The 72089-nt window shown below is 50.4% G+C and overlaps 1 long non-coding RNA gene and 2 pseudogenes across 2 annotated transcripts; 2 read left to right on the top strand and 1 right to left on the bottom strand.

The window, feature by feature from the left end:
* Nucleotides 1-20647: 20647 nt before the first annotated feature.
* Nucleotides 20648-26716, bottom strand: LOC125508906 (uncharacterized; annotated as a pseudogene). Its single transcript, XR_015618405.1, has 12 exons — nucleotides 26671-26716; nucleotides 26475-26528; nucleotides 25518-25688; nucleotides 25273-25413; nucleotides 24920-25059; nucleotides 24716-24802; nucleotides 24490-24621; nucleotides 23287-23438; nucleotides 22452-22553; nucleotides 21409-21576; nucleotides 21241-21320; nucleotides 20648-21036 (listed from the first exon to the last, which is right to left on the bottom strand). The product of XR_015618405.1 is annotated as an uncharacterized LOC125508906 (transcript).
* Nucleotides 26717-31157: 4441 nt separating this feature from the next.
* Nucleotides 31158-70709, top strand: LOC125529363 (uncharacterized; annotated as a pseudogene).
* Nucleotides 34226-36826, top strand: LOC147988756 (uncharacterized). Its single transcript, XR_015618376.1, has 3 exons — nucleotides 34226-34546; nucleotides 34685-35450; nucleotides 35830-36826. It is a non-coding gene; the product is annotated as an uncharacterized LOC147988756 (long non-coding RNA).
* Nucleotides 70710-72089: the final 1380 nt, after the last annotated feature.

Genomic DNA, 72089 nt, shown 5'->3' with positions numbered 1-72089 from the left:
GGTATCCAAATACTTACAACTTCCCCAGGGGCTTGGCCCTGGGCAGCCACTCGTCTTCGCCATCGGCGGCGGTGGTAGAGTAGTCCGGAAGGAGAGTTCTCCCCTTCTTGGACCCTTCGGCCTCCCTAGTTGGGGCGGCCTTCCTTTTCTTATCTCCCCTAGCTGGAGGGGGAGCATCTTCTTCTTCTTCCTCGTCTTCGGGGGAGGAGTGCGCTGCAAAGTCATCGAACGATGAGTCCGATAACACCTAGCACTGGGAACTCTTTCGGGTTCCCTTGCCCTTCTTGGTCTTCTCCGGCACCTTGCAAGGAGCCAGAGTCAGCATCTCCATCAGGAGAGCGCCCGCAGTGTCTTCGGGCAAAGGGGCCGGAAAGTTAATCTGCCCCGACGTCTCCACCCAGTCCTGTCAAAGGCATGGAGATTAGACCCTGCACATAATTAAGCTAGGGAAAATAAATGTCCTACGGGACGTATTGGACTCACCGAATGCGCTAGGCGCTTTGCGCTTAGTCTGCGGTCCTCGGCGAGAGAAGGAGGGACCTCGGCGCCCTTGAATAGCACCTTCCAGACGTCCTTTTGCGTCATATCAAAGAGCTCGCTTAGAGTCTGGTGCCGGGCCGGGTCGAACTCCCACAAGTTAAAATCCCGTTGTTGACACGGGAGGATCCGGCAGATGAGCATAACCTGGACTATGTTGGCAAGCTTGAGCTTCTTGCTCGCCATACTCCGGATACATTTCTAGAGTCCATCCAGCTCCACCGATGAACCCCACGACAAGCCCTTCTCTTTATTGACACGGGAGGAAGTCAGCCGTGTAGGGAATCCGGATCGAAACTCGGGGGCTGCCGCCCATTTTGCGTCGCGCGGCTCGGTGATGTAGAACCACGCCGATTGCCATCCCTTTATTGTCTCCATGAAGGAGCCTTCAATCCATATAACGTTGGGCATCTTGCCCACCATGGCTCCGCCGCATTCTGCTTGTTGGCCTCGTACCACCTTCGGCTTGATATTGAAGGTCTTTAACCACAGGCCGAAGTGGGGCCGGATGTGGAGGAAAGCCTCACACACGACGATGAACGCCGAAATGTTGAGGACGAAGTTTGGGGCCAGATCATGAAAGTCCAGCCCATAGTAGAACATGAGACCACGGACGAATGGATGGAGGGGAAACCCCAGTCCGTGGAGGAAGTGGTGGAGGAAAACTACCCTCTCATGAGGTTCCGGGGTAGGGACGATCTGCCCCGCAACGGGTAGCCGATGCGCGATATTCGCGGCTAAGTATCCGGCTCCGCGCAGCTTCTTGATGTCGCCCTCCGTGACGGAGGAGACCATCCACCTGCCTCCCGCTCCGGACATGGTTGGAGAAGGTGGGGGTGGGAAGTGCGGACTTGGGCGCTAGAGCTCGAGTGTGCGAAAACGGATGAGCAAAGGAGGAAGAAGGCGTGGATGAAAAGGTGAATCCTTATCCCTTTATATGGGCGGACGAAACTATGCGCCCCCCACTAGCCTGGTAAAACTCGCTTATCCCCCAAGCGCCGTAATCGATGGCGCGGTTGGGTTACCCACGCCCGTATTGATGAGAATCCCGTAATAGGGGGACAGCATCTCTGCTTTGACAAGACGTGTCAAAAAACTGCCTCGCGTTATGTGCGGGGCTAGTTAAAGGAAACGGTTCGAATAATCACCGGGCCATGGCATAATGTCGTGTTTCTAAAACAAGTCAGCAAATTAGATTTGTAAAAATATTATTCTCTCTACGGTGGTATGTGGAACTTATTTTGCAGGGTCGGACACTATCCTTGTATTCAAATCCTTCTGTGATGTATTCGGAGAAGGAACCCGCCTTGCAATGCTGAAGACAATACTGCGCACCAGACTCATCGTCATTGAAGCCTGGTTCAGGGGCTACTGTGGGAGTCCTGGATTAGGGGGTCTCTGGACAGCCGGACTATCTCCATTGGCCGGACTGTTAGACTATGAAGATACAAGATTGAAGACTTCGTCTTGTGTCTGGATGGGACTCTACTTGGCGTGGAAGGCAAGCTAGGCAATACGGATATGGATATCTCCTCCTTTGTAACCGACCTTGTGTAACCCTAACCCTCTCCGGTGTCTATATAAACCGGAGGGTTTTAGTCCGTAGAACAACAACAACTACAACATACAATCATACGATAGGCTCGCTTCTAGGGTTTAGCCTCTCTGATCTCGTGGTAGATCTACTCTTGTACTGCCCATATCATCAATATTAATCAAGCAGGACGTAGGGTTTTACCTCCATCAAGAGGGCCCGAACCTGGGTAAAACATTGTGTCCCCTGCCTCCTGTTACCATCCGGCCTAGACGCATAGCTCGGGACCCCCTACCCGAGATCTGCCGGTTTTGACACCGACAGCCACCGTTCATAATTCTTTCATACATGTCACTCATGAGTCATTGCACATCCCGGTACACCGCCAGAGGCATTCATATAGTCATATCTTGTTCTAAGTATCGAGTTGTAATTCTTGAGTTGTAAGTAAATAAAAGTGTGATGATCATCATTACTAGAGCATTGTCCCAGTGAGGAAAGGATGATGGAGACTATGATTCCCCCATAAGTCGGGATGAGACTCCAGGCGAAAATAAATAAATAAAAGAGGCCAAAGAAGCCCAAATAAAAATATAAAAAAGAGGCCATAAAAAAAGAGAAAAGGCCCAAATAAAAAAATAAAAAAATGAGAGAAAAAGAGAGAAGGGGCAATGCTACTATCCTTTTACCACACTTGTGCTTCAAAGTAGCACCATGATCTTCATGATAGAGAGTCTCCTATGTTGTCACTTTCATATACTAGTGGGAATCTTTCATTATAGAACTTGGCTTGTATATTCCAATGATGGGCCTCCTCAAAATGCCCTAGGTCTTCGTGAGCAAGCGAGTTGGATGCACACCCACTAGTTTCTTTTGTTGAGCTTTCATACTTATAGCTCTAGTGCATCTGTTGCATGGCAATCCCTACTCACTCACATTGATATCTATTGATGGGCATCTCCATAGCCCGTTGATATGCCTAGTTGATGTGAGACTATCTTCTCCTTTTTGTATTCTCCACAACCACCATTCTATTCCACCTATAGTGCTATGTCCATGGCTCACGCTCATGTATTGCGTGAAGATTGAAAAAGTTTGGGAACATCAAAAGTGTGAAACAATTGCTTGGCTTGTCATCGGGGTTGTGCATGATTTGAATACGTTGTGTGGTGAAGATGGAGCATAGCCAGACTATATGATTTTGTAGGGATAGCTTTCTTTGGCCATGTTATTTTGAGAAGACATGATTGCTTTGTTAGTATGCTTGAAGTGTTATTATTTTTATGTCAATATTAAACTTTTCTCTTCAATCTTATGGATCTGAATATTCTTGCCACAATAAAGAGAACTCCATGGATAAATATGTTAGGTAGCATTCCACATCAAAAATTCTATTTTTATCATTTACCTACTCGAGGACGAGTAGGAATTAAGCTTGGGGATGCTGATACGTCTCCAACATATCTACATTTTTTTATTGTTCCATGCTATTATATTATCAGTTTTGGATGTTTATGGGCTTTATTATACACTTTTATATTATTTTTGGGACTAACCTATTAACCCAGAGCCCAGTGCCAGTTTTTGTTTTTTCATTGTTTTAGAGTATCGCAGAAAAGGAAAATCAAACGGAGTCCAATTGACCTGACGAGGAGGGAGTAGTCCACCCTCGGGGCTGAGGGTATGTACCAGTAGCTATGTGTTTGATCTCTCTCTCTCTCTCGTGTTCTTGAGGTGATACGATCTTGATGTATCGCGAGCTTTGCTACTGTAGTTGGATCTTATGATGTTTCTCCCCCTCTACTCTCTTATAATGGATTGAGTTTTCCCTTTGAAGTTATCTTATTGGATTGAGTCTTTAATGATTTGACAACACTTGATGTATGTCTTGCCGTGCGTATCTGTGGTGACAATGGGATATCACATGATTCACTTGATGTATGTTTTGGTGATCAACTTGCGGGTTCCGCCCATGAACCTATGCATAGGGGTTGGCACACGTTTTCATCTTGACTCTCCGATAGAAACTTTGGGGCACTCTTTGAGGTTCTATGTGTTGATTGAATATATGAATCTGAGATTGTGTGGTGCATATCGTATAATCATACCCACGGATACTTGAGGTGACATTGGACTATCTATGTGACATTAGGGCTTTGGTTGATTTGTGTCTTAAGGTGTTATTCTAGTACGAACTCTAGGGCTGTTTGTGACACTTATAGGAATAGCCCAACAGGTTGATTGGAAAGAATAACTTTGAGGTGGTTTCGTACCCTACCATAATCTCTTTGTTTGTTCTCCGCTATTAGTGACTTTGGAGTGACTCTTTGTTGCATGTTGAGAGATAGTTATGTGATCCAATTATGTTATTATTGTTGAGAGGACTTGCACTAGTGAAAGTATGAACCCTAGGCCTTGTTTCCTAGCATTGCAATACCGTCTGTGCTCATTTTTATCATTAGTTACCTTGCTGTTTTTATATTTTCAGATTACAAAAACTATTATCTACTATCCATATTGCACTTGTATCACCATCTCTTCGCCGAACTAGTGCACCTATACAATTTACCATTGTATTGGGTGTGTTGGGGACACAAGAGACTCTTTGTTATTTGGTTGCAGGGTTGCTTGAGAGAGACCATCTTCATCCTACGCCTCCCACGGATTGATAAACCTTATGTCATCCACTTGAGGGAAATTTTCTACTATCCTACAAACCTCTGCACTTGGAGGCCCAACAACGTCTACAAGAAAAAGGTTGTGTAGTAGACATCAGGGATGTAGCTGTGGGTTTGGCCCGAATGTTGCTCCCAGGTGTCCCTCTGTGCTTACCTGACACAACCGGGTGGAGAGGTCCACTGGTCAAAGCCCACCCGTGGAAAGTCAAAGGGCTAGATCTCGTGGTCAACCGCTCCAGGGTAAGTATCCGAACACTTCCCTCGATGCGGATTGCCCTTCGCATGTCTACGACTGTGGCCGGCGGCCTCCGTGGGCTATCATGCCGCCAATCTTGTGTACGCGGCTTCTCACAAGTCTGAGAGTGTTGTGGCAGTTGCAAACGCCCGACACACGTCTCCGGGGCGTGGCCCCCCTCACGGATGGCGTCACCGCCGACACCTGGAGGGGGGAAGCGGACGCGTCGGGTCTTGATACGTCTCTAACGTATCTATAATTTTTGATTGTTCCATGCTATTATATTATCTGTTTTGGATGTTTATGGGCTTTATTATACACTTTTATATTTTTTTTGGGACTAACCTATTAACGCAAAGCCTAGTGCCACTTTCTGTTTTTTCATTGTTTTAGAGTATCGCAGAAAAGGAAAATCAAACGGAGTCCAATTGACCTGAAACTTCACGGAACTTATTTCTGGACTAGAAGAAGCCCACGGAGTATCGGAGATGGACCAGGAGAGTCCCGGGCTGCCCACGAGGGTGGGGGCGCGCCCCTTGCCTCTGGACAGCCCGGAGGTCCACCGACGTACTTCTTCCTCCCAGATATACCCATATACCCTAAATACTTCGGGGAGCAGAATAGATCGGGAGTTCCACCGCCAGAAGCCTCCGTAGCCACCGAAAACCAATCTAGACCCATTCCGGCACCCTGCCGGAGGGGGAAACCCTCACCGGTGGCCATCTTCATCATCCCGGCGCTCTCCATGACGAGGAGGGAGTAGTTCTCCCTCGGGGCTGAGGGTATGTACCAGTAGCTATGTGTTTGATCTCTCTCTCTCTCTCTCTCTCTCTCTCTCTCGTGTTCTTGAGGTGGTACGATCTTGATGTATCGCGAGCTTTGCTATTATAGTTGGATCTTATGATGTTTCTCCCCTCTACTCTCTTGTGATGGATTGAGTTTTCCCTTTGAAGTTATCTTATCGGATTGAGTCTTTAAGGATTTGAGAACACTTGATGCATGTCTTGCGTGGGATACCCGTGGTGACAATGGGGTATTCTATTGATCCACTTGATGTATGTTTTGGTGATCAACTTGCGGGTTCCGTGACCTTGGGAATCTATGCTTAGGGGTTGGCACACGTTCTCGTCTTAACTCTCCGGTAGAAATTTTGGGGCATTCTTTGAGGTTCTATGTGTTGGTTGAATAGATGAATCTAAGATTGTGTAATGCATATCATATAATCATACCCACAAATACTTGAGGTGACATTGGAGTATCTAGGTGACATTAGGGTTTTGGTTGATTTGTGTCTTAAGGTGTTATTCTAGTACGAACTCTAGGGCTGTTTGTGACACTTATAGGAATAGCCCAACGGATTGATTGGAAAGAATAACTTTGAGGTGGTTTTGTGCCCTACCATAATCTCTTTGTTTGTTCTCCGCTATTAGTGACTTTGGAGTGACTCTTTGTTGCATGTTGAGGGATTGTTATATGATCAAACTATGTTATTATTGTTGAGGGAACTTGCACTAGTGAAAGTATGAACCCTAGGCCTTGTCTCATATCATTGCAACTAGCGGAGTGGCCCGCGCAATTGCGCGGCTAGAATTGTATTTTTGTTCTGATTTTTTATATTTCTTTAAAACATTTGGTGGTACGAAAATATGTGGTGTAAATATTGCATGGATAACAACATAGTTATTCGTATTGTAAACTCAAAAGTGTCTGGAAATTAAATGGAACACATGTAGGCTTTAGGTGCATTCCACTGAGCCAAATGTATCCAACTTGTTTGGTAGTTTGAAGATAAAGGATGTAAAATTTTCAATCTCAAATTTATGTTTGAACTCCATTAGTGGTTATTGATTTTATGAACATCATATATATGAATAAGATAATATAATATTTTGATTTATAAATTTCAGCAACAACAATTATAATTAGGACTCATCGCAACTAATTGCATGATTGATTATTTTTGAAAAATTGCTTGGTTGCTAGCAGTTGATATTGTTATATACGTGCAAACCACAGTTGTCCTATTTTCCATGTTATGACACCTCTATTCCTATGGCCTATTTTATTTAATATATTATTGCAAAACATTTGTGACACTAAAATTCATTAAATCTCAATTTGGATTCCCTGCAAGAACTCAACTTTGGATTAAACCAATAAGTTTGGATTAAATCAATTACATGTTCCTTTAGTATACATATAGTTATACTTTTTATCTGCCTTGTAATAATTTTATTAATTATTTAATATCGAGTTTGTACTGGAACCAAAATCACAATATTTTCCATATTACAATTTTATGTATTTATTGTTGTTGTATTATTTGTCAATCCAATGAAATATTGTAATATTACAATTTTATTTTAATTTAGCTATTTATAAATGTTACATTGTGTTCATCCTAGCTAAAGTGCTAGAATTCAGTTCTTTTGAATTCATAAATAAAACATAGTGCTTTTCTATTGATTTGGTATGTGCGCACGGGCTAGCAATTAAACTATAAAATACTAAATATTTTTTATGCACTATACACACAATATAATAACACATATATCTATATGACATCTTGTATTCAGATTGTTGTGCTGCAAAATATAATATAGTTTCATGTACGACAACCCTTCTATTTTCAGTACTTAATGACTTTGGTTAACAGTAATAAGACTATGCGAGTTATGTTGTCTATTAGGAACTAAAGAGTTGTTATTATTTTTCATATCATGATAAATCTAAGTTTCATGTTCACAAAATGATGAACAGAATTGTCATATTCCAATTCTTCTCAAACATATTTCTGTTCATCATGAGGAAACAGTTTTTCCTTGAACAAACCAATGCATTCTTAGGTTGATATTTGCACATATAATTCATCAATTTGAAAAAAACACCTCAACTACCAGTAATTCATAAATAGTTGAGATAATTTGGTGTGCACCAGAACTGAAAAAAAGAAGTACACATAAAGACATGGATCTCTATGGACACAAAGATAGTACATGGAGCACACCATGATTACAGAGTAACTCTTATTGTGTCATGTACTGGAGCTTCTATTTTGTCTGTGATACTCTTTGATGCTTGACATGTAATCTAAATATATTACCTGTAGTAAAAGTCATCTGAACATAAGGTATTATAGTATCACAATGTGCTCCGGATATGTATATTTCTACCTCGACTTGGCTTTGCTTTCACTGAGACGATCCAGCGAGTTGCCGTGTAGTTTACGGCCAGCACGACCTTTGAAAACCTAGCTCGATTTGCTTCCTGATGTGATGGCTAGAACAAATCTTCACGTACAAAGCTAGCTAATCAGGCGATCTGCAATAACAAACCGGAAATACCATACGCTAAAATCAATTTACATGACTACATAAAAAATTTGTGGACGTGCATGCAATGTAGTGTGCATCAAGCCGCATGGGAGGGTTCTGATGAGAAGGTTGTAGGGTTACCTCACGGTCGGCGTTGCCTCTGTCGCCGTCCCTCCTTTGACGCATGCGTCCAAGTCGACCATGGGTTGGCTGTTTCGCCAGCCTCTGTCGTACTTGTACCTGTGATGCACGTCAAAGAAGGTGTCGATCGATGCTTCCTCGTCAGGCCTAGATTTCTTTGCCCCCAGCCGTTGATTTTTGGCACCCAAACTCCACCGTTTCTTCGACACCTGCATCCGTTGGTTGCCACGGGCTGGCTGCATCAGCACCCTATGTCGTATACTTGAATATACCTGTGATGCACGTCGTTCTTTGTCCCTCGGCGAGCCTAGATTTCTTTGCTCCCGGCCGTTGGTTTTTGGTGCGGAGACTCAGGCGCTTCTTTGACGCCTGCATGTACGTTGGCCGTCGACTGTCTTCTTCAGCACCCTCGAAGCCTAGGTTTACTTTTTTGACCTGTTCTTGTGCTAGGGGTCAAAAGTGTTGGTTTGTTCGAGTCCATGAGCACGTGATGGTCCCTCTAGCACGTAGATTTAATCTGACCGACAGATTATTGGAAGTTAAAGAGGTGTTTTTTTTACGGACGAAAGTGTTTCCTTTTATGAGGTGACCTAGTTCTATACATGCTAATTTTGTTGGACTGTTTTGGGTTTTTTTTCAGGATATTTTATTTGGAGTTGGATTCTATACGTGCTTACCATCCGGTTCTGCATGACCATATAACAGACCTCTTTGTCTACAACACCTAAACTCTGTCCGTAACATGTACGAAGCCTACTCTTTGTATTTTTCTTTTTTGACATGTACTCTTTGTAGTTGGAAGCACACGTGAGATCTATGTTAAGTCAACTATATAGAATGGGAAAACTTTGTTTTTGCCACTCTAGTTTTTGTCCACTTTAGTTATGCCACTCTAGAATTTGACAGTTCACTTTTGCCACTCTTAGCTTTTGACAATATATCACTTTTGCCATTCAATGGCAAAAGCAAAATTTTCAGAGTGGCAATTGTGATACATTGTCAAAAGCTAAGAGTGGCAAAAGTGAAATGAAAAATTATCGGTTTTGCCACGGAATAGCATTTGTGATGTATTGTCAAAAGCAAAGAGTGGCAAAAGTGAGATGTCAAATTCTAGAGTGGCATAAGCAAAATTGGCAAAAGCTAGAGTGGCAAAAACAAAGTTTTCCCTTAACCTAGAACCCAGTGCCAGTTTCTGTTTTTTTTTCTTGTTTTTGAGTTTTGCATAAAAGGAATACCAAACTGAGTCCAAACGAGCTGAAAATTTACGGTGATTTTTTATGAACCAGAAGAAGCCCCCGAAGCACAAGAGTTGGGCCAGAAGAGTCCCGTGTCAACGACAAGGGTGGAGGGCGCGCCCCCCTGCCTTGTCGCTGACTCGTGGACCCCCAGAGGTGAAACCAACGCCAAAAAATTCTATAAATCCAGAAACCCCCAAAAAGAAACCTAGATCGGGAGTTCCGCCGCCGCAAGCCTCTGTATCCACGAAAAACCAATCGGGAGCCCGTCCTGGAACCCAGCCGGAGGGGGAAACGATCACCGGTGGCCATCTTCATCATCCCAACGCTCACCATGATGAGGAGTGAGTAGTTCACCCTCGGGGTTGAGGGTATGTACCAGTAGCTATGTGTTTGATCTCTCTCTCTCTCTCTCTCGTGTTCTTGATATGGCGCGATCTTGATGTGTCGCGAGCTTTGTTACTATAGTTGAATCATATGGTGTTTCTCCCCCTCTACCTTCTTGTGATGAATTGAGTTTTATCTTTGAGGTTTCACTATTATCGGATTGAATACTATTATGGATTTGAGAACAATTGATGTATGTCTTGCGTGGGATAGCCGTAGTGACAATGGTGTGTTCTATTGATTCACTTGATGTATGTTTTGGCACTCAACTCGCGGATTCCCAAGGTGACATTGGGGTAATCTATACATAGGGGTTAATGCACGTTTTCGTCCTTGTTTCTTCGGTAGGAATTTTGGGGCACTCTTTGAGGTTCTTTATGTTGGATTGAATATTATGAATCTGAAGTTGTTTGATGCATATCGTATAATTGACCCACAGATACTTGTGGTGACATTGGACTATCTAGGTGACATTAGGGTTGATTGATGTGTGTCATATGGTGATATTTTACTACGAACTCTAGGGCTATTTGTGACACTTATAGGAATAGCTCAACGGATTGATCGGAAAGAATAACTTTGATGTGGTTTCGTATCCTACAAGCAATTTCATCTTATGTTCTCCGTGATAGGAACTTTGGCGTGACTTTTGTCGCACGTTGAGGGATTGCCATATGATTTAATTATGTTATCAGTGTTTAGTGAAAGTATGAACCCTAGGCCTTGTTTCCAAGCTTTGCAATACCGTTTTTCACCCACTTTTGTTACTAGTTACCTTGTTGTTTTTATAATTTCAGATTACAAAAACCTATATCTACCATCCATATTACACTTGTATCACCATCTCTTCGCCGAACTAGTGTACCTATACAATTTACCATTGTATTGGGTGTGTTAGGGACACAAGAGACTCTTTGTTATTTGGTTGCAGTGTTGTTTGAGAGAGAGACCATCTTCATCCTATGCCTCACACAAATTGATAAACCTTAGACCATCCACTTGAGGGAAATTTGCTACTGTCCTACAAAACTCTATGCTTGGAGGCCCAACACGAGTCTACAAGAAGAAGATTGCGTAGTAGACATCAGCGAGCACTAAAACATTATCTACAACGTCAACAGAAATACAACACCAATATTAGTTTTTGCTTGGTCAGTACAGATGGGCCCAGACATTTGTGCGCTTTATAAAAAAGCAATGCCATCACTAACTCTATAAAGGTAGTGCACCTAAAATGCCGACGCCACTACTATTTTAAAAAATAGTGTGTTGGTTGGAAATGGCACGCCACCAACAACAATTGTGGCTAGCCATTTTTCACTAGTGCCTCATGCATTCGGCTTCGCCGGCACACGGCGCCTGGGACGCATGACTCTTGCTCGTCTCCATCTCGTTAAATTTTCATAAACATATTGAAGGGGGGCATAGGTCAAAGTGTGTTGCTCCTACAACGCATTGATCGTATAGCGTGTTGGTCGTACATCACGTTTGTTGTAAAATCCTCGTGCATCCGGCTTCACCGGTATATGAGGAACGATGACTCCTTCTTGCCACAAGCACTGCTTCCTCCAATAGTTCTGGATGGGGGCACAGATCAGTGCTTCTTCGGGACACAACTCAGTGCTTCTTTGGGACACAAATCAGTGCTTGGCTCCAATGCTTCTTCGGGTCACATATCAGTGCTTCCTGTAATTGTTCTGGAGGCACAGTTCAGTGCTTCTTCGAGACACAAATCAGTGCTTCCTTCCAATGGTTCTGGGGGCAAAGATCAATGCTTCTTCTTCACAAAGATTAGTGCTTCCCTCCAACGGTTCCGGGGGCACATATCAGTGCTTCTTCTTGACACAGATCAGTGATTCCTGCAACGATTCTAGAGGCACAGATCGGTGCTTCTTTGGGGCACAGATCGGTGCTTCTTCGTGGCACAGGCAATGCTTCCTCCATTAGTTTTAGAGGAAAAGATTAGTGGGTCTTTGGTCTTTAAGGCACGGCGCACGAAGTACTTCCTTCGATACTTCTGGCTAGAGGCAAGGTTGTCAGAATTGTGATTCTGTTGTACGATTCTACGACTTTACGATCCAAACAAATCCCTCTGATTCTACGATTTTAGTTCATAGAATCTATGTTTTTACGATCCTGATAGTTAAGATTCTACGATTTGCGATCCTACCATCGGAGCTCCGAACCGATTCAGAATCGCGATTCTGATAACCTTGGCTGGAGGCACTGTCCAGTGTTTCTTTGTGAGGCACGGGCAGTAGTTCCTTCTTTAGTTGTCCTTTGGGGCACTAATCAGTGTTCCATAGCACACGAAGTGGTTCCTCTATTAGTATGCAAGCATAAATTCGTGGTCCTTTAGGGCACTGTTTTTCTCCCTTGTTTTCAAGGCACTGGTGAAGGCTTTGTGGAAGCACATGTAGTTCTTAGTCAGCTAGTCTTCGACGCACATATATTAGATTCTTAGAATCCTGGACATTGCTTCTTTTTCCCTAAATCTAGAGAAAAGGTATTTGGTTGGGGGGGGGGGGCAAATCTAGGTATTTTAACGACTTAACTGGTTCTTATTATTAAAAGTAGTTTGCAATAATTAGTCAAACACTTGTTTTGGGGGGGGGGGGATACATGAATTATTCAATCTGAGTAGTTGAGAAAGAAAATTAATGACGCCTGCATGTAGCTCACAATACGGTGCTCCATGAAAGAAAATTGAGGTGTGCATTTTATATTTTGCTTTGTTTTGCTCCTTTCTTATTTATACATAGAGATACACATTTGTTTATTTTTAAAATATTGATAAAAAACCATCTTGCTATAGGAGAAATTTTAAAGATGCTGACTAGGTTGATTAGTTCACACATTTTTTATTGTGCAACTTTCATTTTATACAAATTCCCGCTGCAACGCACGTGGTTTTCATCTAGTTTCATTAGGTTTGATGTTATTCTCATTGCTAGCCAATATCATGTATAATGCTTCTGCCTTTCGGTTTTCAACTTCAACCTACAAGTTCACTGATACGTCTCCAATGTATCTATAATTTTTTGATTGTTTCATGCTATTATATTATTAATCTTGTATGCTTTATATGCAATTTTATATCATTTTGGGAACTAACCTATTAACATAGTGCCCAGTGTCAATTCCTGTTTTTGCCTATTTTATTGTTTCGCAGGACAAACATACCAAACGAAGTCCAAACACAATGAAACTTTACGATGCTTTTTTCTGAATCAGAAGGGATCCAAGAAGCTTTGGGGGGAGACAAACGCCGCACGAGAGAGGCACAAGCTCACACGCTACGCCTCTAGGTGGGTGCCGTCTGATCTTGTGGCCCCCTCGCAACTCTGTTTGACCTAATTCCAGGCCCATAAATTCCATAAAATCTAGAAACCACCAGAGAGAGATGCGAAACAATTATTCCGTCACCGCAAGCCTCTGTTCTTCCGCGATCCCATTTGGAGGCCTCCGTCGGTACTCTGCCGGAGGGGTAATCGATTATGGAGGGGCCCTACATCGATCTTGTTGCCTCTACGATGATGTGTGACTAGTTCCCTATAGGCCCTACGGGTCCATAACAGTACCTAGATGGATCTCTCCCTCTCTTTCCCTCTCTCTGATCTTCAATACAATGTTCTCTTCGGAGATTGATATGATGTAATCCTTTTATGTGGTATTTTTGTTGGGATCCGATGAATTGTGGGTTTATGATCCGATTATTCATTGAAAGTAATTGAGTTATTTCTGAACTTTATTGTGTGTGATTGTTATATCTATGTAATATTTTCCAATCTATGAGTTATCTTTGGCCAAGTTGATGATTACATCTTCAGTGTAAGTGGTGCATAGTAGTAGGTTCAATCTTTCGGTGTCCTCACCTCATACAGAAGGGGGTAGTGAGGCACATATTTGTATTGTTGCTAGTAAGGATAAAATGATGGGGTTCGATCATACTAGTTGATCTTATTTTGTCTACATTATGTCATGATACTTAATGCATTACTTTGTTTAATACCTAGAGACACAAGCATAGAAGCGCTCTCGAAGTGGAGTAATAGTAGTAGATGCAGAATCGTTTTGGTCTAGTTATCACGGACGTAATGCCTATGTACTGATCATGCCATGAATAACATCATAACTATTCGCTATTCTATCAATTGCCCAATAGTAATTTGTTCACCCATTGTATCGCTATGTTCTTGAGAGATGCCTCTGGTGAAAGCTATGGCCCCCGGGTCCATTTGAATCATTTTGCTAAAACTCTAAAACCTTGCTACAATTTCTTTACTTTTATTTTACTTTGCAATTTATATATCTCCTACTATCAGATTTAATCCTTGCAATTAATGAGTACAAGGGGATTGACAACCCTCTTGCCCGCGTTGGGTGCAAGTATTTGCTCTTGTGTGTGTAGGTACTGCTAAAGGTCGCTTGTGTGAATCTCCTATTGGTTCGATAAACCTTTGTTCTTTAATGAGGGAAATATTTTCTGCTACTATATTACTTCACCCTCCCTCTTCAGGGAAATCCCAACGCATTTCGGAAGTAGCATTCACCAACAAAAAAATAAACTTCATAGAATTAGTGCACATAGGTGTATATGTAAAGTACTAAAATTATTACAAAATTTCAATATAGTGCACCTAGAAGAATTTCAAGGAAAACTTACTTCAAAATCATCTATGTCTTTGATGATCCTTTCACCATTGTAGAGCAATGCATATCTTAAAACAGCATATAGTGATTCACCATGTTCAACTTGTGGCACACCTTCTACCCATTGAAAATCCCATTTACCCATGAAGTCTTTGTTTTTTCTTTTGGAATTCCCCATCTCCAAACATAATTTTTAAGACTTCTTTAATCCCAGGCATCTGAGAATTGCATAAAGAATCTTGCAGTGCAGTTCATAAAACTGAAAACTGGTATTAAAATACTTACCATTTTTCTTTTATGAGCGTGGCACTCTTCCCTTTTTCCTTGGTCTATTGTTTTCAATGGCATCTAGTTTCGATATGTATTCTTGGTTTTCCATTTCTTCATCCCCAGGAGAAGTTTGATAACCCACAAGTATAGGGGATCGCAACAGTTTTTGAGGGTAGAGTATTCAACCCAAATTTATAGATTTGACACAAGGGGAGCCAAAGAATATTTGTAAGTATTAGCAGTTGAGTTGTCAATTCAACCACACCTGGAGATTAATTATCTGCAGCTAAGTGATCAGTAGCAAAGTAGTATGATAGTTTTGATAATAGTAGCAGCAACAACGGTAACGGTAACAGTGATAACAATAATTTTGTAGCAAGTGCAACGGTAACAGCAGCAATAGTAACTTAGCAAGAACAATATAGGATAAATTCGTAGGCATTGGATCGGTAATTTGTTGGATGATATTCATCATGTGACAGTCATAACCTAGGGTGATACGGCACTAGCTCCAGTTCATAACTATAATGTAGCCATGTATTCTGTAAATAGTCATACGTGCTTATGGAAAGAACTTGCATGACATCTTTTGTCCTACCCTTCCGTGGCAGCAGGGTCCAATTGGAAACTAAGGGATATTAAGGCCTCATTTTAATAGAGAACTGGAACAAAGCATTAACACACGGTGAATACACGAACTCCTCAAACTACGGTCATCACCGGGAGTGGTCCCGACTATTGTCACTCCGGGTTGCTGGATCATAACACGTAGTAGGTGACTATAAGTTGCAAGATCGGATATAGAACATGGATATAATGGTGATAACATAAACGGTTCAGATCTGAAATAATGGCACTCGGGCCCAAAGTGACAAGCATTAAGCATGGCAAAGTTATAGCAACATCAATCTCAGAACATAGTGGATACTAGGGATCAAGCCCTAACAAAACCAACTAGATTACATGATGAATCTCATCCAACTCCTCACCGACCAGCGAGCCTATAAAGGAATTACTCACTCCCGGTGAGGAGCATCATGGAATTGGCGATGGAGAAGGGTTGGTGATGATGAAGAACGAAGATCCCCCTCTCCAGAGCCCCAAACGGACTCCAAATCTGGCCTCCCGATGAAGAACATAAGGTGGCGGCGGCTCTGTCTTGTGGATCGTGATAATAATTTCTCCCTTATTTTTTCTGGAAAAATAGGATTTTATGGCTTCGGTTTTAGGGTCTGCGGGGCCACCAGGTGGGGACAACCCACCTAGGCACGCCTGGGGGGGGGGGGGCAAGCGTGCCCTAGTGGGTTGTGCCCACCCAGGTGCCCCCTCAGGTGGCTCTTGGCTCCAGAAATTCTCTTTCATTGTATAAAAATTCCTCGCAAGGTTTTGTTCCTTCCCGAGAACTTCTATTTCTGCACAAAAACAACACTATGATAGTTCTGCTAAAAACTGCGTCAGTTCGGGGTTAGTTTCATTCAAATCATGCAAATATGAGTCCAAAACAAGAGGAAAAACGTTAGGAAAAGTAGATATGTTGAAGACGTATTACGGTTTCTTTTGGATCAAGGATATGAGGTTTCTTCTTATATTTGTCCATCACATATAAAGTGTACTAGTTTTCCTTCTCGATGGGTATGAATACCTGCGTGGAAATTTTTTCATATTATATGAGAGTTTAGTATGAAAGTATTTGTCAAAACATTTATACGAAATTTGATTTTGTTGTTGAGAAAGGTTCTTACTATTTTTTCTTAAGAGCTTCTTCCTTTGATATTTTTTGACATGAATGTTTAACTTACTGTTTTGCAAAGTATTTTTAAATTTTGGAACATTTTGATTTCTCTCCTTGATATTCAACAACTCCTACAAAAAAATGAGAAAAGTGTTAGAAACGAAAAAATAATATCAAGATAAACAACCATTTGGAAAGACAAATTTAGAAGATATTTTTTATTTTTAAACTTACCTGTCGGAAGTATGTTCTTAATATTAGTCTTTCACTTTCTTGTGATTCTTGTCTGCTTTATCACGTATTTGCTATTTCTGCCAACACATTCTTTTGTATATGGTGTTTATCGTTCATCTTTGCTAGTCTTGGACCAAATGTTGCCTTTAGGATTGCTCTAGTAAAATTGTGTTATGCACATCATTATGTGATGGGATACGTTGCAAGGAAAACAAAACAAAAATCCTACGAGAGAATGAATAAACCCAAGATCTAATCTACTACTCCCTCCGTTCCAAATTACTCGTCGTGGTTTTAGTTCAAATTTGAACTAAAACCACGACGAGTAATTTAGAACGGAGGGAGTAGATGCTAGCAATGAGTGGAAAAAGGTCTACATACCCTTGTAGAACACACGCATTTAATGATCTAATGATCACGGGTATGTAGTCGTACTTTCGTTCGGATCAATCCGATGTAGCACCACTCGAACGATGCCTCCAAATTGCACACACATGCAGCTTTGATGTCGTCTCCTCCTTGATCCAGCAAGTGAGGGGGAGAGGCGGATGAGATTGATCTCAGCAGCACGAAGGCATGGTGGCGGAAGTATGATGGAAATCCGGCAGAGATTCGCTAAAAACTGGGCGGATGAGGGACGTATTGAACGAGAGGGAGGCGGCCAGCAACTGGGGTGTGAAGTCCTGCGGCCAGCAACTGGGGTGTCAAGTCCTGCGGCCATCCCTTCTCTCCTCTATTTTTTTTATAGGCATGGGGGAGGAGGCTTGGCCCATCCTCCCAGCCTCTAGGGGCTGCACACCAAAGGGGGAGGAAATCTCCTCCTTCCTTTCCCACTGATTGTGATCCCTCCTTTTTAGGAATCTTGATCTTATCCCTTTGGGATTTGATCCCATTCCTTTTACGGGGGATTTTGGTGCGCATGGACCAGAGGTGTGGCGCCTTGGTCCACCACCCACATCCATGTTGGTTCCACGCATGTGGGTCCTACTCTAGAACCTTCTAGAACCTTCTTGATACAATACCGAAAAATCCTGAAATATTTTGATAACCTCGAAAATACCTTCCATATATGTTTTCTTTGTCTATGGACCATTCCGAAGCTCCTCATGATGTCCGGGATCCCATCTGAGACTCCGAATAAAAATTCGATAACACCATCTTATTATCTCATCAAACCCTAGTGGCACCGAACATTAAGTGTGTGACCCTACGGGTTCGAAATATGTGGACATGATCAAGACTCCTCGCCAATCAGTAACCAATAAAGGGACCATGGATGCCCATGATGCTTCCCACATATTCGACAAAGATATTTCATTGGTTGAACCACGTTGTCAAGGATTTCGATAACCCCGTATACAATTCCTTTTGTCTGCCGATATGTTACTTGCCCGATATTGATCGTCGGTCTCATCATACCTATTTCAATCTCGTTACCAGCAAGGTTTCTTTACTCGTTCCGTAATACAATATCCCCGTGACCAAACCCATTAGTCATATGCTTGCAAGCTACGTACTTCGGATGTTGTATTCCCGAGAGGGCCCAGAGATATCTCTCCATCACATGGAGTGATAAATCCCCGTATTGATCCATGCAACCCAGCGAGTACCTTCCGAGATACCTGAAGAGAACCTTTATGATCACCTAGTTACGAAGTGACAATTGATGCCCACAAAGCATTTTTTCCGCACTAGGGAGTGACATGATCTCATGCTCTATGGAACAGATACTTGACATTAAGAAAGTTGTAGCAATTTAAACTTAGTGACACGATCAGATGCTAGGCTTGTGATTGGGTCTGTCTATCACATCATTTCCTAATGATATGACCTCGTTATTAAATGACAACTCATGTCTATGGCTAGGAAACCTTAACAATCTTTAATCAATGAGCTAGTCTAGTGGAGGCTTACTAGGGACACAGTATTTGTTTGTGTATCCACACATGTATTTGAGTTTTCGATTAATACAATTATAGAATGAAGAATAAACACTTATCAAGAACAAGGAAATATGATAATAACAACTTCATTATTGCCTCAAGGGCATATTACGAATAATCTCCCACTTGCACTAGAATCAATAATCTAGTTTACATTGTTACAAATCTAACACCCATTGAGTTTTGGTGTTGATCATGTTTTGCTTGTGGAAAAGATTTAGTCAACGGGTCTGCAACATTCAGAACCGTATGAACTTTGGAAATCTTTATGTCACCGTCCTTGATGTAGTCACGGATGGAGTTAAAGAAACGTTTGATATGCTTGGTTTTCTTGTGAGACCGTGGCTCCTTGGCAATGGCTATGACACCAGTGTTGTCACAATAGATAGCCATGGGATCCAATGCACTAGGAACCACACCTGGTTTGGATATGAACTCCTTCATCCAGAACACCGTCAGCCGTGCCACCTGGCACTTGTTTGCCGAGTGCCGTAGCAGAGGATCTTGGCATACATCACATAAACCGAGTGTTTTTTTTGCCAAGCACATTGTAGCAGAGACTCGGCAACTACCGGCGTGCGTCGTGTCCTGTTGTCTGCCGAGAGCCACACTCGGCTTACATGGCCTTTACCGTGATCCCGTGGTCTAGTACTCGGCAAACAGCAATGTACTCGGTAACGACGATTTTCCCAGTAGTGATAGAAAACATATGGACATATGAAACATCAATAAATACAATATGAGAATATATTGTATAATTAGTGATGATCTAAAAGGGAAAAAATTACTTCAGCTACTTTTTTGGACGACTAGAAAATTTACTCAGCTTCATAAAACTGGTCATTAACAGTAATGTTGCAGAAAAAAAAGTCCTAAACTGCACATGTTGAGAGCTTAAAGTGTCTTTGATAGGGCACAGATCAGTGTCATGTGTTTAACCCCTAGACATTTAAGCCAGTGCTTGCATTACACGACTTGTAGGCATTATATGCTTGACGATCCTCCAAATTTATTTGGAATTTCTCCATTTCTGTAGAAGGCATGTAGAATAGGGTCTCAAGGATTTGAACCAATTTGAATTAGTAATTATGCTCAAACTCTAATTCTTTCGCCATTTTACATACATGAACAAGGAAGCCGTTATTGTGTTTCAATGAGGTATTGGCGTTGTACACATCATCTACATGTATGATTTCTCAGCGGAATTTGCAAGGTACTCCCTCCCTTCCTAAATATAAGTCTTTTTAGAGATTTCATTGCGGACTACATACGGAGAAAAATTAGTGAGTCTACATTCTAAAATATGTCTATATACATCCGTATGTAATTCATAGTGGAATCTCTAAAAAGACATATTTCAGAACGGAGGGAGTACCTGGCATGGATGCATCCAATGCAATTCCAGCCTATGTACAGTATTCTTTTTCATCTACCGTAGTCACTAGCTGCTACTCCCTCCGTTCCATATTACTTGTCGCTGATTTAGTACAACTTTGTACTAAATCAACGACAAGTAATATGGGACGGAGGGAGTACTTCTCTAGCCAATTGATCTTGAGATGTACAATTATTCAGAAACTTTGCAATCCAGATGATGTTTATAAATGTATTATTACTGAAACTATCAATATGTAGAGGAGTGCATGCTTATTCGCAGAAGCAATGAGCCAGCAACCATGTTGAATAGAATCTTCCTCATGTAACTGAGAATGACTTAATGGCCCTAAAATGCTGGAAGATGCAAATGAAAGGGTGGTACTATTTCAGTTTCTCTGTTCTCAACTAAAGTATGAAAACTTGGAAGGTATTCAAAATTCATAAGGAAACATCGTACAGATCGGGCATTTGTGCTAGATTCAGTAAAACTTCTAATGTAATTAACTCAAGTGGTAAATCCCCATCCACATTTCAGCACTTCGCTTCCTGCCTGATTCAGCTCTTTTGTACACAAGTAAGCAAGTCTTACAGCACCTCTGCCTTCTACTCGCATAAGTACCATCACATTCAGTTTGAGCAACTACTCTAATGCAAGCCAAAAGAACTTTTGCCTGACAAAGCATAAAGCACAATCTCTACTCTCATGCTAACCACCATGCTTCACTTGTCAGCTTCACCAGGAGCTTTCATTAATTCCCTGGCAGAGTTAAACCAAAATGGAACAAATTTCAGCTATATGGAACAATAGCACCAAAAATTGAAATGGAAATGTTAGTCTCCAGTTTGGTGTACTTGAATTGTAGGTATAATTGAATTCGACATGCTGGTACAGCGTGCGACTGCTGGTCGTTAGTATGGAAGTACATATCATTCATGCTTCAAAAGATACAAGTACAAGACAGTAGATTACCGTAGCTCTCTCTCCACCTCTATGTTTCCAGGATCTAATTTCTGAGCGTCCAGGAGAGCATCACAAGCTTGTTTATACTCCTAGACGTAGAGCACATCAAAGGCACATGAGCGACTGCATAGATTGTAGAGTAGGGAAACACGATGGCAAGCTAGACGTGTAACTCACTTTGAGAAGCATGTGAGCTGCAGCCTGACGGTAGCAAGCTTTTGCCCAGTTAGGTCGCAGCATTCTGCAGCTGAGAGCGTCTGACAGAGCACCTTCACCATCGTCCAACATCAGTTTACAAAGACTCCTGTTTGCGTACAATGTTGCACTCGGTGCGGCATCTATTGCCTATGGTCGGTCAAACAAAACAGGTTATGTGATTATCTTCTCATGATGACAGGTAGGGGTGGAAACGGATCGGATGCGGATCGGATAGTGCTCTTACCACTTCCATTTTCATATTCTCAAAACGAATACGAATCCGAATACGGATGTTCTCGGATGCGGATGCGGCTCGGATATTATTCGAATACGGATACGTATCGGATATTTTCTTGATTCGGAACGGATACGAATTATATCAACATGTTGCTTAAGTAAATTAGTCAATAGCTATGTAACCTAAAATAATCAACTTGTGACATACAATAAGTCAATGATAAATAGGTTTATGAATAAATACTCTTTCAATGCATAATAATTTATAAGTTTAATCATATAAAGAGTAAAATTTGACCACTTATTTGGCTTTTATTTTGAATAATTGGAATATTGGGCCTAGAATTTTAAAAAATACCACCCATAATCTTATTCGGATACGGATATATCCACTTCCATATCCATATTTGTGTCAAAATCTCCTACCATATTTTATTTTGTATTTGTTTAATAAATTTGGATACGGACAATTTCCATTTCCATTTTGATTCGGATGCGGATGTTTCGGATACGAATAGGCATTTTCTCGAATACGAATATCGGATATTTCGGATTATCCGCTACCACTTTCCACCCCTAATGACAGGTTAGGAAGATTAGTCCGGCAAAATAATATTAATCCAACAGAAATACATCATAATGGCAAACTAACAGATAATAAACGGGAAACTAGAGAACAATGTTAGAAACCTTGTTAGCAAACAAATAATGTTCTGCAATCGGTCCCTAGAAAAATGTCACCTTCTAAACCACCATTGTCCATAGATAAGGTTTAAGGGGCTTACCAGATCATATGATTTTGATGCGAACTTATAGTCCTTCAGCCTGAATGCATGATCTGCCTGTGACTTGAATATAGCTTTTGCTCGCTCAAGGTGTCTCTGATCCTGAATGATAGAACAATGCAAAAAAATAGGAATGAAGCGTCATTTCAAAGATATTCCAATTAAAACAGAAACTTAACAACTCTGTTACACACTCGCCGTAGCTTCGTATCTGATATGCTTATTATGCTGCAATGCAAAGTGCACATTGAGGTAATTTCTCAAGTATAGCTGTATAGCACAGCAAAAGGCAGCAGTTACTCACACAACAAGAATTTGATCACAAGTATAGCTGTATAGCACATTGTCTATATTTGTATATTTCAGTTCACAACTTCACATCGACAGTATATATGCTTGTAAAGTACTCCTGTATCCTGAAGACTACGCATGACGAGAAGTTTACAGCAGTTCATGAATCGATACTGAACAACCAAGTTACTTTTTTTGAACCATTGAACAGCCAAGAACTAATAAGGGGTCCAAATCTGGTCCTTCCAAAATTATGATTGGTAGTTTGTTCTAAGAGCTTTAACTACTTCAATTTAATGGTTTTGATGAGGTGATGCTCTGAAGAAAAACCATAAAAAGGTCATGACTATCATTTTAAGTGTGATCTTATGCATATATAGTAAGTCCAGGTCATAAAAGTTGACAGACAAATTCAGGACTGGCGAGCAAAAAATATGACCAGCCATTCAAGTAGTGCCTCCTCCCATAATATAAGATGTTATTACAACCAATATATGAGGGAGTAAAATTTATCCACGGGGCGCAACAGCAACAAATAACATACCAGTGGCTTTGCACTTTCAAATTTTTCATATGAGATGATTCATCTATACTCCAGTTTGGGATAGATGGAATTGGGGAAGTCAAAGGAAACAGCATTTCAACTTGTTCCATACAGTCACGTCTAGCAGCATGCTCTATTGGTAACCTACCAAACTGGGCAACAAAAGGAAAAATGTCAACTCTTTTGAAATTAACTACATAACTAAAGGACCCTTTAGAATGCAGTAAAAGAATATGAAAATTATGAAAAGATATAACCCATATAATCAACTACAATGCCATGGGAGAGAACCAGGGTTTACATAATGTTGGTACCAAATGTTTCAACCAGGATTTATCCCAGCAAGCATTTCTAAATTCTAGTAGCAATTTAAACAGTCAATATACTCCGACAACATACCAAAAGGCCATCCTTCAGCAAGGGATTAAAAACAGGCATTTCAGCAAGAATTGAAATTGAGAAGCAACAATAATTTTTAGTGGCATGCCCTTTAGGAGTCACCATGAATTATATAGATAAAAACAACAAGGACAAATAGCTATACATGAATTTTAAAATTAGCCCATAATTATTGAAAGCACAAATTTAATTTGACACTTTAGAGTAATTGAAAAAGTACCAACCGCTGGGATGAAGAAAACAACATAAAGTAAGCTAAGAGAAGTCAAGTCATTTTAGTGATTGCTGATGAGTACATTTGGAAAATGCGGCTACCCTGAAGCCTGAATGTTGCATTATGAGATCTCGCTATCTCATCAACTGTTAAGTTAAGCACCGGCCTCATATTAAATAGAGAAACACTGACATAGCTTGGCTATATGTGGGCTCAATACAAGGACATCCGACATATTCAAAAACATTTCAGACTAACGATATACATATATACAGGATTGCACAGAACAGAGCATGCTCCAGAACTCAAAATTTGCTACTACATTCCAAAATATTTTCTAGTTTTCTCCTAAGTCAAACTTCTTTTAGTCAACAACGTCAATATGCATTTGTTGATATAAACCGTTAAAATTATAGCTCACACGCCTACCTATTGCCTGCACATAGATAAATGCAAACTTCTCATCACATAGTCAAAGACTAAAAGCACCATGAATTCATTGCTAAAGCTAAACTATCCTCCTTAAGAGTTGAGTAATACTTTCACCATAAGTTTTAGTACAATAGATCAAGAAAATAAGGAAAACATACACCATCAGGAATATTAGGATCCGCTCCTGCCTTTAACAGAAATTGCATAAAGTTGGTGTAGTCTTTGCGCCCTGCAGTGAACACTAACGGAGTCATCAGAAGTGAGGTCATCCGATTGACATCAGCACCACCCTGTGAAAAGGATTGTGGAATAAAAAATTTCATGGTTCCATCTCGGTGTAGAATCAGAACATAACAATGGAAATATAGACAATAGAATACTGGCCTTAATCAGCAGCTTCATGCACTTCAATGAACGGCATAAAAGAGCACCCATCAACGCAGAACCCAAACTGGTGACACTGGTGTTAGCCTGAAAGAAAAACATGAGAATTTCTCTATGGTCCAAGAGTAATAATTATCATCAAATACAAAGGAACAAAATCTAGAAAACGAAAAATGAAAATAAGAAATGGTAAGGGTTATATACATCTGCATGGTGTTCCAACAAAATTTTCACTATTTTATCTTGTTCATTGGTAGCAGCTAGATGGAGTGGTGTACCATAGCCATATTGTATGTCAACAGGTACTCCTTTGGAAAGTAGGAACTCAGTAACCTTACAGCTTCCTGCCATGAATAAAATAATTCCATAAGTCATGTGGCTCCACATCTGAGTGTACAGCAGTGAATTAACTGCTAGTAAAGTGACCACCATGGCATAAAACATAGATGGGACAATTTTATCCAACTTTGACTAATTATATTTCAGAAAAGAGACTACAATATTATTGGAGTGCCCTAGACAGCGAAAATTGCATGAGTGAGGAGCCAGGGAGCTACCTACGGTTGCTGCATGATGGAGAACAGTGCGTCCTTTACCATCTGCTTTAGTTAGGTCACCGCCACAATCAAGCAAATACTTCACAGTTGAAACATCGTCGGACTGAACAGATGTCATAAAGGGTGTCACGCCTGCAAATTCTGCAACCAAAAAGCACAACAACACAATTGAGACAACCCATGGTGCCAAACATAGACATGACAGATGCCAATTTCCATAAAAGGGAAAAGGGTTAGATAAAGACCTCCAACTCCAGGAGCAGGAGCATTCACATCTCCTCCCAGTTCCTCCACCAAGTACTTGCAAACTTCAATATGCCCTCTGACGGTTGCGAGGTGCAGCACACCAAGGCCACCCTTGTTGGAAAAAGAGAAGACCGCCCTCGCCCTTGGGTCAGGAAGACTCTTTACAGCACCTTTCACCCAAAGCAAACACCCAAGCATATCAATATATTAATGAAGCAAATTGCCAAATTATAACTTGCTAGACAACCAAAAGAAAAGGATCCCAAATGTGTTGCATAGATGGACAAGAACCCCACTAAGTCAAGCAAGGATGCAAACCATGAGCATTAAGGGAATGAACTAAAATTTGTGATATTGGAAATTTAGCTCACTCACTTGAGTGAACTAAAGAGGGGTTGGAGGGTACCCTAAAGGTTTCATATCTGCATCGAGTCTTGGACACACAGTGAATCAATCGGTGCATAGACTTGACAAAAAAAAACAGTGCTCTGATCATAAAGGCATAACATGTGCCCCGTGGAAGGACTTGCGTCAACCAGATTCCTAATAAACAGTACACAAGACCACAATCGCACAATTTGCTTTTCGTAGTTCGGAGAATAATTACTGTATGCACCAAATTTTACACTTAATTGTCTGCAGTACGAAAGCTGACCCCAAAATTAACAGCATACTACTCCACAGTCCACACAAGTCAAATGCAGGAGGAAAATTAACGAGGGACCATTCCTAGTGTCAAATCAAACAGGACCCGAATTGGTGTGGCTAACGGAACAGCGGTGGCAATTGCACCATCTCATCCTGTAACGACATACCTAATCTAGCCGTCGGAAATTCGATCACCGCGAGCAGCCAGAAGCAAAACCCTAGCCCAACCCAACAAATTATGGCCAAGCGAGGCGGGGGGAGGCCCGGGGGCATGGGGATGGGGCGGAGGAAGAGGAGGAGAGGCCAACCTCTGAGACGCCGGAGGTCGCCGTAGAAGGCCGCTCGCAGGGCCGCGTCCTGAGCTGCACACACAAATTGAGCGCGCGGGACAAATCGCCCGTAATTAGAGAGAGAGAGAGAGAGAGAGAGAGAGAGAGAGAGAGAGAGAGAGAGACACGGAGAGAGTCGAAGAGGGAGAGGGAGAGGAGGGGAGACTCGCCGTACCCGTGCCGTCGCCGGAGCTGCCGGCGTAGACGAACGGCGGAGCCATGGCCGCCTCGCTCTCGTCGGCAGTGGCAGGGAGGCTTCCAGAAGAAGGCTTCGCAGTTGCAAGCGTCTGCTGGGGAGTGGAAGGGAGAGGGGAATAGGTTGTGTGTTCGGGACATCTGGATGTTTGGTTACCTGTATCGTTTTCTGCATTCCTTGCATGCACGATTCAGTACCAGTTCCAGACGATTCTCACGAATCAAGTATGAAGAATCAATAAGCTGAAAAGAACTCGATTTGCTTCTTCAAAATCATCCGAGAATCGTCATAATCAGTAGTGCAATCCAAAAACGCCTCCCAGCCATGATAATTAAGACAATACCCCTATTTCAACTAGTATTTATAGGAAGAATGTCACCGAGCAAAACGAACAACTCCTCTCGTCTCGACCTGTTCCTCGTGCTTTGTCCATCCGCTCGCTCGCTCCGCTAGATGCCAGCCCCACAATTCACCGACCCAATTCCGCCAATCCAAGGCATGAGCCACGCCAGCCCTGCGAGACGCTCCCGCCCCAGCCATCGCGGGATGCCGCCCATGCTCCCCCTCCATCCACTAGTCTTTGGTCAGCGTCGGCCTTCACTTAAATCCGCAAGGCGCACCGCTGCCCTCCACTTCATGCCGATGCCCCATCCCTCCCCCCTACTCCTCCCTGGTCGTGCAGTCGTCCTTCTCCTCCGCCCCCGTGAGGTCTGCTTCATCCCATTCTCTGTTCCTATGAGCAACCGAGCATCACCAGCCGAACCGCACACACTGCATCTCCAGCAAATGTTGAGCTCTTCGACAGTGTGTGCCAGTGCTATGTTGTTGTTCATATGCGTCAGATGTGTGTGTCCAGTGGTGTGGTGTTGCAGATGAATGTACATGATCATCGTTGCTTGCTTGATGGATGGATGAATGGTGCATATGTAGTTTTTTCACTAGATGATTTGTTGATTTCAATGGTCAATATATGGATGTATTTCCTGCAAAATAAAATATTGATGTATGATGCTGTTAGTTGCTAGATGATTTGCTACTGAAAATGAGACTAGTCATTTTATTTGTAGTTGAGACTCTTTTTTTGCGGGAAAGGAACTTCTCATTCATTAGTCATTATGTTTACATTGAGAAATGACAATGCTAGCTATTTTCATAGGGGAGTTTCGAAGCCAACAGGCTGTGCGCTGTTGCAAGCGCCCCATACAACCAAGGGTGTGCATCGCTACATTCGCATGTCTGATGATTTTAGCTAGATTAATGTTCCTTTCATGAGCCAGAATCCTTCTGATCTCATTGACCTGGTTCGCATACCTCGAGCACTCAACATCTTTAGACTGCACCATCTTCAACAACTCAGCGCAGTCTGTCTCCACAACCAACGACAAATTGGACCAGTGAAGCGCAAGTCAAAGCCCTTCGTCCATGGCCGCCATCTCTTCTTCTAGAGGATCACCACAATTAAAGAGCACCCGTCTCGCAGCGAAGATGACCGCTCCTTCATGATCCCGCAGGATCATCCCAGCCCCGGCTGTACCATGCTCTTTCAAGAAAGCACCATCTATATTCAACTTAGCCTAATTCACACCAGGGGTCTTCCATTGCGACGTCATTGTTGTTTCATGTGTGTTCTTTGATGTGCTTCCCAGGTAATCGATCACTTGCTTACCCTTCGTAACGTCCGCTTCAGGATGTTGTCGTATTGCAAGTGGGGAAGTGATATAACTCGAGAGGAAACCACGCGAGGCCTCAATCGGGATCAGGGGTTTATGATGTGTGACCTCATTTCTTGCATACCAAATCCTCCACATGATCATCAATGAAGCAAGCTTCTGCACTTCCGGCAATTTATCAAGCAGGCGGAACATCCACTCTGGCTCAACAGCACGCAGGTCAGGAGTGCTCGGTAACACCCAGTGCTCTCACATAGCCTCCCAGAGCGGCACTGCATGAGGGCAGATGACAAGGGCGTGGTGTGCCAAGCAAAGACACGAACTTTGGCCGGCGCGTCGTTCTTCCATATCAGGTTCCAAACTGACCGTCGTCCGTCCGGCTGGCCGCTCGAGGCGTCGATATCCCGTTTAGCCATATGTTCCTGCAGACCAAGGTAGTAGGCACTACGTACTGAAAAGCAACCACGCTTGTCTGGGTGCCATGCAAGGACATCAGAGTCTAACCTGCTCGAGGCCTTGATCTAAAGGATACAATCAATATCTGGTTGATGGAAGTACTGCTTGAGCAGATTAAGGTTCCATGTACCATTCAGGTTGAGCAATTCAGAGACCCACCTTAGACGGCAACGATGCTGTGGGGTGATTGGCCGTCGAGACTGATCACGAGGGAGCCAAGGGTCACGCCAAATGCGAACCTGCGAGCCATTACCAATACGCCATATGATCCCCTTTTTTATTTGGTGCACGCTGTGGTTTATTTGGTGCACGCTGGACCGGCGCACGGTTGTTGCTCAAGCCGCGACTGCGGCCCCTCCCGTGGTTGTACGCGGACCTAGTTTACGGGAGCGTCGGCTGAGGAATGGAAGCAAGAGGGGAATCAGCAATATACCTGGCCATGGGCAGCCCGGCCCGGTCGGCCCGACCCGACCCAGCCCGAAAAAGCCCGACCCGGCCCGGCCCGACCTTGTCCATGGGCCGGGCTCGGGCCTAGGTTTTGAGCCCGAAGCCCGGGCCGGGCCCAGGCCCGTCGATTTCGTCATTTAAGGAAGAGGCCCGGCCCGTGGCCCGACGGGCTTTTAGTGTGATGGGCCGGGCTCGGGCCCGATTTTTAGGCCCGAGGGCCGGGCCAGGCTGGGCTTGGGCCTGGGTTTTTTGCGCCGGGCTTTGGTTGGCCCGGCCCGAGGAATGGCCAGGTATAATCAGCAATGCTACATCTACAGGGGTTTTACAGGAGTTTTACGGGCTAGGCTGGGGTGGGGTGTGTTGATTGGTTGTTAAGATGAAGCGGGCCTCACCCTGAGAATCAATGGGGAGAGATTAGTGAGGAGAGAAGGTTTGTGCGTTAATTCTTGTATAAAAGTTTCCCGTACGTCTAGCATTTTTGGAGGGGAATATGTTGTGTGTTTGATCTTTGATGTTACCGGGGGCGTGTTTGGTTAGGTATATCTTTTTTTTCATCTTTACACGTGTGACTCAGTTGGATCTGATTGAGCAGATCCAGGGATAAAAATCCATTTTGTGCACATTGTTTGATTGCCTGTATCCTCCCTAGCTTGGTTGAGGTTGCGGGAGCACTGTCCATTCTTGGGCGTATGCGGACCTGTTGGAGCGTCCTCTGAGGAGACGGAGGGAAGGGCACCCTATTCACGGTACCGGGTTTGCAGATTTCCCCACCATGGTCAAAGCTTTCCATGTCACCGGTTGCAGCTGGTGTTTGTCGTAGCTTTCACGGATGCCGGCTGCAGCTTTCGAGCCTTTAGCCACAGTCGTCGCCTCGCCAGTTACAGCTTCTGCAGGTGTCTGTCGTAGCTTTTGCATACGTCGGATCTTGCTTCTGCCATCAATGGTTGTAGCACGGGGGCATCGTCTCTGTCGCAGCTCTCGGCCTTTGCGTGGTTGCAGCTCCCCTCGTCTCCGGATGTAGCATCCACCGTTAGCACTTGTAGCATGGGGCCCGCCCATCGCAGCTCCTCGGCTGCCACAGTGTAGCTCCTCCGCGTTGAGGGTTGCAGCCACAACTGGTTACTGTCGCCGCCACAATCCACATGGTCGTCAACATAGGTCACCGTCCCTTGCGCTGACACACAACAATCAGCAGCATCGAGGCTCCCCTTGCAGCATCGCCCCTCACCCCTCATCTTCTCTACAGCATCACGACGACAGCTTCCATGCAGCGTTGCCCCCACCTCCAACATCTTCCTACAACTCGGGGCGAGGCATCGAACAAAGCTCATGACTGCGGCCACCCGCACTAGCGTCGTGGAAAGAGGGATGGAGATCACCCATGGCCGCCGACGAAGAAAAGGTAAGGAGTGACTGACCGGGAAGAGATAAGATTGAGGGAGGGTTGAGTGGCGCGTGGGTCCTACAGAAGCATTGGCGTGTGCGGAGGTTCGGCCATATACATGATGTTGTTTTGATCCGATAGCGCACGTGGTTGGCCGAAGCCGTAGCGGGTCGCCCAGCTAGGATCGTTTACGATATCCATATGGAGGGCCAATATGATGACTTGCTAGGTTTGCTCTAATCGCCGTCGAAGAGGAAGATTGTGAAGTTTGAATTCAAATTTCAAAAATCAAAACATAAAGGAAGAGGCCGTGCTTCTCCTGGCAGGAGTGTCAGATCGTACGGCCCGTGTTTGGGCACGTGTCGGCATCCCATTGCGTCTTCCACCTGCTCTCTCTCTCCCGCCCTTTTTATTCCCCACCCCTCCACCCACTCCAGAAGCTCCCGTCCTCCACCGCCACCGCCACCGCCACCCCGACCGCCGGCGAAGAAAAAGGGAGAGGGAGGAGGATGGGGATGCGGGAATGGCCGCTGCCTCGCCTGTACGAGGTCCTCCACGGCGAAGGTAACCGACAAACACCCTCAGTTCTGTCGTACGGCTCCGCCCGCCACGCTGTCTCATCGTTCGTTCCGCTTGCCGTGCAGAGCGCGGCCGGTGGCCGCCGGAGGCCAGGTTCCTCGAAGCCGCCCACAACGGCGACGTCCGCGAGATCAAGAGTAAGGCCCGCATCTTAACCAAATCCCCACTCCCCTCCCCCTCTCCCTCCATGGTGTCCTGCGTCCATTTGCTTCTTGACCAACTACTGAAGAACCAGGCAGCAGCATAGTATATACCGTACTACGTTTTGATTGGACGCTGTCTTCCTGATTCTGATTGCAGCGTAGTGTATATATATACTACGTTCTTGCCATGGTTGGTAACTAAAATTGCCCCCTTTGTGTTCCTACTGATTCTGACTGCACCATATATGCACTGCAGTACTGGGTTCTTGTCACGATTCCTGACTGAAAGTGTCCCCCTTTTTTGTGTGAAATTCAGAGATTGCAAAGGAGCTGGACGTGCAGGGGCATGGGATCCGGACGACGGTGGCCAACACCACCTACATGGGCATGAACGCGCTACACGCCGCGGGCGGCGGCGGCAAGCTGCCGATCTACCGGTATCTTGTCGAGGAGGTCAAGATGGACGTCGACATGCCTGACACCGCTCAGGGTAATTCGTGGACGCCTTTCCCGATACTAAAGCATATATAGTTTTATGACCTGATCATGAACTAATTCCAGTGACTTGTGTGTGTCTTAATGCTAGAGTTTATGCCCATGTCACATGCCATCATGTATGGCCACCTTCCCGCCGTCAGGTACCTTCTGGATCATGGCGCTGATCTGCATCAGCGACGTGGAAAAATCACCCTTCTTCATATGGCTATAGTTCATGGTATGAAATGCAACTTCACTTTCCTTTCTCAAAATTGTTCTTGTGCTTGACCTACAAGGGTGATAAAAGTGGGTTTACTTTACCAAGTGCTAAGCTAGCCTAATATAAACAATTTTCTTCTTGCCATAAATTAAAAGTAGCCTGATCTTATTTCTTTCTCATGTTCATCGGCATCTGTAGAGTGATCAACCTTAATTATGAGTTAGCCGTCTCATAGGAGTGATAGCTGGCTTTCACGGAGTTTCTTCGTATGTATTGAAATAAGAGTGCTCTAGGTTAGTGAAAAGAAGAAGCAGATTGTTTAGCTTCTAGGCACTCTAAGGTGCTTCCACAAGACATAGATGTACTTTTAGTTTCTGACAGAGAAGAACCTTTAGAGGATCAAGAGTGATTCCTAATTTTCTGCTCTCAGATACGTATTGAGTATGTTACTGCCTTCTTATGTTAACTGGTTACGGTATTCATATTCAGAGAAATGTGAACCAACAAAAACCATTCCCCCACCAGTTATTGAAACTTTGTTGCGCAAAAACGATTTTGTTCATGTACTGATAATACTGTTATGACCTTTTTCTTTCTTCTCTTCAGGGTACTATGAAATAGTGAAGTTTCCTCTTGCGAGGGGAGCTAATGTCCATGCAATGTCACAACTTGGGACACCACTCATGGATGCTACTCTTAGAGGATTTCCTAGTATTGTCAAGATCCTTTTGGAGCACAAGTCAGATGTACTATCAAAACTCTTTGTTGATATGTTGTCTTTAACTCCAAATTCTCCCCTTTTCTGGGTTTTGCTACTTTCCCCAATTGTTCTCACCTGTAGGTCTTTTTGGTTGGTGACTAACCATGCCATGCCAAAAGTTTTAGTTAGTCACCACCTGCAACTTGGGTCGCTTGTGTCACTGACTCAGAAATAGTGTGGTAGGATTCTTAGGTTTGCAAAGTATAACATTCATTTTCATCATGTAACCTTAGATATGTTAGGAAAAAGTGTGGCAAATATTGGTAACCTTCAAAAAACGACCAAACCAGACATGGTGGTTTCAATAACCCACCCAACAACTCTGAAAAATCAGTTGAAGCAAAGGGACATATCACATATCACTATATAAGTTGTAATCCCACAAAGAAGCTCATCTCCTTTCCACACAAACTCCATTTTTCTCTTAGAATTGCTTATTCCGCCATGAAAATGAAGTTCTTTTTTTTTCCAGCCCAACATTGTTACTCGTATACTTGGACCTTTAAACATGGCATTAGACAGATCTTTCGTGTCCTGTGTGAAGCTATTGATTCAGGTACAGTATCCCTATTTATATTGCAGTAGGAATGTAAGATTTCTATAAAACTGACGTTTGATTTAGTTATCTTTGTATCAACGACCACACAATTGTATGATTGACTTTCTTCTACGCCTTTTTCTGACAGGGTGGAGCTAATGTGAGCGGTGTTGTTCCTTATTATGATCCTTTGCTGACGGCTGCAGAGAAGGGCTTAACTGAAGCTATTAAGTGCTTGTTGGAAGCTGGTGCAAACCCAAATGTTTTTGACAGGGTGAGAATGCTCTTTTTGTCACATATTCTTGTCTCTGGCTTGGCTTTGTAGTTTACGTAGACCTATCCTGTATTGGTATGCGACAAACGGAAGAGTTATGCTGTAAATAGGCCTACGTGATGCTATCTGCAAAAGAAAAATAAAATGCTGTGCTAAGTTGCCATATTTGTATAAGCTTGTTATCGTTTCACCTTTCCCCCTTTGCGCCGTGTCCTTAATTTGGTCAGGTATGTATAGATGCGAGACTACCATTACATTGACCTAATATGAGGGTAGTCCATCAATAACGGTTTGCATTGATCATGTCTAAAACATAGCTTATTTCTTAATGTTGAATATTTAGATACATTAAAACTGAGCACCTTTTCAGCCCTCTCAAACTATTAGCACTTTCATCCTTTGGATCATCAGTTTTGGGCGTTTTCGGCCGTCAGATTTACTCTTAATCCCGTTTGGAATCGTTGTGTTCGCTAAAACCTAGTGTTTCCTTGCTGGGCCGCTGCTCCAGTGACTATTTTGGACGCCTGGTGTGAAATTGGGCCTGATGGGCTTCTACGAGTCTCCTTCCGTGCAGCCACACCCCACGACGCTCCTTTCGGTCTCTGACTCTCACGCACGACCTACCCTCGCCAACCCTAGGTGTGCCGCCGCCATGTCTTCATCTCGCAGCCCCTCAACCGCCCCGTGGGAGTGGCGTCTCCGTCTACGCCTACTCGCCGCTGTCCTCTTTCTCCGGTATTCCATAAAGGTGAAGCAGGGAGCATCTTTTTCTTGAGTCGGCGCTGAGCTCCATCCCCAAATCAGTGGCGCACTACATACCTGAAGCATGTGTTCGAGTTTTGAAGCCATATCTGGAGTTCTCGAGCGCGCCGTTGCCAGATCCACCATGTCGAGCAACCAGCCGGAGGTACGTACAGATATCTGAGCAGTTTCAATTGGGAGGGGCTTAGGGCGTGCGTCACTTCGAGGGTCTGGAATGGCTGTAAAGATAGGTTCCTTCATGTGCAACTTCCAATTATTCTGCATCTGACTTCTTTTTTTATAGATCATTTGTACTAGATGTCAACAGAAGGTGATCAGTATATTAGAGACTTCAAGAAATTTGAATCGGATCTCACAACCTCATATCTCTCTCTGTCTCTCTTGGTTGGTTAACAAGTTGGCCTGGTATTTATGTTCATTAAGTTTCTCCCAATTTTTTTCTTTTGTTTCTCTACATGTTAGGCCAACGAAGGTTTACAAGTAGGTACAAATCTGCATAGACTCATCTTCTTGGTAGGCAAAGAATAAATTTAAGTTGGTATTTCTTAGTTAATTAAACACTGGGTCCGGTGGGTTGAAACAGATTCAGAGCACTGAGTTATGGTGGAGCTGATGTGTCCTTTCTATACGTATTCCCTGGGAGATGATCACTTAATCTGTAAAATTTGATGGTGCCCGCTGGGAGTTCATGCAGATTTGCTTCCTCATGTGTAGTTATAAGTTATTTGTTCACAAACGTTCAGCTGCTGCAGTTGATGCTTGGTTATTGCAGTACATATGTTAACTCTAAACTGGACAATTGATTCAGTAAAACTACTTTTTGTTTGACTGTATCTTCAGCAAGGGTACTCTTATTTCATGACGCTATACGGAACCACTGGTTTGTTGCTCGAGCTGTACTATAGACTCTTAATTGTGATTTTTTTTGAAGCAAATTTCATGTCTGCTACTTATGGGAAATTTAGATCACCGTAGGCTATTCAGAAGCTTTCGACCCAAGAAAGAAGGCTCTTAAGAAGCTGCACTACATGAATATGCGGATATTACATGTATGTTTTTCTTTCTTTAAATTTCCGATGCTTATGAATCATCCATGTAAGTAGTTAGCATGTATGGAAGATAATATATGTTTTGATCCGTCGAGAGGTGCTTTTTCGCTCCCATTTCATTTCGGCTTCGCCTCCAAAATATTTCATTGCTTCTTGCACATCTTGGCTACTTGATTTCTGTAACATTTTGCAGTTTCATTTCATATTTTCATGTAAGATGTGTGCTACATTAAGTTATTTATTTTTTGGCTTCATTACATTGTAATCTCATGTTTTTTGGCCATTAAAATAGTAGCCACCTTTTACAGCGGAACTAGACACTCTTTGCTCATTTTTACAAATGATTTTACCTGATATAATGTAGTACACATTTTTGCAGGAACTATTGTCAGACATAGCAGAAGAATATAAGTCAATGTAAGATGCCATGAAAAACCAAGAGAGGGAACTAGAAACACGTGATAAACATAAGAAAAAGAGGACGCAGAGCAGTAGTCTTTAAAAGCACTATTGCATAGATAGGATGATGTTTACCTACAACCAACGTATTCTGTGTATATGTAAATTTCAATCCCTGCCAACTTACAAGTGGTTCAAGATAAGAATATGAGGTTGTATAAACAGGATAACAAGATAATATGCCATCGTGGACCACACTAGCTTATCCAAGTGCTCCGAGATATTAGGGTATGCCTGAGCTTTGCCTCGTATGAAGTCCATCACAATTGAACACAGTTCAATTTGTTTTTTAACTTACAGGCTTACAACTACTAAATTTATCTTATCCGCTCCATTTTCTGGCAAACTAGCTTGAGAAAGGCATGCTGTTGTCCGTTGTGTATTCTAAATTGGTTGTTGTGGTGGATGGAGTAGCACGACTTCGATTTCTTTGCATGCCAAAGAAAAAAAGAATTGCACATTTTCAAAACATGAGACATGGAGCTCGCGGAAGACTTTTCAATTTGTATTCAACCCATGACACAGTATGAGCATGGCCATTTTAACAATAAGCATTTCTCTTAAATATACTCCTTTGTTGGTTTGCAGTTATAATGTGGAGGATATTTTCCTCTGATGCAACCATACATTGTTAATACATGTATATCATGTGCCAATTGTGATTATTTATCCATTTATTTATTTACTGGCTGCATCCATGTTTTTCACATCTTTTGTTAACATAGTTCACTACTCCCTCCATTCCATATCAAGTGTCGCAGATTTAGTATGGAGGGAGTACTTTGCAAGAATAAAGTTTATTGTTCTACATTAGTTTCGCCTAAAGTAAGACGGAGTACATTAGTTTGAGATCAACCTAATTTGTTTATGGTACTGTTATAACGTGACAACCTTAGTGCAACTGCCTAATACATTAGCATAAGATATCCTTTTTTGTTTATTAAATGATACAACATATCTTTATGTAATTGAATTTCTATGTTTCATTTATCTTATATTTATGAGAATCCCAATTATTCCATTGAAAAAGTAGACGGGCGCAGCAACGCGCGCCATCTGATGGCGCGCGTTGCTGCGCCCGTCTTTTTTATTGTGGAATGGTAGGGTTTGATGCCATTACATGGAGTATTTTATCTCGATGCTAATGCAATAGTAATATTATATATAATTTTGCTTAATCTCATTTACCTAAAACTTAAAACAGTAGTATTGTATATAAATTTATGTAATTTCAATCTACCTGAAAGTTAATGCAATAGTAGTACTATCAACGAGGCAAGGAGAGAATTCTTGACATGCAACATGAACACCAAAAATTCTCCTCTCCCGCTCCTAATACGGAAGCAAGCATGACAGAGTCTATTTTTATGCAGAGAATCAGTCTGCTAAGCATACCATGCATGTGGAATTTCCGCAACAGCTGTTGCAACAACGTCACAACAGGCCCTGATAAGCTTTGGTCACCTAATCACACACCCTCTTTCCACTAGAAATTATTATGATTTTGGATCGAAGCTATGCAAGACCTGAAAATTAGCATGAATCTCATAAAAGAATATCTACTAACACAGAATCTGCGCAAATCTTGGTATTTCACTTGTTATTGGATGCAACGTCATGAACCCTATGGAATACTGGTTCGGCTATCTTGGTACCAGTTTATGTAGTGCTTCCTCAAGACGGGAAAAGGGTACTAAAAGATATTGAAATGAATTTCTCCAAAAGAAAAACAATTGAAACACGTATGAGCATGTAAAAATTGTCAATATTGTGGACCCTTTGGGCATGGTCGAGTGAAACTAAGAATTCCACTGCCAATGACAATTACTATAGAAAAAATAGATCCTCTAGAGCTGAAAATATAGCAACTACGGTCATGTACGTGCAGATGAAATCGCTTCCAAATCTTGCTTATAAATACCAGGAAACAAGAAAGCATCACTACATCTGGAAATTCAATAATTTCAAGCACAGAGGACTCGTCTTACTTCACCAATAATATCACTTGAATATTTAGACTGGTTACACAAAAATAATCATCTGTACAGAAGAAGGAAAGCTTCTATAGCGTCAAACGCTTAGGTAACAAAACAGGGAGATAGATGACTTACAGTCAGTGTTTAGCATTAACGTGGAAACTCTCCGGCACCATTTCTGTCATGGGAGTATATTAAATAAAAGAGGAGCACATTAACAAAAAAATAACCTTTCTTCGGAACTTGTCCACTTCAATCAGAAGAAGTTGCATTCATCTGCAGTTCTGCACACTACAAGTCTATAAGGCAAAAGGTACTTTAAATATGCACATTGGAGCTTTATCATGCTAATTTCAGAGAGACCATGCAGCTAGATTGATAAATTGAAACCACTAGTTTATGGCCAACTACTGAGACTGTGATGAGCATATAAAGATACATAGTTTTCAATAAGAAATTGTAAAAAGGTTATTCAGATGTATATATAGGGCTCCGGAGGACCTTAAGTCCATCAATTCAAGCATCCACACCAGTTCAGTTGCCTAACATGTCTTCTTTAGAGCCACTGATAGCAAGATAGATGAAATTTATTCTTGTGATCTGTGTTGGTTGTCTTGTAAACTACTAAAAAGATGATGACATCAGAGAGGCAAAGTTTAGTCATGAACATGAGTATTAACATGGATAATTTTCACGAGGGATAAATTACCTAAAGTGTTCCGTCTAGGCACTGACATCATATTTGCACATTACCTGGAATTGACATCAGAGAGGCAAAGTTTAGTCATGAATAGTGAGTATTAACATCATATTTCCACCGTCACCACTGACGCCATGAGCCGCCTTCACAGGAAACCAATGAACCATAAGAAAGGGAGGAACCTGAACAGATAGGGCAGCAAATCAATTTATACCTTGGATTTGGCAGAGTTGTGCACTGCACGGGAATAGAGATTAGCAGCAGCAGAAAGAACAAGTAGTCCTCAAGAAATAAAGGAGGAGGTGAGCCGGCAGTAACGTCCACCACTACCGACGGGAAGGAGGCCCGGGAAATATTAGAAATATATGGGCTCATGAAATACATTATACTCGTACAAACATAACCTTATATTAATCAATAATCAATGAAAACATCATATATACTTTGGTAAAAAGACAAAGTTCACATATACGTACAAATTAGCTTGGCATGTAAATAGAACCAATCCATAATGCCAAGATGGATAATAAGCCGGAGCAAAAGTAAACATGAAACAGGAGACATAAATTGTCACTATAGATTGTATAATCTTCACATGCCTCTCTACCGGAAGGGCCACCATGTTCCGCAACAAAGAAGAATTAGGCAGGCCTAGTGCACCTAGACATTTCTTGATGGAGTACATCACATTCACTGAGAAGACTGCTAACAAGGATTTCATTTAGTTAGGAAATCAAATAAACAATATCCTAAATACCATACAAGCAAATACTGCTTTTGTAAAGCTTTCCTTGTTTCTCTACAGTTTGGTAGGTTGCCAATAGAGTTGGCTGTTGAGTATGGTACACGGGAAGACGTTGAGATTCTCTTTCCTTTCACCTCTCCTGTTTCAACTGTGGCAAATTGGAGCGTTGATGGAATCATTAGTCATGTGAAGATGGAAATCAAGCAACTTGAGGTATGTCACTAGCATATTTTCTTGCGCACTTATGACTATTTTGTTCATGCTAACTCTGAAGAGTATTGGTGTCAACTCGATGTTTAACCAAAACTTCATACATAAAAAATTCATATAGGATACTCGTCGAATCTGCATGTGTTTTATTGCATTTGCATTGTTGTCTAACTCTCTTCCTGAAAATTCATTTTATTTTAATGATGCTTTATTTGATAACCTGCTTTGCTCCAATGGTAATCTGTTAATTCAGATTTTGTTTCAAAATAACAGGTCGACCAATTCATTTTATTTAAATAGCTCTCTTACTTCATTTCCTATCAGTGTTGCAAGTGGGATTGTGAAATCTTGAATTAACTAGAACTGTTTCTGGTATTTGTTCACTTCACCTTGATATCTGGCTAGAGTGCTGTTTCTCCCTCACGCACCAGACTTAAGCTCTTATGAATTTCCCAGGATGACAATTTTGTGAAAAAGAGGATGTCCGAGCTGAAACTCCAAGCAGATGAAGCATTTAAGAAGCAAAGTTATCTAAATGCATCAGTGCTCTACACACAGGTACATATACCAGTGGAACCTCCATTACGATTTAGTTAATTTATCATTAGCATTGATTTGTAAGCACCGATCACACACACGCACTCGCAAGAATACTCAGAAGACCGTTTTGCGTTGCGAACACTAGCAACTTTTCTGCATTCCTTCTTCTCCTCTTATTCAGTTACAGAAAGGGAACGAGGCCACTAACGGCCCGAGAAAACAGCCACGCCGAGCCACTACGATCGCGCCATCCCACGATCCAGCTCATGCAGGGTGTGGACTACTTCTAAGCAAAACAAACTTTCTAACAAACTTATCTACTCAGCTGACTATGCAGCGTTTATTTTCTGCTAAGACTAAACTGACGAATACACAAGGTTTAAGTCCACAATCACTCCCTAAGCCTTGTGTGCTTCGTCGAGCTCCACCATCCCGATCTTCATGCGCTGCTCCTGAAGCTTGACTCGCCCAAGTGCCTTGGTGAGCACATCGGCAAGTTGATCTCCGGACCGAACGAACTCGATCTGGATCTTCCCGTTCTCCACGCACTCCCGGATAAAATGATACCTGATTTCAATGTGTTTGCTCCGGCCATGGTAAACAGGGTTCTTACTCAGTGAGATGGCCGACTTGTTGTCGATGTTGAGCACCGCCGCCTTCAGTTCTTCGTCCTTTATTTCTCCCAGCAGCCGTGCGAGCCATATACCTTGGCATGCCGCCGTGGTGGCGGCCATGTACTCCGACTCGCATGAGGAGAGGGCCACCACCCTCTGCTTCTGTGATTGCCAGCTGACCAGGTTGCTGCCAAGGAAGAAGGCGACGCCGGTGGTGCTCCTGCGGTTGTCCACATCGCCGCCCAGATCGCTGTCGCTGTAGCCGATCAAAGGCGCATCGTGGTCACCGCGCGTGTACCGCACTCCCCAGTGCAAAGTCTCGGCCACATAGCGCAGAACATGTTTCACTGCCGCCATGTGCTCCATCGTGGGCTCCTGCATGAACCGGGAGACGTACCCGACGGAGAAAGCAAGATCTGGCCTGGTGTGGACGAGGTAGCGGAGCATGCCCACGATGCTCCTGTAATCGGTGGCGTCCATTGGCTGTGCCGGGCTCACCCTGCTCAGCTTGAAGCGCGGCTCCATGGGCGTGTGACAGGGGTTGCAACCCGTCATGTCCGCCTTGTCGAGGATCTTGGCAGCGTACGCGGCCTGACCAAGGTCGATGCCGCCATTGTGCTGCCTCACCTCGATTCCAAGATAGCAGTGGAGCCGTCCCAGATCGCTCATGTCGAAGAGTGCCTGCATCTCCTTCTTGAAGCCATCGATCTCCTCCTCGTCTGAGCCAGTGATGATCAGATCATCGACGTAGACGCCAACGACCAAGCGCGAGGACGCCGTGCACCTGGCGTACACCGCGTGTTCAGACGGACACCGGCTGAACCCAAGCGAGCCCAGACTCGCGTCCAGCTTGGCGTTCCATGCCCGCGGGGCTGCTTTAGCCCGTACAGGGCCTTTCTGAGCTTGAGTACCTTCGAGTCTTCGCCGGTAGCCGTGAACCCTGGTGGCTGCACCACGTAGACCTCCTCTTCTAGCTCGCCGTTGAGGAAGGCGGACTTTACGTCCATGTGGTGCACAGTCCAGCTCGCGCGCGCGGCCAGAGCGAGCAGGAGGCGGACGGACTCGAGCCTGGCCACCGGCGCGAACACCTCGTCGTAGTCGACGCCGTGCTTCTGAACATATCCCTTCGCCACCAACCTCGCCTTGTGCTTCACTACCGCGCCATGAGCATCTTTCTTGGTCTTGTATACCCATTTGAGACCGATCGGACGGTGACCAGCGGGCAGGTCCACGAGCTCCCAGGTCTGGTTGGCTTCAATGGAGTTCATCTCCTCCATCATCGCGTGCTGCCAGCACGTCTCACCTTTTGCCTCCTCAAAGGAGCCGGGCTCCTCGCCCAGCGCGAAGTGCAGCTCGTCGACGAGTTCGTCGTCGTTGATCTCGCCGTCAGTGTCGTCGAACTCCTCCAGCCCTGGAGGAGGCGCGTTCCGAGCCGCCTTCGCAGGCGTGTCCATGTAGCGAGGGTTGGGGAGGAAGATGCCGTCCTTGCCGCGCGTCCTCATCGGGTGCACCGGCGCGAGGTTGCCGGTCGTGCGCGCAGGAGCCGGGGGCACCGTGGGCGCGGTAGTGGTCGCCGCTGGGGTGTCGTCGTCGCCCCTGGCCGATGCTGATGTCGTGGATGGCGTGCTTGACGGGGACGCGGACTGAGCGGGTGATCGCGGGGCGCCAGGCGACGAGGGGGAGCGTGCCATAGATGCCGGACCGCCGGTGAGAATTGACATGGGCTCAATTGTAAAGCTCATACCTGCCCAGTCCGTGTTACTCTTCTCCCAGTCCCATGCTCGCGTCTCGTCAAAGACGACATCACGAGAGACATGGACTCGCTTGCCCACCGGGTCGTAGAGCCGGTACGCCTTGCTCCCTGGCTCGTACCCGATCATCACCATGGCTCTGCTCCGGTCCTCAAGCTTGGAGAGGTGTGGGCGCGTGTTCTTGACATGCGCCACACTTCCGAACACGCGCAAGAAGTCGACGGAGGGCTTCCTGCCATGCCAGGCCTCGAACGGCGTCTTGCCTGGTACGCTTCTGGAGTATGCCCTATTGAGCACGAACGCGGCCGTGGACACGGCCTCGCCCCAAAATTGTGGCGGCACTCCCATCGCCTTGAGCATGCACCGAGCCGTCCCGACGACGGTTTGGTTGCGCCTCTCCACCACGCCATTCTGTTGGGGAGAGTATGGCGCGGTGAGGTGCCTCTGGACCCCAAGGTCAGCGAGATATGCGCTGAACTCGCCGGAGTTGAACTCCCCGCCTCGGTCAGGGCGGAAAGTGCGCAGCTTCCGCCCCGTCTCGCGCTCTGCGTGTGCCTGGAAGCGCTGGATCGCCTCGGCTGCCTCGTCCTTGCTCCGGAGCAGGTACAACCACATGAACCTGCTGTTATCATCCACAAGCAACAGGAAGTAACGCTTGCCGCCCGGAGTGGGCGGCGAGATAGGCCCGCAAAGATCACCATGCACAAGTTCAAGCGGCTCGGTGGCACGGTAGTTAGCCTGCTGAGGGAAAGGCGCTCGCCGTTGCTTGCCCACTAGGCAGGCGTCGCAAACCTGCTCGGAGTGGTGGAAGAGAGGCATGCCCTTCACCATGTTCTGACGTGCCAGCCGCTCGAGGCCGTCGAAGTGTTGGTGCCCGAAGCGCGCGTGCCAGCACCACGCCTCGTCCCCGGAGTGCGCAGCAAGGCAAACGGGGTTGGTGAGCTGTAGACGGGCGATGTAGAGCCTGTTGCGGGTGCGCGGCACTCTTGCCAGGATGCGGTGCTGGCGATCGCGCACTGTCATGACGCCGGCTTCGACGTGCGTAGGACAGCCGTTCTCGTCAAGCTGCCCGATGGACACGATGTTGCTCTTCAGCCGCGGGATCCAGTACACGTTGGTGAGTGCACGGTGCCCGTCGTCAGTTGCGGCGAACAGGACGGTGCCCTGCCCGTGGATTGACATGAGCGAGCCGTCCCCAAACCTGACCGAGCCACGAATGCCCTTGTCCAGCTCGGCGAACGCTGCCTCGTCGCCGGTCATGTGGTTCGACGCACCTGTGTCGAGGTACTAGGCCGCGTCCTGATCTCCGGGAGCGCGGCGCAGTTCCACGCGGGCGCGCGATTCGTTGAGGAAGACGACCTCCTCCCTCGCTCCAGCACGCGGCGTGACGGCCGCGGCTGTCAGGGAGGCCTCCTCGATCATCAGTAGACCCGGATCGTCGTCCTCGCCTGGTTGGCCTTGTGCAAGGAGGGCCTGTTCCTCCTCGCGTTTCTTCTTGCGGTAGTCCCGGGCCCAGTGGCCTGCGAAGCCGCAGTAGTGACACTTGTCACGATCCGCGTCGCCGCCGCCGTTCTTCCCACCACCGGCGTCAGTGCCAGCAGGGGATTTGCCTTTTCCGCCGCGTCCACCGCCGCCGCCACGTCCGCGGCCACGCCCTCGTCCGCGCGCCTGTGCACCTGACGTGTTGCTGCCGCTTGTGCCGTTGTTCGCCGTACGCTTCTCGTACGCGCGCCAGTCCTCCAGGGTCATCAGAAGGCGACCGGCATCCTCGCCTCCGCCGTCTTGGTCAAGGCGTTCCTCCGCCACCTTGAGCCGTCCGGTCAGCCCCTCCACCGTCAGGGTGTCGAGGTCGACCAACGTCTCGATGGAGAGTGCCACCTGAGCGTATTTGCGGGGCACAACTCGAAGGAACTTATGTACCACACGCGCGTCCCCGACGGGATCACCATGGATGGAGAGGTTGTTGATGAGCCCGGTGAGCCTCATCGCAAAGTCGTCGACGTTCTCGCCGGGCTTGAAACGGATATCCTCGAATTCTCGACGAAGGCCCTGGGCCTTGGCCTCGCGCACAGTGGCCGAGCCCATCCGCATGGTCTTGACGGCATCCCAGGCCTGCTTCGCCGTCTCCTTCGTGGAGAGGACCGCGAGCATCTCCTCTGGCACCGCCCGGAGGACGGCCTCCAGGGCGGTGTGGTCGTCGTGGTAGTCGGCGGTTCCAGTGGTGACGGCGTCCCACAGCCCGCGAGTCTGCAGGATGGCTCTCATCAGGAGAGACCAGCTGCCGTAGTTGCTCCGGGTCAGTGTTGGAAACACCGTTGGGAGGGCCACCTCCCGTCTCTGCACCACCGGCGCGGCGACCTCGCTCCCGCGCACGGTGCGACTATGCCTAGCCCTGGGAGACCGCGAGAGCGTGCGCCCACGCGTCGGCGACGGAGTTCGGGACCCGCCAGCGGAGTCCTTACGCGATCCCTCGCCGGAGCCCTTCCGGGGCTCCTTGCTTCCGGCCATGACCGCCGGATCGTACTAACGGCTCTGATGCCAATTGTAAGCACCGATCACACACACGCACTCGCAAGAATACTCAGAAGACCGTTTTGCGTTGCGAACACTAGCAACTTTTCTGCATTCCTTCTTCTCCTCTTATTCAGTTACAGAAAGGGAACGAGGCCACTAACGGCCCAAGAAAACAGCCACGCCGAGCCACTACGATCGCGCCATCCCACGATCCAGCTCATGCAGGGTGTGGACTACTTCTAAGCAAAACAAACTTTCTAACAAACTTATCTACTCAGCTGACTATGCAGCGTTTATTTTCTGCTAAGACTAAACTGACGAATACACAAGGTTTAAGTCCACAATCACTCCCTAAGCCTTGTGTGCTTCGTCGAGCTCCACCATCCCGATCTTCATGCGCTGCTCCTGAAGCTTGACTCGCCCAAGTGCCTTGGTGAGCACATCGGCAAGTTGATCTCCGGACCGAACGAACTCGATCTGGATCTTCCCGTTCTCCACGCACTCCCGGATAAAATGATACCTGATTTCAATGTGTTTGCTCCGGCCATGGTAAACAGGGTTCTTACTCAGTGAGATGGCCGACTTGTTGTCGATGTTGAGCACCGCCGCCTTCAGTTCTTCGTCCTTTATTTCTCCCAGCAGCCGTGCGAGCCATATACCTTGGCATGCCGCCGTGGTGGCGGCCATGTACTCCGACTCGCATGAGGAGAGGGCCACCACCCTCTGCTTCTGTGATTGCCAGCTGACCAGGTTGCTGCCAAGGAAGAAGGCGACGCCGGTGGTGCTCCTGCGGTTGTCCACATCGCCGCCCAGATCGCTGTCGCTGTAGCCGATCAAAGGCGCATCGTGGTCACCGCGCGTGTACCGCACTCCCCAGTGCAAAGTCTCGGCCACATAGCGCAGAACATGTTTCACTGCCGCCATGTGCTCCATCGTGGGCTCCTGCATGAACCGGGAGACGTACCCGACGGAGAAAGCAAGATCTGGCCTGGTGTGGACGAGGTAGCGGAGCATGCCCACGATGCTCCTGTAATCGGTGGCGTCCACTGGCTGTGCCGGGCTCACCCTGCTCAGCTTGAAGCGCGGCTCCATGGGCGTGTGACAGGGGTTGCAACCCGTCATGTCCGCCTTGTCGAGGATCTTGGCAGCGTACGCGGCCTGACCAAGGTCGATGCCGCCATTGTGCTGCCTCACCTCGATTCCAAGATAGCAGTGGAGCCGTCCCAGATCGCTCATGTCGAAGAGTGCCTGCATCTCCTTCTTGAAGCCATCGATCTCCTCCTCGTCTGAGCCAGTGATGATCAGATCATCGACGTAGACGCCAACGACCAAGCGCGAGGACGCCGTGCACCTGGCGTACACCGCGTGTTCAGACGGACACCGGCTGAACCCAAGCGAGCCCAGACTCGCGTCCAGCTTGGCGTTCCATGCCCGCGGGGCTGCTTTAGCCCGTACATGGCCTTTCTGAGCTTGAGTACCTTCGAGTCTTCGCCGGTAGCCGTGAACCCTGGTGGCTGCACCACGTAGACCTCCTCTTCTAGCTCGCCGTTGAGGAAGGCGGACTTTACGTCCATGTGGTGCACAGTCCAGCTCGCGCGCGCGGCCAGAGCGAGCAGGAGGCGGACGGACTCGAGCCTGGCCACCGGCGCGAACACCTCGTCGTAGTCGACGCCGTGCTTCTGAACATATCCCTTCGCCACCAACCTCGCCTTGTGCTTCACTACCGCGCCATGAGCATCTTTCTTGGTCTTGTATACCCATTTGAGACCGATCGGACGGTGACCAGCGGGCAGGTCCACGAGCTCCCAGGTCTGGTTGGCTTCAATGGAGTTCATCTCCTCCATCATCGCGTGCTGCCAGCACGTCTCACCTTTTGCCTCCTCAAAGGAGCCGGGCTCCTCGCCCAGCGCGAAGTGCAGCTCGTCGACGAGTTCGTCGTCGTTGATCTCGCCGTCAGTGTCGTCGAACTCCTCCAGCCCTAGAGGAGGCGCGTTCCGAGCCGCCTTCGCAGGCGTGTCCATGTAGCGAGGGTTGGGGAGGAAGATGCCGTCCTTGCCGCGCGTCCTCATCGGGTGCACCGGCGCGAGGTTGCCGGTCGTGCGCGCAGGAGCCGGGGGCACCGTGGGCGCGGTAGTGGTCGCCGCTGGGGTGTCGTCGTCGCCCCTGGCCGATGCTGATGTCGTGGATGGCGTGCTTGACGGGGACGCGGACTGAGCGGGTGATCGCGGGGCGCCAGGCGACGAGGGGGAGCGTGCCATAGATGCCGGACCGCCGGTGAGAATTGACATGGGCTCAATTGTAAAGCTCATACCTGCCCAGTCCGTGTTACTCTTCTCCCAGTCCCATGCTCGCGTCTCGTCAAAGACGACATCACGAGAGACATGGACTCGCTTGCCCACCGGGTCGTAGAGCCGGTACGCCTTGCTCCCTGGCTCGTACCCGATCATCACCATGGCTCTGCTCCGGTCCTCAAGCTTGGAGAGGTGTGGGCGCGTGTTCTTGACATGCGCCACACTTCCGAACACGCGCAAGAAGTCGACGGAGGGCTTCCTGCCATGCCAGGCCTCGAACGGCGTCTTGCCTGGTACGCTTCTGGAGTATGCCCTATTGAGCACGAACGCGGCCGTGGACACGGCCTCGCCCCAAAATTGTGGCGGCACTCCCATCGCCTTGAGCATGCACCGAGCCGTCCCGACGACGGTTTGGTTGCGCCTCTCCACCACGCCATTCTGTTGGGGAGAGTATGGCGCGGTGAGGTGCCTCTGGACCCCAAGGTCAGCGAGATATGCGCTGAACTCGCCGGAGTTGAACTCCCCGCCTCGGTCAGGGCGGAAAGTGCGCAGCTTCCGCCCCGTCTCGCGCTCTGCGTGTGCCTGGAAGCGCTGGATCGCCTCGGCTGCCTCGTCCTTGCTCCGGAGCAGGTACAACCACATGAACCTGCTGTTATCATCCACAAGCAACAGGAAGTAACGCTTGCCGCCCGGAGTGGGCGGCGAGATAGGCCCGCAAAGATCACCATGCACAAGTTCAAGCGGCTCGGTGGCACGGTAGTTAGCCTGCTGAGGGAAAGGCGCTCGCCGTTGCTTGCCCACTAGGCAGGCGTCGCAAACCTGCTCGGAGTGGTGGAAGAGAGGCATGCCCTTCACCATGTTCTGACGTGCCAGCCGCTCGAGGCCGTCGAAGTGTTGGTGCCCGAAGCGCGCGTGCCAGCACCACGCCTCGTCCCCGGAGTGCGCAGCAAGGCAAACGGGGTTGGTGAGCTGTAGACGGGCGATGTAGAGCCTGTTGCGGGTGCGCGGCACTCTTGCCAGGATGCGGTGCTGGCGATCGCGCACTGTCATGACGCCGGCTTCGACGTGCGTAGGACAGCCGTTCTCGTCAAGCTGCCCGATGGACACGATGTTGCTCTTCAGCCGCGGGATCCAGTACACGTTGGTGAGTGCACGGTGCCCGTCGTCAGTTGCGGCGAACAGGACGGTGCCCTGCCCGTGGATTGACATGAGCGAGCCGTCCCCAAACCTGACCGAGCCACGAATGCCCTTGTCCAGCTCGGCGAACGCTGCCTCGTCGCCGGTCATGTGGTTCGACGCACCTGTGTCGAGGTACTAGGCCGCGTCCTGATCTCCGGGAGCGCGGCGCAGTTCCACGCGGGCGCGCGATTCGTTGAGGAAGACGACCTCCTCCCTCGCTCCAGCACGCGGCGTGACGGCCGCGGCTGTCAGGGAGGCCTCCTCGATCATCAGTAGACCCGGATCGTCGTCCTCGCCTGGTTGGCCTTGTGCAAGGAGGGCCTGTTCCTCCTCGCGTTTCTTCTTGCGGTAGTCCCGGGCCCAGTGGCCTGCGAAGCCGCAGTAGTGACACTTGTCACGATCCGCGTCGCCGCCGCCGTTCTTCCCACCACCGGCGTCAGTGCCAGCAGGGGATTTGCCTTTTCCGCCGCGTCCACCGCCGCCGCCACGTCCGCGGCCACGCCCTCGTCCGCGCGCCTGTGCACCTGACGTGTTGCTGCCGCTTGTGCCGTTGTTCGCCGTACGCTTCTCGTACGCGCGCCAGTCCTCCAGGGTCATCAGAAGGCGACCGGCATCCTCGCCTCCGCCGTCTTGGTCAAGGCGTTCCTCCGCCACCTTGAGCCGTCCGGTCAGCCCCTCCACCGTCAGGGTGTCGAGGTCGACCAACGTCTCGATGGAGAGTGCCACCTGAGCGTATTTGCGGGGCACAACTCGAAGGAACTTACGTACCACACGCGCGTCCCCGACGGGATCACCATGGATGGAGAGGTTGTTGATGAGCCCGGTGAGCCTCATCGCAAAGTCGTCGACGTTCTCGCCGGGCTTGAAACGGATATCCTCGAATTCTCGACGAAGGCCCTGGGCCTTGGCCTCGCGCACAGTGGCCGAGCCCATCCGCATGGTCTTGACGGCATCCCAGGCCTGCTTCGCCGTCTCCTTCGTGGAGAGGACCGCGAGCATCTCCTCTGGCACCGCCCGGAGGACGGCCTCCAGGGCGGTGTGGTCGTCGTGGTAGTCGGCGGTTCCAGTGGTGACGGCGTCCCACAGCCCGCGAGTCTGCAGGATGGCTCTCATCAGGAGAGACCAGCTGCCGTAGTTGCTCCGGGTCAGTGTTGGAAACACCGTTGGGAGGGCCACCTCCCGTCTCTGCACCACCGGCGCGGCGACCTCGCTCCCGCGCACGGTGCGACTATGCCTAGCCCTGGGAGACCACGAGAGCGTGCGCCCACGCGTCGGCGACGGAGTTCGGGACCCGCCAGCGGAGTCCTTACGCGATCCCTCGCCGGAGCCCTTCCGGGGCTCCTTGCTTCCGGCCATGACCGCCGGATCGTACTAACGGCTCTGATGCCAATTGTAAGCACCGATCACACACACGCACTCGCAAGAATACTCAGAAGACCGTTTTGCGTTGCGAACACTAGCAACTTTTCTGCATTCCTTCTTCTCCTCTTATTCAGTTACAGAAAGGGAACGAGGCCACTAACGGCCCAAGAAAACAGCCACGCCGAGCCACTACGATCGCGCCATCCCACGATCCAGCTCATGCAGGGTGTGGACTACTTCTAAGCAAAACAAACTTTCTAACAAACTTATCTACTCAGCTGACTATGCAGCGTTTATTTTCTGCTAAGACTAAACTGACGAATACACAAGGTTTAAGTCCACAATCACTCCCTAAGCCTTGTGTGCTTCGTCGAGCTCCACCATCCCGATCTTCATGCGCTGCTCCTGAAGCTTGACTCGCCCAAGTGCCTTGGTGAGCACATCGGCAAGTTGATCTCCGGACCGAACGAACTCGATCTGGATCTTCCCGTTCTCCACGCACTCCCGGATAAAATGATACCTGATTTCAATGTGTTTGCTCCGGCCATGGTAAACAGGGTTCTTACTCAGTGAGATGGCCGACTTGTTGTCGATGTTGAGCACCGCCGCCTTCAGTTCTTCGTCCTTTATTTCTCCCAGCAGCCGTGCGAGCCATATACCTTGGCATGCCGCCGTGGTGGCGGCCATGTACTCCGACTCGCATGAGGAGAGGGCCACCACCCTCTGCTTCTGTGATTGCCAGCTGACCAGGTTGCTGCCAAGGAAGAAGGCGACGCCGGTGGTGCTCCTGCGGTTGTCCACATCGCCGCCCAGATCGCTGTCGCTGTAGCCGATCAAAGGCGCATCGTGGTCACCGCGCGTGTACCGCACTCCCCAGTGCAAAGTCTCGGCCACATAGCGCAGAACATGTTTCACTGCCGCCATGTGCTCCATCGTGGGCTCCTGCATGAACCGGGAGACGTACCCGACGGAGAAAGCAAGATCTGGCCTGGTGTGGACGAGGTAGCGGAGCATGCCCACGATGCTCCTGTAATCGGTGGCGTCCACTGGCTGTGCCGGGCTCACCCTGCTCAGCTTGAAGCGCGGCTCCATGGGCGTGTGACAGGGGTTGCAACCCGTCATGTCCGCCTTGTCGAGGATCTTGGCAGCGTACGCGGCCTGACCAAGGTCGATGCCGCCATTGTGCTGCCTCACCTCGATTCCAAGATAGCAGTGGAGCCGTCCCAGATCGCTCATGTCGAAGAGTGCCTGCATCTCCTTCTTGAAGCCATCGATCTCCTCCTCGTCTGAGCCAGTGATGATCAGATCATCGACGTAGACGCCAACGACCAAGCGCGAGGACGCCGTGCACCTGGCGTACACCGCGTGTTCAGACGGACACCGGCTGAACCCAAGCGAGCCCAGACTCGCGTCCAGCTTGGCGTTCCATGCCCGCGGGGCTGCTTTAGCCCGTACAGGGCCTTTCTGAGCTTGAGTACCTTCGAGTCTTCGCCGGTAGCCGTGAACCCTGGTGGCTGCACCACGTAGACCTCCTCTTCTAGCTCGCCGTTGAGGAAGGCGGACTTTACGTCCATGTGGTGCACAGTCCAGCTCGCGCGCGCGGCCAGAGCGAGCAGGAGGCGGACGGACTCGAGCCTGGCCACCGGCGCGAACACCTCGTCGTAGTCGACGCCGTGCTTCTGAACATATCCCTTCGCCACCAACCTCGCCTTGTGCTTCACTACCGCGCCATGAGCATCTTTCTTGGTCTTGTATACCCATTTGAGACCGATCGGACGGTGACCAGCGGGCAGGTCCACGAGCTCCCAGGTCTGGTTGGCTTCAATGGAGTTCATCTCCTCCATCATCGCGTGCTGCCAGCACGTCTCACCTTTTGCCTCCTCAAAGGAGCCGGGCTCCTCGCCCAGCGCGAAGTGCAGCTCGTCGACGAGTTCGTCGTCGTTGATCTCGCCGTCAGTGTCGTCGAACTCCTCCAGCCCTGGAGGAGGCGCGTTCCGAGCCGCCTTCGCAGGCGTGTCCATGTAGCGAGGGTTGGGGAGGAAGATGCCGTCCTTGCCGCGCGTCCTCATCGGGTGCACCGGCGCGAGGTTGCCGGTCGTGCGCGCAGGAGCCGGGGGCACCGTGGGCGCGGTAGTGGTCGCCGCTGGGGTGTCGTCGTCGCCCCTGGCCGATGCTGATGTCGTGGATGGCGTGCTTGACGGGGACGCGGACTGAGCGGGTGATCGCGGGGCGCCAGGCGACGAGGGGGAGCGTGCCATAGATGCCGGACCGCCGGTGAGAATTGACATGGGCTCAATTGTAAAGCTCATACCTGCCCAGTCCGTGTTACTCTTCTCCCAGTCCCATGCTCGCGTCTCGTCAAAGACGACATCACGAGAGACATGGACTCGCTTGCCCACCGGGTCGTAGAGCCGGTACGCCTTGCTCCCTGGCTCGTACCCGATCATCACCATGGCTCTGCTCCGGTCCTCAAGCTTGGAGAGGTGTGGGCGCGTGTTCTTGACATGCGCCACACTTCCGAACACGCGCAAGAAGTCGACGGAGGGCTTCCTGCCATGCCAGGCCTCGAACGGCGTCTTGCCTGGTACGCTTCTGGAGTATGCCCTATTGAGCACGAACGCGGCCGTGGACACGGCCTCGCCCCAAAATTGTGGCGGCACTCCCATCGCCTTGAGCATGCACCGAGCCGTCCCGACGACGGTTTGGTTGCGCCTCTCCACCACGCCATTCTGTTGGGGAGAGTATGGCGCGGTGAGGTGCCTCTGGACCCCAAGGTCAGCGAGATATGCGCTGAACTCGCCGGAGTTGAACTCCCCGCCTCGGTCAGGGCGGAAAGTGCGCAGCTTCCGCCCCGTCTCGCGCTCTGCGTGTGCCTGGAAGCGCTGGATCGCCTCGGCTGCCTCGTCCTTGCTCCGGAGCAGGTACAACCACATGAACCTGCTGTTATCATCCACAAGCAACAGGAAGTAACGCTTGCCGCCCGGAGTGGGCGGCGAGATAGGCCCGCAAAGATCACCATGCACAAGTTCAAGCGGCTCGGTGGCACGGTAGTTAGCCTGCTGAGGGAAAGGCGCTCGCCGTTGCTTGCCCACTAGGCAGGCGTCGCAAACCTGCTCGGAGTGGTGGAAGAGAGGCATGCCCTTCACCATGTTCTGACGTGCCAGCCGCTCGAGGCCGTCGAAGTGTTGGTGCCCGAAGCGCGCGTGCCAGCACCACGCCTCGTCCCCGGAGTGCGCAGCAAGGCAAACGGGGTTGGTGAGCTGTAGACGGGCGATGTAGAGCCTGTTGCGGGTGCGCGGCACTCTTGCCAGGATGCGGTGCTGGCGATCGCGCACTGTCATGACGCCGGCTTCGACGTGCGTAGGACAGCCGTTCTCGTCAAGCTGCCCGATGGACACGATGTTGCTCTTCAGCCGCGGGATCCAGTACACGTTGGTGAGTGCACGGTGCCCGTCGTCAGTTGCGGCGAACAGGACGGTGCCCTGCCCGTGGATTGACATGAGCGAGCCGTCCCCAAACCTGACCGAGCCACGAATGCCCTTGTCCAGCTCGGCGAACGCTGCCTCGTCGCCGGTCATGTGGTTCGACGCACCTGTGTCGAGGTACTAGGCCGCGTCCTGATCTCCGGGAGCGCGGCGCAGTTCCACGCGGGCGCGCGATTCGTTGAGGAAGACGACCTCCTCCCTCGCTCCAGCACGCGGCGTGACGGCCGCGGCTGTCAGGGAGGCCTCCTCGATCATCAGTAGACCCGGATCGTCGTCCTCGCCTGGTTGGCCTTGTGCAAGGAGGGCCTGTTCCTCCTCGCGTTTCTTCTTGCGGTAGTCCCGGGCCCAGTGGCCTGCGAAGCCGCAGTAGTGACACTTGTCACGATCCGCGTCGCCGCCGCCGTTCTTCCCACCACCGGCGTCAGTGCCAGCAGGGGATTTGCCTTTTCCGCCGCGTCCACCGCCGCCGCCACGTCCGCGGCCACGCCCTCGTCCGCGCGCTTGTGCACCTGACGTGTTGCTGCCGCTTGTGCCGTTGTTCGCCGTACGCTTCTCGTACGCGCGCCAGTCCTCCAGGGTCATCAGAAGGCGACCGGCATCCTCGCCTCCGCCGTCTTGGTCAAGGCGTTCCTCCGCCACCTTGAGCCGTCCGGTCAGCCCCTCCACCGTCAGGGTGTCGAGGTCGACCAACGTCTCGATGGAGAGTGCCACCTGAGCGTATTTGCGGGGCACAACTCGAAGGAACTTATGTACCACACGCGCGTCCCCGACGGGATCACCATGGATGGAGAGGTTGTTGATGAGCCCGGTGAGCCTCATCGCAAAGTCGTCGACGTTCTCGCCGGGCTTGAAACGGATATCCTCGAATTCTCGACGAAGTCCCTGGGCCTTGGCCTCGCGCACAGTGGCCGAGCCCATCCGCATGGTCTTGACGGCATCCCAGGCCTGCTTCGCCGTCTCCTTCGTGGAGAGGACCGCGAGCATCTCCTCTGGCACCGCCCGGAGGACGGCCTCCAGGGCGGTGTGGTCGTCGTGGTAGTCGGCGGTTCCAGTGGTGACGGCGTCCCACAGCCCGCGAGTCTGCAGGATGGCTCTCATCAGGAGAGACCAGCTGCCGTAGTTGCTCCGGGTCAGTGTTGGAAACACCGTTGGGAGGGCCACCTCCCGTCTCTGCACCACCGGCGCGGCGACCTCGCTCCCGCGCACGGTGCGACTATGCCTAGCCCTGGGAGACCGCGAGAGCGTGCGCCCACGCGTCGGCGACGGAGTTCGGGACCCGCCAGCGGAGTCCTTACGCGATCCCTCGCCGGAGCCCTTCCGGGGCTCCTTGCTTCCGGCCATGACCGCCGGATCGTACTAACGGCTCTGATGCCAATTGTAAGCACCGATCACACACACGCACTCGCAAGAATACTCAGAAGACCGTTTTGCGTTGCGAACACTAGCAACTTTTCTGCATTCCTTCTTCTCCTCTTATTCAGTTACAGAAAGGGAACGAGGCCACTAACGGCCCAAGAAAACAGCCACGCCGAGCCACTACGATCGCGCCATCCCACGATCCAGCTCATGCAGGGTGTGGACTACTTCTAAGCAAAACAAACTTTCTAACAAACTTATCTACTCAGCTGACTATGCAGCGTTTATTTTCTGCTAAGACTAAACTGACGAATACACAAGGTTTAAGTCCACAATCACTCCCTAAGCCTTGTGTGCTTCGTCGAGCTCCACCATCCCGATCTTCATGCGCTGCTCCTGAAGCTTGACTCGCCCAAGTGCCTTGGTGAGCACATCGGCAAGTTGATCTCCGGACCGAACGAACTCGATCTGGATCTTCCCGTTCTCCACGCACTCCCGGATAAAATGATACCTAATTTCAATGTGTTTGCTCCGGCCATGGTAAACAGGGTTCTTACTCAGTGAGATGGCCGACTTGTTGTCGATGTTGAGCACCGCCGCCTTCAGTTCTTCGTCCTTTATTTCTCCCAGCAGCCGTGCGAGCCATATACCTTGGCATGCCGCCGTGGTGGCGGCCATGTACTCCGACTCGCATGAGGAGAGGGCCACCACCCTCTGCTTCTGTGATTGCCAGCTGACCAGGTTGCTGCCAAGGAAGAAGGCGACGCCGGTGGTGCTCCTGCGGTTGTCCACATCGCCGCCCAGATCGCTGTCGCTGTAGCCGATCAAAGGCGCATCGTGGTCACCGCGCGTGTACCGCACTCCCCAGTGCAAAGTCTCGGCCACATAGCGCAGAACATGTTTCACTGCCGCCATGTGCTCCATCGTGGGCTCCTGCATGAACCGGGAGACGTACCCGACGGAGAAAGCAAGATCTGGCCTGGTGTGGACGAGGTAGCGGAGCATGCCCACGATGCTCCTGTAATCGGTGGCGTCCACTGGCTGTGCCGGGCTCACCCTGCTCAGCTTGAAGCGCGGCTCCATGGGCGTGTGACAGGGGTTGCAACCCGTCATGTCCGCCTTGTCGAGGATCTTGGCAGCGTACGCGGCCTGACCAAGGTCGATGCCGCCATTGTGCTGCCTCACCTCGATTCCAAGATAGCAGTGGAGCCGTCCCAGATCGCTCATGTCGAAGAGTGCCTGCATCTCCTTCTTGAAGCCATCGATCTCCTCCTCGTCTGAGCCAGTGATGATCAGATCATCGACGTAGACGCCAACGACCAAGCGCGAGGACGCCGTGCACCTGGCGTACACCGCGTGTTCAGACGGACACCGGCTGAACCCAAGCGAGCCCAGACTCGCGTCCAGCTTGGCGTTCCATGCCCGCGGGGCTGCTTTAGCCCGTACAGGGCCTTTCTGAGCTTGAGTACCTTCGAGTCTTCGCCGGTAGCCGTGAACCCTGGTGGCTGCACCACGTAGACCTCCTCTTCTAGCTCGCCGTTGAGGAAGGCGGACTTTACGTCCATGTGGTGCACAGTCCAGCTCGCGCGCGCGGCCAGAGCGAGCAGGAGGCGGACGGACTCGAGCCTGGCCACCGGCGCGAACACCTCGTCGTAGTCGACGCCGTGCTTCTGAACATATCCCTTCGCCACCAACCTCGCCTTGTGCTTCACTACCGCGCCATGAGCATCTTTCTTGGTCTTGTATACCCATTTGAGACCGATCGGACGGTGACCAGCGGGCAGGTCCACGAGCTCCCAGGTCTGGTTGGCTTCAATGGAGTTCATCTCCTCCATCATCGCGTGCTGCCAGCACATCTCACCTTTTGCCTCCTCAAAGGAGCCGGGCTCCTCGCCCAGCGCGAAGTGCAGCTCGTCGACGAGTTCGTCGTCGTTGATCTCGCCGTCAGTGTCGTCGAACTCCTCCAGCCCTGGAGGAGGCGCGTTCCGAGCCGCCTTCGCAGGCGTGTCCATGTAGCGAGGGTTGGGGAGGAAGATGCCGTCCTTGCCGCGCGTCCTCATCGGGTGCACCGGCGCGAGGTTGCCGGTCGTGCGCGCAGGAGCCGGGGGCACCGTGGGCGCGGTAGTGGTCGCCGCTGGGGTGTCGTCGTCGCCCCTGGCCGATGCTGATGTCGTGGATGGCGTGCTTGACGGGGACGCGGACTGAGCGGGTGATCGCGGGGCGCCAGGCGACGAGGGGGAGCGTGCCATAGATGCCGGACCGCCGGTGAGAATTGACATGGGCTCAATTGTAAAGCTCATACCTGCCCAGTCCGTGTTACTCTTCTCCCAGTCCCATGCTCGCGTCTCGTCAAAGACGACATCACGAGAGACATGGACTCGCTTGCCCACCGGGTCGTAGAGCCGGTACGCCTTGCTCCCTGGCTCGTACCCGATCATCACCATGGCTCTGCTCCGGTCCTCAAGCTTGGAGAGGTGTGGGCGCGTGTTCTTGACATGCGCCACACTTCCGAACACGCGCAAGAAGTCGACGGAGGGCTTCCTGCCATGCCAGGCCTCGAACGGCGTCTTGCCTGGTACGCTTCTGGAGTATGCCCTATTGAGCACGAACGCGGCCGTGGACACGGCCTCGCCCCAAAATTGTGGCGGCACTCCCATCGCCTTGAGCATGCACCGAGCCGTCCCGACGACGGTTTGGTTGCGCCTCTCCACCACGCCATTCTGTTGGGGAGAGTATGGCGCGGTGAGGTGCCTCTGGACCCCAAGGTCAGCGAGATATGCGCTGAACTCGCCGGAGTTGAACTCCCCGCCTCGGTCAGGGCGGAAAGTGCGCAGCTTCCGCCCCGTCTCGCGCTCTGCGTGTGCCTGGAAGCGCTGGATCGCCTCGGCTGCCTCGTCCTTGCTCCGGAGCAGGTACAACCACATGAACCTGCTGTTATCATCCACAAGCAACAGGAAGTAACGCTTGCCGCCCGGAGTGGGCGGCGAGATAGGCCCGCAAAGATCACCATGCACAAGTTCAAGCGGCTCGGTGGCACGGTAGTTAGCCTGCTGAGGGAAAGGCGCTCGCCGTTGCTTGCCCACTAGGCAGGCGTCGCAAACCTGCTCGGAGTGGTGGAAGAGAGGCATGCCCTTCACCATGTTCTGACGTGCCAGCCGCTCGAGGCCGTCGAAGTGTTGGTGCCCGAAGCGCGCGTGCCAGCACCACGCCTCGTCCCCGGAGTGCGCAGCAAGGCAAACGGGGTTGGTGAGCTGTAGACGGGCGATGTAGAGCCTGTTGCGGGTGCGCGGCACTCTTGCCAGGATGCGGTGCTGGCGATCGCGCACTGTCATGACGCCGGCTTCGACGTGCGTAGGACAGCCGTTCTCGTCAAGCTGCCCGATGGACACGATGTTGCTCTTCAGCCGCGGGATCCAGTACACGTTGGTGAGTGCACGGTGCCCGTCGTCAGTTGCGGCGAACAGGACGGTGCCCTGCCCGTGGATTGACATGAGCGAGCCGTCCCCAAACCTGACCGAGCCACGAATGCCCTTGTCCAGCTCGGCGAACGCTGCCTCGTCGCCGGTCATGTGGTTCGACGCACCTGTGTCGAGGTACTAGGCCGCGTCCTGATCTCCGGGAGCGCGGCGCAGTTCCACGCGGGCGCGCGATTCGTTGAGGAAGACGACCTCCTCCCTCGCTCCAGCACGCGGCGTGACGGCCGCGGCTGTCAGGGAGGCCTCCTCGATCATCAGTAGACCCGGATCGTCGTCCTCGCCTGGTTGGCCTTGTGCAAGGAGGGCCTGTTCCTCCTCGCGTTTCTTCTTGCGGTAGTCCCGGGCCCAGTGGCCTGCGAAGCCGCAGTAGTGACACTTGTCACGATCCGCGTCGCCGCCGCCGTTCTTCCCACCACCGGCGTCAGTGCCAGCAGGGGATTTGCCTTTTCCGCCGCGTCCACCGCCGCCGCCACGTCCGCGGCCACGCCCTCGTCCGCGCGCCTGTGCACCTGACGTGTTGCTGCCGCTTGTGCCGTTGTTCGCCGTACGCTTCTCGTACGCGCGCCAGTCCTCCAGGGTCATCAGAAGGCGACCGGCATCCTCGCCTCCGCCGTCTTGGTCAAGGCGTTCCTCCGCCACCTTGAGCCGTCCGGTCAGCCCCTCCACCGTCAGGGTGTCGAGGTCGACCAACATCTCGATGGAGAGTGCCACCTGAGCGTATTTGCGGGGCACAACTCGAAGGAACTTACGTACCACACGCGCGTCCCCGACGGGATCACCATGGATGGAGAGGTTGTTGATGAGCCCGGTGAGCCTCATCGCAAAGTCGTCGACGTTCTCGCCGGGCTTGAAACGGATATCCTCGAATTCTCGACGAAGGCCCTGGGCCTTGGCCTCGCGCACAGTGGCCGAGCCCATCCGCATGGTCTTGACGGCATCCCAGGCCTGCTTCGCCGTCTCCTTCGTGGAGAGGACCGCGAGCATCTCCTCTGGCACCGCCCGGAGGACGGCCTCCAGGGCGGTGTGGTCGTCGTGGTAGTCGGCGGTTCCAGTGGTGACGGCGTCCCACAGCCCGCGAGTCTGCAGGATGGCTCTCATCAGGAGAGACCAGCTGCCGTAGTTGCTCCGGGTCAGTGTTGGAAACACCGTTGGGAGGGCCACCTCCCGTCTCTGCACCACCGGCGCGGCGACCTCGCTCCCGCGCACGGTGCGACTATGCCTAGCCCTGGGAGACCGCGAGAGCGTGCGCCCACGCGTCGGCGACGGAGTTCGGGACCCGCCAGCGGAGTCCTTACGCGATCCCTCGCCGGAGCCCTTCCGGGGCTCCTTGCTTCCGGCCATGACCGCCGGATCGTACTAACGGCTCTGATGCCAATTGTAAGCACCGATCACACACACGCACTCGCAAGAATACTCAGAAGACCGTTTTGCGTTGCGAACACTAGCAACTTTTCTGCATTCCTTCTTCTCCTCTTATTCAGTTACAGAAAGGGAACGAGGCCACTAACGGCCCAAGAAAACAGCCACGCCGAGCCACTACGATCGCGCCATCCCACGATCCAGCTCATGCAGGGTGTGGACTACTTCTAAGCAAAACAAACTTTCTAACAAACTTATCTACTCAGCTGACTATGCAGCGTTTATTTTCTGCTAAGACTAAACTGACGAATACACAAGGTTTAAGTCCACAATCACTCCCTAAGCCTTGTGTGCTTCGTCGAGCTCCACCATCCCGATCTTCATGCGCTGCTCCTGAAGCTTGACTCGCCCAAGTGCCTTGGTGAGCACATCGGCAAGTTGATCTCCGGACCGAACGAACTCGATCTGGATCTTCCCGTTCTCCACGCACTCCCGGATAAAATGATACCTGATTTCAATGTGTTTGCTCCGGCCATGGTAAACAGGGTTCTTACTCAGTGAGATGGCCGACTTGTTGTCGATGTTGAGCACCGCCGCCTTCAGTTCTTCGTCCTTTATTTCTCCCAGCAGCCGTGCGAGCCATATACCTTGGCATGCCGCCGTGGTGGCGGCCATGTACTCCGACTCGCATGAGGAGAGGGCCACCACCCTCTGCTTCTGTGATTGCCAGCTGACCAGGTTGCTGCCAAGGAAGAAGGCGACGCCGGTGGTGCTCCTGCGGTTGTCCACATCGCCGCCCAGATCGCTGTCGCTGTAGCCGATCCAAGGCGCATCGTGGTCACCGCGCGTGTACCGCACTCCCCAGTGCAAAGTCTCGGCCACATAGCGCAGAACATGTTTCACTGCCGCCATGTGCTCCATCGTGGGCTCCTGCATGAACCGGGAGACGTACCCGACGGAGAAAGCAAGATCTGGCCTGGTGTGGACGAGGTAGCGGAGCATGCCCACGATGCTCCTGTAATCGGTGGCGTCCACTGGCTGTGCCGGGCTCACCCTGCTCAGCTTGAAGCGCGGCTCCATGGGCGTGTGACAGGGGTTGCAACCCGTCATGTCCGCCTTGTCGAGGATCTTGGCAGCGTACGCGGCCTGACCAAGGTCGATGCCGCCATTGTGCTGCCTCACCTCGATTCCAAGATAGCAGTGGAGCCGTCCCAGATCGCTCATGTCGAAGAGTGCCTGCATCTCCTTCTTGAAGCCATCGATCTCCTCCTCGTCTGAGCCAGTGATGATCAGATCATCGACGTAGACGCCAACGACCAAGCGCGAGGACGCCGTGCACCTGGCGTACACCGCGTGTTCAGACGGACACCGGCTGAACCCAAGCGAGCCCAGACTCGCGTCCAGCTTGGCGTTCCATGCCCGCGGGGCTGCTTTAGCCCGTACAGGGCCTTTCTGAGCTTGAGTACCTTCGAGTCTTCGCCGGTAGCCGTGAACCCTGGTGGCTGCACCACGTAGACCTCCTCTTCTAGCTCGCCGTTGAGGAAGGCGGACTTTACGTCCATGTGGTGCACAGTCCAGCTCGCGCGCGCGGCCAGAGCGAGCAGGAGGCGGACGGACTCGAGCCTGGCCACCGGCGCGAACACCTCGTCGTAGTCGACGCCGTGCTTCTGAACATATCCCTTCGCCACCAACCTCGCCTTGTGCTTCACTACCGCGCCATGAGCATCTTTCTTGGTCTTGTATACCCATTTGAGACCGATCGGACGGTGACCAGCGGGCAGGTCCACGAGCTCCCAGGTCTGGTTGGCTTCAATGGAGTTCATCTCCTCCATCATCGCGTGCTGCCAGCACGTCTCACCTTTTGCCTCCTCAAAGGAGCCGGGCTCCTCGCCCAGCGCGAAGTGCAGCTCGTCGACGAGTTCGTCGTCGTTGATCTCGCCGTCAGTGTCGTCGAACTCCTCCAGCCCTGGAGGAGGCGCGTTCCGAGCCGCCTTCGCAGGCGTGTCCATGTAGCGAGGGTTGGGGAGGAAGATGCCGTCCTTGCCGCGCGTCCTCATCGGGTGCACCGGCGCGAGGTTGCCGGTCGTGCGCGCAGGAGCCGGGGGCACCGTGGGCGCGGTAGTGGTCGCCGCTGGGGTGTCGTCGTCGCCCCTGGCCGATGCTGATGTCGTGGATGGCGTGCTTGACGGGGACGCGGACTGAGCGGGTGATCGCGGGGCGCCAGGCGACGAGGGGGAGCGTGCCATAGATGCCGGACCGCCGGTGAGAATTGACATGGGCTCAATTGTAAAGCTCATACCTGCCCAGTCCGTGTTACTCTTCTCCCAGTCCCATGCTCGCGTCTCGTCAAAGACGACATCACGAGAGACATGGACTCGCTTGCCCACCGGGTCGTAGAGCCGGTACGCCTTGCTCCCTGGCTCGTACCCGATCATCACCATGGCTCTGCTCCGGTCCTCAAGCTTGGAGAGGTGTGGGCGCGTGTTCTTGACATGCGCCACACTTCCGAACACGCGCAAGAAGTCGACGGAGGGCTTCCTGCCATGCCAGGCCTCGAACGGCGTCTTGCCTGGTACGCTTCTGGAGTATGCCCTATTGAGCACGAACGCGGCCGTGGACACGGCCTCGCCCCAAAATTGTGGCGGCACTCCCATCGCCTTGAGCATGCACCGAGCCGTCCCGACGACGGTTTGGTTGCGCCTCTCCACCACGCCATTCTGTTGGGGAGAGTATGGCGCGGTGAGGTGCCTCTGGACCCCAAGGTCAGCGAGATATGCGCTGAACTCGCCGAGTTGAACTCCCCGCCTCGGTCAGGGCGGAAAGTGCGCAGCTTCCGCCCCGTCTCGCGCTCTGCGTGTGCCTGGAAGCGCTGGATCGCCTCGGCTGCCTCGTCCTTGCTCCGGAGCAGGTACAACCACATGAACCTGCTGTTATCATCCACAAGCAACAGGAAGTAACGCTTGCCGCCCGGAGTGGGCGGCGAGATAGGCCCGCAAAGATCACCATGCACAAGTTCAAGCGGCTCGGTGGCACGGTAGTTAGCCTGCTGAGGGAAAGGCGCTCGCCGTTGCTTGCCCACTAGGCAGGCGTCGCAAACCTGCTCGGAGTGGTGGAAGAGAGGCATGCCCTTCACCATGTTCTGACGTGCCAGCCGCTCGAGGCCGTCGAAGTGTTGGTGCCCGAAGCGCGCGTGCCAGCACCACGCCTCGTCCCCGGAGTGCGCAGCAAGGCAAACGGGGTTGGTGAGCTGTAGACGGGCGATGTAGAGCCTGTTGCGGGTGCGCGGCACTCTTGCCAGGATGCGGTGCTGGCGATCGCGCACTGTCATGACGCCGGCTTCGACGTGCGTAGGACAGCCGTTCTCGTCAAGCTGCCCGATGGACACGATGTTGCTCTTCAGCCGCGGGATCCAGTACACGTTGGTGAGTGCACGGTGCCCGTCGTCAGTTGCGGCGAACAGGACGGTGCCCTGCCCGTGGATTGACATGAGCGAGCCGTCCCCAAACCTGACCGAGCCACGAATGCCCTTGTCCAGCTCGGCGAACGCTGCCTCGTCGCCGGTCATGTGGTTCGACGCACCTGTGTCGAGGTACTAGGCCGCGTCCTGATCTCCGGGAGCGCGGCGCAGTTCCACGCGGGCGCGCGATTCGTTGAGGAAGACGACCTCCTCCCTCGCTCCAGCACGCGGCGTGACGGCCGCGGCTGTCAGGGAGGCCTCCTCGATCATCAGTAGACCCGGATCGTCGTCCTCGCCTGGTTGGCCTTGTGCAAGGAGGGCCTGTTCCTCCTCGCGTTTCTTCTTGCGGTAGTCCCGGGCCCAGTGGCCTGCGAAGCCGCAGTAGTGACACTTGTCACGATCCGCGTCGCCGCCGCCGTTCTTCCCACCACCGGCGTCAGTGCCAGCAGGGGATTTGCCTTTTCCGCCGCGTCCACCGCCGCCGCCACGTCCGCGGCCACGCCCTCGTCCGTGCGCCTGTGCACCTGACGTGTTGCTGCCGCTTGTGCCGTTGTTCGCCGTACGCTTCTCGTACGCGCGCCAGTCCTCCAGGGTCATCAGAAGGCGACCGGCATCCTCGCCTCCGCCGTCTTGGTCAAGGCGTTCCTCCGCCACCTTGAGCCGTCCGGTCAGCCCCTCCACCGTCAGGGTGTCGAGGTCGACCAACGTCTCGATGGAGAGTGCCACCTGAGCGTATTTGCGGGGCACAACTCGAAGGAACTTACGTACCACACGCGCGTCCCCGACGGGATCACCATGGATGGAGAGGTTGTTGATGAGCCCGGTGAGCCTCATCGCAAAGTCGTCGACGTTCTCGCCGGGCTTGAAACGGATATCCTCGAATTCTCGACGAAGGCCCTGGGCCTTGGCCTCGCGCACAGTGGCCGAGCCCATCCGCATGGTCTTGACGGCATCCCAGGCCTGCTTCGCCGTCTCCTTCGTGGAGAGGACCGCGAGCATCTCCTCTGGCACCGCCCGGAGGACGGCCTCCAGGGCGGTGTGGTCGTCGTGGTAGTCGGCGGTTCCAGTGGTGACGGCGTCCCACAGCCCGCGAGTCTGCAGGATGGCTCTCATCAGGAGAGACCAGCTGCCGTAGTTGCTCCGGGTCAGTGTTGGAAACACCGTTGGGAGGGCCACCTCCCGTCTCTGCACCACCGGCGCGGCGACCTCGCTCCCGCGCACGGTGCGACTATGCCTAGCCCTGGGAGACCGCGAGAGCGTGCGCCCACGCGTCGGCGACGGAGTTCGGGACCCGCCAGCGGAGTCCTTACGCGATCCCTCGCCGGAGCCCTTCCGGGGCTCCTTGCTTCCGGCCATGACCGCCGGATCGTACTAACGGCTCTGATGCCAATTGTAAGCACCGATCACACACACGCACTCGCAAGAATACTCAGAAGACCGTTTTGCGTTGCGAACACTAGCAACTTTTCTGCATTCCTTCTTCTCCTCTTATTCAGTTACAGAAAGGGAACGAGGCCACTAACGGCCCGAGAAAACAGCCACGCCGAGCCACTACGATCGCGCCATCCCACGATCCAGCTCATGCAGGGTGTGGACTACTTCTAAGCAAAACAAACTTTCTAACAAACTTATCTACTCAGCTGACTATGCAGCGTTTATTTTCTGCTAAGACTAAACTGACGAATACACAAGGTTTAAGTCCACAATCACTCCCTAAGCCTTGTGTGCTTCGTCGAGCTCCACCATCCCGATCTTCATGCGCTGCTCCTGAAGCTTGACTCGCCCAAGTGCCTTGGTGAGCACATCGGCAAGTTGATCTCCGGACCGAACGAACTCGATCTGGATCTTCCCGTTCTCCACGCACTCCCGGATAAAATGATACCTAATTTCAATGTGTTTGCTCCGGCCATGGTAAACAGGGTTCTTACTCAGTGAGATGGCCGACTTGTTGTCGATGTTGAGCACCGCCGCCTTCAGTTCTTCGTCCTTTATTTCTCCCAGCAGCCGTGCGAGCCATATACCTTGGCATGCCGCCGTGGTGGCGGCCATGTACTCCGACTCGCATGAGGAGAGGGCCACCACCCTCTGCTTCTGTGATTGCCAGCTGACCAGGTTGCTGCCAAGGAAGAAGGCGACGCCGGTGGTGCTCCTGCGGTTGTCCACATCGCCGCCCAGATCGCTGTCGCTGTAGCCGATCAAAGGCGCATCGTGGTCACCGCGCGTGTACCGCACTCCCCAGTGCAAAGTCTCGGCCACATAGCGCAGAACATGTTTCACTGCCGCCATGTGCTCCATCGTGGGCTCCTGCATGAACCGGGAGACGTACCCGACGGAGAAAGCAAGATCTGGCCTGGTGTGGACGAGGTAGCGGAGCATGCCCACGATGCTCCTGTAATCGGTGGCGTCCACTGGCTGTGCCGGGCTCACCCTGCTCAGCTTGAAGCGCGGCTCCATGGGCGTGTGACAGGGGTTGCAACCCGTCATGTCCGCCTTGTCGAGGATCTTGGCAGCGTACGCGGCCTGACCAAGGTCGATGCCGCCATTGTGCTGCCTCACCTCGATTCCAAGATAGCAGTGGAGCCGTCCCAGATCGCTCATGTCGAAGAGTGCCTGCATCTCCTTCTTGAAGCCATCGATCTCCTCCTCGTCTGAGCCAGTGATGATCAGATCATCGACGTAGACGCCAACGACCAAGCGCGAGGACGCCGTGCACCTGGCGTACACCGCGTGTTCAGACGGACACCGGCTGAACCCAAGCGAGCCCAGACTCGCGTCCAGCTTGGCGTTCCATGCCCGCGGGGCTGCTTTAGCCCGTACAGGGCCTTTCTGAGCTTGAGTACCTTCGAGTCTTCGCCGGTAGCCGTGAACCCTGGTGGCTGCACCACGTAGACCTCCTCTTCTAGCTCGCCGTTGAGGAAGGCGGACTTTACGTCCATGTGGTGCACAGTCCAGCTCGCGCGCGCGGCCAGAGCGAGCAGGAGGCGGACGGACTCGAGCCTGGCCACCGGCGCGAACACCTCGTCGTAGTCGACGCCGTGCTTCTGAACATATCCCTTCGCCACCAACCTCGCCTTGTGCTTCACTACCGCGCCATGAGCATCTTTCTTGGTCTTGTATACCCATTTGAGACCGATCGGACGGTGACCAGCGGGCAGGTCCACGAGCTCCCAGGTCTGGTTGGCTTCAATGGAGTTCATCTCCTCCATCATCGCGTGCTGCCAGCACGTCTCACCTTTTGCCTCCTCAAAGGAGCCGGGCTCCTCGCCCAGCGCGAAGTGCAGCTCGTCGACGAGTTCGTCGTCGTTGATCTCGCCGTCAGTGTCGTCGAACTCCTCCAGCCCTGGAGGAGGCGCGTTCCGAGCCGCCTTCGCAGGCGTGTCCATGTAGCGAGGGTTGGGGAGGAAGATGCCGTCCTTGCCGCGCGTCCTCATCGGGTGCACCGGCGCGAGGTTGCCGGTCGTGCGCGCAGGAGCCGGGGGCACCGTGGGCGCGGTAGTGGTCGCCGCTGGGGTGTCGTCGTCGCCCCTGGCCGATGCTGATGTCGTGGATGGCGTGCTTGACGGGGACGCGGACTGAGCGGGTGATCGCGGGGCGCCAGGCGACGAGGGGGAGCGTGCCATAGATGCCGGACCGCCGGTGAGAATTGACATGGGCTCAATTGTAAAGCTCATACCTGCCCAGTCCGTGTTACTCTTCTCCCAGTCCCATGCTCGCGTCTCGTCAAAGACGACATCACGAGAGACATGGACTCGCTTGCCCACCGGGTCGTAGAGCCGGTACGCCTTGCTCCCTGGCTCGTACCCGATCATCACCATGGCTCTGCTCCGGTCCTCAAGCTTGGAGAGGTGTGGGCGCGTGTTCTTGACATGCGCCACACTTCCGAACACGCGCAAGAAGTCGACGGAGGGCTTCCTGCCATGCCAGGCCTCGAACGGCGTCTTGCCTGGTACGCTTCTGGAGTATGCCCTATTGAGCACGAACGCGGCCGTGGACACGGCCTCGCCCCAAAATTGTGGCGGCACTCCCATCGCCTTGAGCATGCACCGAGCCGTCCCGACGACGGTTTGGTTGCGCCTCTCCACCACGCCATTCTGTTGGGGAGAGTATGGCGCGGTGAGGTGCCTCTGGACCCCAAGGTCAGCGAGATATGCGCTGAACTCGCCGGAGTTGAACTCCCCGCCTCGGTCAGGGCGGAAAGTGCGCAGCTTCCGCCCCGTCTCGCGCTCTGCGTGTGCCTGGAAGCGCTGGATCGCCTCGGCTGCCTCGTCCTTGCTCCGGAGCAGGTACAACCACATGAACCTGCTGTTATCATCCACAAGCAACAGGAAGTAACGCTTGCCGCCCGGAGTGGGCGGCGAGATAGGCCCGCAAAGATCACCATGCACAAGTTCAAGCGGCTCGGTGGCACGGTAGTTAGCCTGCTGAGGGAAAGGCGCTCGCCGTTGCTTGCCCACTAGGCAGGCGTCGCAAACCTGCTCGGAGTGGTGGAAGAGAGGCATGCCCTTCACCATGTTCTGACGTGCCAGCCGCTCGAGGCCGTCGAAGTGTTGGTGCCCGAAGCGCGCGTGCCAGCACCACGCCTCGTCCCCGGAGTGCGCAGCAAGGCAAACGGGGTTGGTGAGCTGTAGACGGGCGATGTAGAGCCTGTTGCGGGTGCGCGGCACTCTTGCCAGGATGCGGTGCTGGCGATCGCGCACTGTCATGACGCCGGCTTCGACGTGCGTAGGACAGCCGTTCTCGTCAAGCTGCCCGATGGACACGATGTTGCTCTTCAGCCGCGGGATCCAGTACACGTTGGTGAGTGCACGGTGCCCGTCGTCAGTTGCGGCGAACAGGACGGTGCCCTGCCCGTGGATTGACATGAGCGAGCCGTCCCCAAACCTGACCGAGCCACGAATGCCCTTGTCCAGCTCGGCGAACGCTGCCTCGTCGCCGGTCATGTGGTTCGACGCACCTGTGTCGAGGTACTAGGCCGCGTCCTGATCTCCGGGAGCGCGGCGCAGTTCCACGCGGGCGCGCGATTCGTTGAGGAAGACGACCTCCTCCCTCGCTCCAGCACGCGGCGTGACGGCCGCGGCTGTCAGGGAGGCCTCCTCGATCATCAGTAGACCCGGATCGTCGTCCTCGCCTGGTTGGCCTTGTGCAAGGAGGGCCTGTTCCTCCTCGCGTTTCTTCTTGCGGTAGTCCCGGGCCCAGTGGCCTGCGAAGCCGCAGTAGTGACACTTGTCACGATCCGCGTCGCCGCCGCCGTTCTTCCCACCACCGGCGTCAGTGCCAGCAGGGGATTTGCCTTTTCCGCCGCGTCCACCGCCGCCGCCACGTCCGCGGCCACGCCCTCGTCCGCGCGCCTGTGCACCTGACGTGTTGCTGCCGCTTGTGCCGTTGTTCGCCGTACGCTTCTCGTACGCGCGCCAGTCCTCCAGGGTCATCAGAAGGCGACCGGCATCCTCGCCTCCGCCGTCTTGGTCAAGGCGTTCCTCCGCCACCTTGAGCCGTCCGGTCAGCCCCTCCACCGTCAGGGTGTCGAGGTCGACCAACGTCTCGATGGAGAGTGCCACCTGAGCGTATTTGCGGGGCACAACTCGAAGGAACTTACGTACCACACGCGCGTCCCCGACGGGATCACCATGGATGGAGAGGTTGTTGATGAGCCCGGTGAGCCTCATCGCAAAGTCGTCGACGTTCTCGCCGGGCTTGAAACGGATATCCTCGAATTCTCGACGAAGGCCCTGGGCCTTGGCCTCGCGCACAGTGGCCGAGCCCATCCGCATGGTCTTGACGGCATCCCAGGCCTGCTTCGCCGTCTCCTTCGTGGAGAGGACCGCGAGCATCTCCTCTGGCACCGCCCGGAGGACGGCCTCCAGGGCGGTGTGGTCGTCGTGGTAGTCGGCGGTTCCAGTGGTGACGGCGTCCCACAGCCCGCGAGTCTGCAGGATGGCTCTCATCAGGAGAGACCAGCTGCCGTAGTTGCTCCGGGTCAGTGTTGGAAACACCGTTGGGAGGGCCACCTCCCGTCTCTGCACCACCGGCGCGGCGACCTCGCTCCCGCGCACGGTGCGACTATGCCTAGCCCTGGGAGACCGCGAGAGCGTGCGCCCACGCGTCGGCGACGGAGTTCGGGACCCGCCAGCGGAGTCCTTACGCGATCCCTCGCCGGAGCCCTTCCGGGGCTCCTTGCTTCCGGCCATGACCGCCGGATCGTACTAACGGCTCTGATGCCAATTGTAAGCACCGATCACACACACGCACTCGCAAGAATACTCAGAAGACCGTTTTGCGTTGCGAACACTAGCAACTTTTCTGCATTCCTTCTTCTCCTCTTATTCAGTTACAGAAAGGGAACGAGGCCACTAACGGCCCGAGAAAACAGCCACGCCGAGCCACTACGATCGCGCCATCCCACGATCCAGCTCGTGCGGGGTGTGGACTACTTCTAAGCAAAAAAAACTTTCTAACAAACTTATCTACTCAGCTGACTATGCGGCGTTTATTTTCTGCTATGACTAAACTGACGAATACACAAGGTTTAAGTCCACATGATTTGGTTGGTTTATCATTAACATTAGTTCACACCTTGGCAATGGATAAATATTGACCATTTATCAACTGACTCACCTGTTGAAAGATAAGTCACTACTCACTACTAATGTGCGCATCTCATAGCAATATGGGGATGGGGTTTTAGCTACACAGTGTAGACTTAATTAAGTTTCACGCCAAAGCTAGGGGTAACAAAAATCGTGATAATTGTGTGAAAAAAAAGAGAATGAATACACATTCATCTTGGTCTTCCATTTCACTGGGAGGAATTTCAGGTCGGAGTTGCTCTTTTTGTCACAGCTTCATTTTTTGTTTCATGTACTTATGAAACAAATGACACACCGCTGGGTCTAAACTGTGCAGCATTTCCAACAGCTATTTTGCACTGTTTTGTCTGTTGCAGGCACTGAAGATGGATAACTTCGATCCTAAGTTGTTATCAAAGAGGAGCCTCTGCTGGCTTCGCATGGGTGACAAAGGGATTATGATGATGCAACTGAATGCAAGATAATTTGCCCAAAGTGGGCAAAGGCGCACTATCGGCAAGGAGCAGCTCTAATGTTCATGAAGGTGCACTGGGAGATGGAGTTCAAACTGACAATTTCATTGCATCTGTTGTATCTGTTATCTGATTCTGATGTGCGTGTGCCTTAGGCATATGGCGGAGCTTATGAAGCACTCTTGCGAGCTTTAGAGTTGGACCCAGAAAACAAAGACATTGAGAAATTATTCTGGTAATGGATTCACCTTTCATCTTGTTCTTTCTTGAGTAATTCTAGGTGTTGCCTAGAATTTTAGCCCTCTTTTAAAATAAATTAGAATTCAATCCTTCTTTTAAAATGTTGTATTGAACTGATTCATGCAGGAAGGTGATGGAACTGAAGTGACCATGCCGTGCATGCCCACTGCAGAGAGATGTCATGCAGAATCTCAAGCACTTTTTTATTTTGCATTCTCAGACTAAAGCGCTAAACTTCGAATTATGGTGCCTTCTATTTTCATGTAATCCATGGACAGTAGCAGCAGCAGCAGCTTACAGCAAAACATGTTACTGGCTAGTGGCTACTTATTTTGAGTTTAGTGAAACTCACATCCTGTTCTGTATGGAAGCGTGGCAGCAGTGGATGGTGAATTGAATTGGTTTTGCTGGAGTGAAATGTTTAGCTGAAGATCATGATACTGTGCATTGCTGATTCCTGCATGTACTTGCGAAAGAGTGGGTTTTTATGGGGATAAATGAGATAAGCTGCCACCATGAATCGCAAATTGTTGATACTTTACTTTTGAAAAATCAGTGACACTGTTTATGCTCCTTTTTTTTGCAGGGACACTGTTCATGTTCCTTGTTGCTGTTAGCTCTATACTTTTCTTAACTGGTTGTGCGTGTGTGTGTACGCGCGCGCGCATGCGTGCCTCTCTTCAAGTCCCAATTTTACATCCAGCAGTATATATGATTCGTTTTAGCCTATGAATACTTGATTTTGCATCATCTATACATTCATTCTAGCAAAATCTTCACACCCTCATGAAAATTCTGTTGTTTTGCTTCATTTTTGGTAACACCATTCCATCCATAGATGACTCTTACGCTGATTCGGTTCATTTGTGGCAAGATAATTTCTCGGTCGAGTTTTTCTTGGTAGGGGTTTCTTTTGTTTCTATATAAGCTTGATGTTGTTTTTTATCCTTAGATCACCATGCTCCACTATTCCTTGCTAATGCTTGTGAGAATCATGTTTTTTATGTTCCAAGGTAGAAGGTGAGGGGATGAATTAAGCATATGCTAGCTTTATATGTCGGCAGGCCCAAATAGCAAATCTCACACTGTTTGTTTTTAGTCACCCGACAATTGTCTGACTGGCCTTCGCATCGCTGGATCAGGACGATGTGATCGAAGAAACCCCTACCTAGCAAAACTCCTTGATGAGGCCTAGGGATGCAAATTTGTGACCCTTAGGGCACACTCTGTCCCTCCTTCAACCAAATGAACCAAATTTTTAAAAGTGATGTGATTTCTAAAATTTTAGTTTATTTAGTTGAACTAAAGAGGGTCAGAGAATACCCTAAAGGACACCCATTTGCATTCTAATGAGGCACATAAACATTTTGGTAGGTCTCAGCAAGAAGGCAAGGGGCGACATGAGTCGTGCGTCCTCTGTGTCTATCCGATGTAGTTGCATCATAGTACTCCCTCTGTAAAGAAACATAAGAGCATTTAGATCACTAAAGTAGTGATTTATACGATCTTATATTTCTTTGAGGGAGTATCATACAAATACAAGCAGTCATGGTCAAAACCTCACCTATCCCATCTTGACAAGCCTAGATATTTACTGAATGCACCTTATGTTCAATCTCAGAACCAACGATCGATGGGTTGTTTTCTGCATGTCCTCCTTTGTCCCTGCATGGGAGGAACTACCTAGTTGTCTAGCTGGGTATGGGATACCGAATAGGAACTAAAATTTCCCCTGGCCTTGTACGTGCGCTTTGAGTCTTTGTCGGACTATGCCTTGATCATTCCTGTCTCGAGGTATGCAAATGATGCCCCCCTCCCCTTGCATTTGGCCGAATGCCTATCTAGAGGTAGAATTATAGTATTCTCACAATGTGACGTTGATAATA

Source organism: Triticum urartu, chromosome 1A (assembly GCF_056163025.1).
Source record: "Triticum urartu cultivar PI428250 chromosome 1A, HENAU_Tu73, whole genome shotgun sequence".
In the NCBI taxonomy this organism is placed as follows: domain Eukaryota; kingdom Viridiplantae; phylum Streptophyta; class Magnoliopsida; order Poales; family Poaceae; genus Triticum; species Triticum urartu.
The sequence above is the reverse complement of the archived record's forward strand: the minus strand, read 5'-3'. Positions and strand labels throughout refer to the sequence as shown.